The sequence below is a fragment of the Vitis riparia genome, chromosome 13 (genome assembly GCF_004353265.1).
Source record: "Vitis riparia cultivar Riparia Gloire de Montpellier isolate 1030 chromosome 13, EGFV_Vit.rip_1.0, whole genome shotgun sequence".
Classification (NCBI taxonomy): Eukaryota; Viridiplantae; Streptophyta; class Magnoliopsida; order Vitales; family Vitaceae; genus Vitis; species Vitis riparia.
In genome coordinates this window covers 18320955-18393043 of record NC_048443.1, presented here as the reverse complement: position 1 = coordinate 18393043, position 72089 = coordinate 18320955, and the positions used below count along the sequence as shown (strand labels likewise).

Here is a 72089-nt window from a genome sequence, read left to right as displayed (position 1 = left end):
ATTTTCTCTCAGGTATCTACCTTGTAAATTGTATTTTCCTGTCTTTATTTCAGGGGAAGATAATGAGATATATTCATATTAAGCCCAGTTTAGTGATCATAGAAGGCATGGTATAGACAAACTCATGCATATGTTGTTGATCTTTTGTGGCCTGCTTGCCCCATAATGAAAGTTTTTGCTGTCACCTAATGTAGGATGTGTTCTTTCTTTCATGGAATGTTTTTCAATTCCTCTGAATTCTCCATCCAATTCTCACTTTGGGGTTTGATTGTAGATGTTGATCCTTCCGCTAATAAATCCATTAGTTGGTGAAAAACTAATACTTTGCACTGCATTGTTTGCTTCAATAGCTTATGTGAGTTTCTCTTGATTCACTTATTTCAATGTCCCTTCTATTTTGCTCGTTTAACAAGGCATATTTCAAGTAAGGAAATTTCATCAATGTGCTTTTCCTGTGCAGGCATTGTTCTATGGGTTGGCGTGGGCATCATGGGTTTGTACTCTTACCTACTTGATGAATGTTTACTTTTAATTCTATCTCAAAGGAAAAGTCTTGTTGACTTACAGGAACAAGGGATAGTTTTGCAACTAAGGTTTCTAATGCAATGCTTTCCTACCTTTTCATATATCTTAATGGTATATATCTTATCGGATTTAAAAAAAAATAAAAATATTGGCTCTCTTACAATCTGCAATCCCCCTTCCCCTCTCTTAAGAATCAATCTAATTGTTTGTGTTGATTGATAAGTGTCAACACTGAGAATTCGTAGTCTCATTATTAAACTAATTTGAAGTTTCATGACACATGATCTTACCTTTACTAATGGGGAGGCCCTGCTTCATCACAGGTACCATACCTCAGTGCCTCATTTGGAGTCGTCTATGTCCTTGTGAAACCTTCTGTAAGTACTATTTCTATTGAATCTGTTTTCTTTCCTAGAATTCTGTAATGACATTCAATTATGGTTATTCACTTTATATTCAATTTTTAAAAAAATATTTTTTCCTCTTTTCCTGTGGGTTCTTTCTTTTTACTTGACAGACTTATGCTATTATTTCAAAAGCATCAAGCTCATCCAATCAGGTATGTAAGGATATCTACCATCCCAGTGTTGGTAATGATCATACCATTGTATCATGTGTAACAACTTGATTTGAATGCCTCATCAAGTCTAGTTAATCTTCCAAATCAAAATCATTAGAAAGCTGGATGTGTGAAACTCTATTCAGTAGAAATCAACATCATCAAGTTAAATTTAGAACTCGAATGAGCTAAAGTTTGCAGTGCTAGGTTCTACAAAATCTAGCAAACTATTCTACCTTAGTCGAGTTTATTGTATAAAATTTCAAATCAGGTTGGTATTTATTCAATCCTTAAGCAGTTCTGAGAACTTGTCCATAGCTGTATTTACTGATGTTCAAAATGCAGGACCCCAGACATCAACTGTTGAATTCACCATATTCCTTTGCTTGTTTAGGGTCCCTTATTGAGAAAGATGTTGATGAAAAAACACCCTGAATGCTTACAATTTTCATCTATTACCATCTTTTTCATCCTCCAATTACCTTAGATTTTCAATTGTTATGAAGGGAAAAGCACAAGGATTCATTGCTGGAATCCAGTCCGTTGCAAGTTTGTTATCACCGCTTGCAATGAGTCCACTGACATGTAAGCTAACTGTTGACATCTTTTGATAAGTGAATTTCAGAATCATTTCGATTGTACTGCTGAATCATTATGTTGATGTTTCTCCAGCATGGTTCCTGTCTAGCAATGCCCCTTTCAAGTGCAAAGGTTTCAGTATCGTTTGTGCATCGTTATGCATGGTAATCCCAAACTCTCTCTCTTTCTCTGATTTTCTTTATTTGTCTCCCCATCTCTTTAGCTCCGAACATTTTCAATTTTCCCCAGATGATTGCTTTATGTTATGCTGTTTTCCTGAAACAAGAAGAACCTGCAAAAGATGAGCCGAACAACAATATTGATGACATGGAAGCGGCTCTTCTATCATAATTGTTGAAGATAGCAGGATAGTAGTAAGCTCAAAACAGGACTCTAAGGCTGCCAATGTGTGCATATTCCAGAGGATCCAAGCCTACCTCCTGGCTCAAAAGTCCAACAAAGGAAAATACATGCAATCCTGGTATTCCTTGTGTTGCTGTTGTAAATGATGGAATGTAAATAGTAGTTTTGCATAATCATCCAATATTATTTTTGCACAAGTTCTAGTCTAATATTGATTCAAGGTGAAAATGGGTTGGGATCAGGAAATTACAAATTACAAGCTCGTGTTAAAAATAAAAAATTTAAAAATGGATTTGCACTTACCCTAAAAATGGAAAAAGTAATTTGACATGAATAGTAAATTTCGGAACCTAATTATTCTTTGGCATGACTAATGATAGAAGTCATAGGACCACATGGAAGACATGCCTAACCATACTTGGCCCATGTTTGGATAACTTTTGAGTAGTCAAGAACTTTTGTTAAGCTCAATAACAGCTGTAATGTTGTCTGGCTAATTTTGTTCAAAAATTATCTATCTATATTATTTATATACTAAATGAATTCAAGTACAATGTAAGTTTATTCATATACTATTACAATATCAAACCATACCATCAATTTGTCACCTAAAATTGGGTTATTATCTCACAGTTGTTTTGTTCATATCATTTTTAACATATTACTTCTTTTTCGTTTCTTTTTTAGTTTTGTCTTAATATTAAAATATATAATATAAATATGTATAAAATTTTTAAATTATCATATTCCTTTTAAAATATATGTATGTATGTATGTATATGCATGCTATTCATTTGAATTCTTATTTTGAGGACATGTTTGAATGCTTGTTAAAGGTCAAATACATTTTCAATGGAATGTCAAAAAGTAAATGTCATAACCTAAACTTTGGTAAGAACTCGATCCATGATCTCAGGTCAAATCTAAGGGTTACTCCTAATCCAAGTTGACACCAGTAGACCCTAATTTTTTTTTTTTTTTAAATCTTAAAATCAATCACAATTTAATTTTAATGAAATTCACTAAGCTAAAAATTCAATTAAATGATTTTTTTCTTACCACTAGCCTTCACTAGCTCATAAATGTTATTAATGTTCAACATAAGAAACTATCAAAGTCTCTACAAGCATTTCTAAATCAAATATTCATTCCATTCATTCACGACCAACCAAAGTATAATCAAATTATATGTAGTCAAATTTACAAAATGAATACATCTCCAAAGTTGAACACAAGTGAAACATTAAAATTTTTAAACAGCTCTTAAACTTCTTGGACATTCTAAAGCCCTCCCTAATCCACCTATGGGTCCTCAGAAACAATTTTTACATCTAAAAATTTTTAAGTAGAAAGGAGTAAGCATTTTCACTTTGCTCAAGGAAGTGTCATACACCAAAGATGGTAAACAAACATAAAAATAAACATTCAAACATTAACCAAAATTTTATTTTAATTCAAATATATAACATGTACACATCTTAATAATAAAAAGAAAATGAAAATGGAGATGTAATACTCAATCATATAATGTATTGTTATTCTTGGGTTTTCATCAAAAGATATGTATTTGCACCAAAATACACTCCCCATTCGGAGTTTTTTAAGGTATATTTTTGTGTCTTTCACACTAGAGATCTCACTTTCTTCTTAGTTCACTCTCTCTCGAAGCCTTTCACTATTGTTCTCAATTTTTCACCAAAGGATGTGTTTGTACTTGAATACACTCCCCATTCAGAGTTTTTCAAGCACTCCCCATTCAGAGTTTTTCAAGGTATATTTTTATGTCTTTCACACTAAGGATTTCACTCATTTCTTAATTCACTCTTTCTCGAGGTCTTCCCTCTTCACCCTTTTTTTTCCATTTCATATAACTTTCATCTAATTTTCTCAAAATTCAACGCAAATAATATTTCTTCAATTCTCATAAGTTAAATTATCAACAAATGACCATTTCATTATTTTCATTAACCAAAAATTCATAAATCATCAAGAAATAAAATTTAAACAACATTCATATACCAAATCACAAGCAAGAATCACAAGTATAAACAGATCTATCTCATAACAACAATATCTACCTTTTTTTTTCTTTCAAAATATATCAAATAAAATTTTTTAGGGATGAGCCACCCTACCAAAAACCAATAATCTAACCATTAACTTTGAAATCAAATTCCACAATGATGTTTCCCACATAAAATAGAACATTTTCCTAGAATTTCTCATGGAATTTAGTTATCAAATGTTGTATGAGCTCTTTTTTTTTCTCTCCATCTTTTTTTTTTTTTTTTTTTTTTTTTTTTTTTTTTTTTTATGTTCTTCTCCCCTCTCTACTGTCATCAACTCCTTTTCCTCTTTTTGATGTTAACCATTCTTTTTTTTTTTTTTTTTTTATCTCCCTTATAGTGGCTTCCATAGTTTCATGCGACCTTTATTTTTTTCTTGTTCTTTTATTTCATTTGTTTTTTCGGTGACAAATTTCATGCCACTTACAACTTCTTCTTCTTCTTTTATTATATATATATATATATATTGTACTACTATCTATTATTATTATTATTTACAATTTTGCCATGTTAATTCATATACATCATCCCCAAATATATTTTAATTTCTCAAAATTTTAATTTTTATTAGGGTTTAATACACTTTATCCCCTCAACCTATCGCGTGTTTTGCACATTGTCCCTTTTAGGTTTAAAAGTAAACAAATTGCCCTCCAAACTTCTTAAATATCAGCATTGTGTCTTTTTTGTTGGACGGTATTAGTTTGAATGGAAAAAAATGTCATGTGTTGTACACATGACTTAATAAGTAAGGGTATATTTGTGAATTGAATCACCAAAATAGAGTTCTTCCTCTTTCTTCTTCTTTGTTCTTCTTCTGAAACTCTAAGCAAGGTGTGGTTAGCTAAGCAGTCCTTACCTGTTGAAGTTGTCATCGTCACTGCCACCAGGTGCCGCCATTGGTGCTTTCATAGGCACTCTCACCAACGATGCTACTTTCATCATTCCCACTCCTTCCCCTTAAGCTATTCTTAGTCCCTAAGCCATAGCTTCTTTCAAGCAAGCCTAGGTTTCTTTTGCTTTTCATTTCTTTCAATGTAATTCTCAGTAATTTATTTATTTCTACTCGTTGCTATGGTACCCTTTTTCTATCTTGTTGATTAGGTTTTGTTTTTTGGGCAAAAGGGATTTTCGTTTTTATGCCCTTCTGCTTTGTTTGGTTGCTGGGAAGCTACAAGAAAAGAAAAGGGATAAATGAAACCCTGTTATTTGTCCTTTTCATCCTTTTTCTAAGCATTCTCTATTAAGCATGTGACCAGTTATAAATCTTCATGGTAAAATACAATTGGGTAATAGGTTTCTGGTTTATCTAGAATTATATGAGACGAAGTTGTTCAAAAATCTAGTTGCATTAAAAGAATAAAGAAAATCATCAAAGCAAAGAAATTGTCCAACTGATGGAGATATTCATTAATATGTGACAATGGCTTCCTTTGCCCGTAGGCTCTTGTTGAGATTCATTGGTACAAGCTCATAATTTTTTCTGTTATGACTAGGTTTAATTCTGGCATATCATATGTGATGAAGAGAATAAGAAGGAAGAAAGATGTTTAGTTCAGGTAAAATTCTTTGGTCCTATGATTTGATATTTATTTTTGTAGTTAATGTTCTTGAACTTTTAGTTTTCTTTTAATTGTTTTGCAGATATTATGGGTGTTTGAGGATTTAGGGTTTTAAAGGAAGAACGAAGAAGAAGAAAAAGGAGAGCTTCATTTTGGTGATTTCAATTTACAAATCTACCCTTATTAAGTCATGTGCACAACACTTAACATTTTCCATCCATTCAAACTAACATCGTCCAACCCCTAGTATTCAAGAAACTTATAGGGAAATTTGTTTGATTTTAAACCTGAATGAGTAATGTGCAAAACACGTGATAGGTTGAAGGGGCAAAGTGTATTAAACCCTTTTTATTATATATACATATACTTACATTTCTAAATAGTGTATTTTTTTTTACATAAATTAAATTTCTTATTTCTCAATAAAATATAACTTATAACAATACCAAATCATAGACTTATATTTTTTTATCAACATAATTAATTCTCCAAAATCAAAATTATTAATTCTAATGATAGGTAAAACTTATCTAACTTCCTAAGAAATTCTTTGTAGTAAAGGTGACATGGCAAAAATTCAATTTAACCACTAAAGTTCTTCGAATTTTCCAATGCAAATTCAACACATGTTCTTAACTTTCCTTTTTTACTTTTCAACCTCCACTTTGCTAGAAATTTTCAAACTCACAATTTCCACGTGACCTAAAATACTAGGATATTACATCCTACTCACCAAAAAGAAATTTCTTCTCAAATTTTATATGAATTGACTTCAAATATTATAGAAGAGTTGTGGATGGTGTTGTCTTGTTTCCTCCTTAAGGCAATCCCACAATAACCCATACTTCTTTTTTTTTTTTTCTTTTTTTTTTTTTTTTTTTTTTTTTTTTTTTTTTTTTTTTTTTTTTTTTTGCTTTTGGTTCTTGTAAACCCTATCACAAAGTCCATAGTAATGTGATCTCATTTCCACTAAGGTATACGTAACAACCTTGCAAGTTTCTGATGCTCAGCTTTCACTTGCTAACAAATATAGACAATTGACTACATATTAAGCGATGTCTCTCTTCATACTTTGCTCTATAAGCGTTTGCTAAAATTTCATTTCTCAATTCTAAATCCATTGAAACACAAAGTCTTCCCTTAAATTTCATACTCCCATCTACATGCATGGACCAATTCTTGAATACCCCACCTTCTACCAATTGAGCTTTAACTTTCTCTAAAATCTCATAATGAACTTAGATTTCCACTACTCTTTAGATAATCCTTGGTCTAGTCGACATACAATACAAGCATGGGCCTCGTCCTTCCTAACCAAGACATAACTTAAAATCCTTAATAATTATATACATCTTGAACTCTCTCAACCACAAGCTAGATAAATGTCTATAGTTCTTTCTACTAAGGGCATTTTCCATAACATTTACCTTTCCTAGATGATAGTAAAGAGCTAAATCATAATTTTCTAATGTCTCCATCCATCTATGTTGCTTAGAGTTCAAATATTTTTTAGTAAAGATGTATTTTAAACTCTTATGCTCAAAGTACACCTCAAATTTCTCTCCATACAAATACTGTCTCCAAGTCTTGAGGGCAAAAAACCATTGTTGGAAGCTCTAAGTCATGTGTTGGATAGATAGATTCATTCATGAGGCTTTAATTGCCTTAAGACATAAGCTCTCACTTTGCCTTAATGTGTTAATACACATTGCCTTATAGTGTTAATACACACAGTCTTATTGTATTAATACACAATCAAGACCAATTGTAGAAGCTTCACAATAATTTGTAAATAACTCTCCAATAATAAGGGTGGTTAACATTGGAGCAGTCATGGATGAAAATTTCAGAAAAGATCTCTGAAATTTCGTGTTTCGGAACGATACAAAAAAAGGGTGAAAAATCGGCGTGGAGAAATATTGAAAAAAATCACCAAAATATCGGCTAGGGCCAATTAATTGGAGAAATTCTCAAAAATTGTCGACAATTGCACAAAATCACCAAAAATTCAGCAATTTTTTGAAAAAAAAAAAATCGATGCTCTCTCCCTGTTTCCCTGCTCCATTGATTTAACGACTTTGAGATTTCCCGCATTCCCACGTTGATCTGATGATCCATATCCACTTCGATTGGTCAAAATTAAAATGAAGAAAATTCAAATTTTGAATTGAAGAACACAGGAATTGAACCCAAACCTTGCTACCCAAACAAACCTTTAGAAAGCCCCACTCACCATTGGCTACTTTGCCATTCATAATATGGCATGCACTATAATTAATATACTAACACCGTGATAAAAACAAAATATTTTAATAAACAAATTAATTCTAATTATTTTATTTTTAAATTTAATTTAATTTAACACCAAAAATATCAAAGTTATGGTGATAATTTTCTTTAACTTTTTTTAATATTATTTATATATTAATTAAATATAAGAAATGTAAATATTAATACATATATTATCATTTATTTTTATATCATTTAATACAATTGAATTAAATGAATCATAATTTTAACATTAAATATATTTTAAAATTAGACATATTATAATTAAATATCACAAAAATTTTGTGGAATATATTTGATGTAATTTAATAATAAATGTACACTTATAAATTCATATTTTTTTATCAACGCATATGATATTATTATCAGATATGATAAATTATATCATACATATATCAAATTCTTCAACAAACAACTTTAAAATATCCACTATACTTCTAATTACATTACTATAAAATTTTTCTTACATTTCCATGAGTTTTGATCAATTTTTGCCCTACCAATTTTTTTTTCCAAAATGTCTATTGATATATCTTCAATATATTCGTAAATCAAAGTATCGATATATCCGTGATTACCAATAGTTTTATCAATGGAAACAATGGCCAATTTTCCCTTCAAACCCTAATAGCATTCTCATACTCCTCATTCCATTCAAATTTTACCCCAATTTTAGTCAACCAAGTCATTAGTGTTTGCAATCCTTGAGAATTTCTACACAAACCTCCTTCAATATCTAGTCAGACTTAAGAAACTCCTAACTTTAATACATTAATAGGTCTTTGCCAATTTTGCATAGCCTCTACCTTGGAATGGTTTATTGCTAGCCCCGTTTTAGAAACTACATGACTTAGAAAAATTCACTTCAATAAGCCATAACTCACTTTTGTCTAGTGTCCCATACAATTGGAATCTTCTCAAGGTTCTAAGAGTGCACCAAATGTTGCTTATGTTCCTCCAAACTCCTTGAGAAAATTAGAATGACACTCATAAAGACAATCATAAACTAATCCAAGTAAGCATAGAATATTCCATTCATTAAATTTATGAAGGCAACGGGGGCATTTATTAGTCCAAAAGGTATGACTAAGAATTCATAATGCCCATGTCTTTTTCTAAATTCATTTAAGAGACATGTTCCTTGCTAACCCTGATTGATGATACCTAGTTGTCAAATCAATCTTATCAAAATATTTTTCTCCCTTTAATTAATTAAACAAATCATCTATTCTTAGAGGAAAGTACTTATTTTTTCAAAATAACTCTATTCAACTTCCTATAATCAATACATAACATCAAGGTGCCATTTTCTTTCCACAAACAACACTAAGGCTCCCGATGTTGACGTACTTGGTTGAATAAAACTTTTATTCAACAATTTTTCTAACTGAGTTTTCAATTCTTTCAACTCAAGAAGGGTCATCGTATAAGGTGCCACTAAAATAGGATCTATTCCTAGATATACTTCGAAAGAAAATCAAACTCTCTATGTGATGGCAAACTTGGTAGTTCATCTGGAAATACATCATGAAACTTTCTCACCATTAGAATTATGGTAATGTCCTTTTGGGTATTTTCCTTATTACAGAAACATGCTAGAAAACTTATTGATCATTCTCTCAACACATGTTAATAGCACAAATCAGACATTGTAAATGAAAGCTAACACACTTCCCCTTAACAAAACAAATCTTGAATCCATCTAGCAAACAGAATATTATCCTATAACGACGACAATCAATAAATATTTTATATACTGCCAACACATCCATACCCAAGATAACATCCAAGGAGGAAAAAGTCGGAAAATATCGACGAAATATCGCGTGTTGGCGGGGAACGAAATGACATTTGGAGCAGATAAGTTGGCGGGGCGATTTTTCGCCAAAAATCGCCAAAAAAATCGACGATGTGTCGCCGATATATTGGCGAGTGGTGATAAATCGGCGATTTATTCAAAAAATCGCCTGAGAATCCCTTTTATCGTCAATTTATCAGGGATATATCGCTGATTTTTTGGCGATTTTTGGCGAAAAATCGCCCCTCTCTCTCCAGCGTGATCTGACGGCCCAGATCACGCCGTGTTGATCCAACACCCAGATTTGAATCCCAACGTTAACAAAGGATCCAACGGCAAGATTGCTTCCAAATTGTAATCCGATGGCCAGATTTGAATCCCAACGTTAACAAAGAGATCCAACGGCCAAAATTAATTTTGAATGGTAACTTAAGGTTCCAACGGCTATTTTGGCCCAATTTTCGTCTATAAATAGCCCATTTTGCATCAATTTCATCCATTTTTGCTTTGATTCTTCATTTGCTCTCTTATTACTCCAATTTTTTCCAAGGTTGCTCAATTATTCATCATTTTAGGTATGTTTGTTTGAAATTATAATTAATTTTGTTTGCAATAATTAATTCATGTATTTTTAATTAATTAGTATGTTTACATTCAATTGTAATTAATTTGTATATTTTTATTGAATTAATTTAGGTTATGATATATTTATTTTAGATGATTATTGTGATTTAGATTCACATTTAGAATTACATGAAACTAGTTAACTTAGCTAAATTATTTAATTAATTTAATTACATAGTAAATTATGTAATTAACTTAATTAACATGATTAATTATGGAATATTAAATATGCTCAATTTTTTATCGCGATTTATTTTCATATTCAATTATGATTAATTTCAATATTTAGTAATTTGTCATAGAATTACATTTAGATTTAAAAAATTAACTTAGCTAAATTATTTAATTAGTTAAATTAACATGAACTACTGTGTATGGAATATTAAATATACTCAATTTTTTATATTATCGCGATTTATTTTCATATTCAATTATGATTAATTTCAATATTAGTAAATTTGTCATAAAATTACATTTAGATTTAAAAAATTAACTTAGCTAAATTATTTAATTAGTTAAATTAACATGAACTACTATATATGGAATATTAATATGCTCAATTTTTATATTATCGCGATTTATTTTCATATTCAATTATGATTAATTTCAATATTTAGTAAATTTATCATAAAATTACATTTAGATTTAAAAAATTAACTTAGCTAAATTATTTAATTAGTTAAATTAACATGAACTACTATATATGGAATATTAAATATGCTCAATTTTTTATATTATCGCGATTATTTTCATATTCAATTATGATTAATTTCAACATTTAGTAAATTTGTCATAAAATTATATTTAGATTTAAAAAATTAACTTAGCTAAATTATTTAATTAGTTAAATTATCATGAACTACTATATATGGAATATTAAATATGCTCAATTTTTTATATTATCGCGATTTATTTTCATATTCAATTATGATTAATTTCAATATTAGTAAATTTGTCATAAAATTATATTTAGATTAAAAAATTAACTTAGCTAAATTATTTAATTAGTTAAATTAACATGAACTATTATATATGGAATATTAAATATGCTCAATTTTTTTATCGCGAATTATTTTCATATTCAATTATGATTAATTTCAATATTTAGTAAATTTATCATAGAATTACATTTAGATTTAAAAAATTAACTTAGGTAATTTATTTAATTAGTTAAATTAACATGAACTACTATATATGGAATATTAAATATACTCAATTTTTTTTTATCGCGATTTATTTTCATATTCAATTATGATTAATTTCTATAATTAGTAAATTTATCATAGAATAGAATTATATTTACATTTAAAACATTAACTTAGCTAACTTATTTAATTAGTTTAATTAACATACATTTAAATTTAAGTGTATTTTTCTTGCAATAGATTTAGCATGGCTAGTGAATGTGGTTCTGCCGTGCCAGGGCAAGATCCGGCTTGGAAGTATTGTTCACCAATTGAGGGTAACCGAAATGGAACAATTTGTAATTTTTGTGGGTTGGTAATGAAAAGTGGAGGCATCACGCCATTCAAGTCTCATTTAACGCATAAGGACCCGCATAACAACACCAAAAAGTGTCCAAGAGTGCCACCCGGAGTGAAAGAAGAGATACGATTGTTGGTGCATGACAAATAAAAGACAAAAGCAAAGAAAAATGCTGATATTGAAGACATTCGTAGTCAATTACGTGGCACAATGCGGACGCATCATACACATTTGGTAAACGAAGATGATGATGATGAAGATGTTGGGGATGAAGAGTGTATATGTATCTGACAGATATGCACCCAGATGAGCGAGATGCATATCGATCTGTAGTTCGTGCCTCGAAAGCATCTAATTGGGAACGTGAACAACATGAGAATATTGTAGGAAGCAAACACAAATCGGAGAGTCTTCTACTAGTATACCGTCAACGATGCGAAAATCACAGAGTATGCGACATTCGCATCATTCACCCCCTATTGCCCCTTCGCTTTACAAGTCTTTTGCAGCAAGACAAAAAAATATCAAAGATATATTCAAGGGTGGTGCAATTAAAGAAACGATGGGACACTTAATCAACAAATTCTTCATTTATGAGAGTGTCGCACCCGCAAAAGCAAAGTCTCATCACTTCAAGAATATGATTATTGGTGCACAACAAGCAGGTAATTACTAATTTATCAAATGTTATATTGTGTTATACTTTAGTAAGTATAGTATTTTATGACATGTTTTACATATGAAGTGTAGGAATGGGAATCGAACCTCCATCTCCATATGAAATAAAGAACAAATACTTGGAAATGGAGTACAAAGAAATGGAAGCTTATGTGAATCAACAAAGGGAAAAATGGAAGACATATGGGCGCACAATAATGTCAGATGGATGGACAGGGCCCACAAAATTAAGTATTATTAATTTCATGGTTTACTCTAAAGGGACCACAGTGTTCCTTAAGTCAGTCGATGCATCGAACTATATCAAAGACCACAAGTATATATATGAGCTTTTGAAGACTATATCAAAGAAGTCGATAGGGAAAATGTGGTCCAAATTGTCACAGATAATGGGTCGACATTCATGAAAGCAGGGAAACAATTGATGAAGAAGCATAACTTATATTGGACTCCGTGTGCGGCGCACTGCATCGACTTAATCTTTGAAGACATCGGTAAAAGACCCAGTGTTATCGAGGTGATAAACAATGCTCGCAAGATAACTAACTTCATTTACAATCATGGTTGGTTACTAGCACAAATGAGAAAGTATTGTGGTGGAGACATTGTTTGACCAGGAGCTACAAGGTTTGCTACCAATTATATTGCTCTTGACAGTATTCTCAAAAAAAGGGTTGATTTGAAAAAATTGTTTATAAGTGATGAATGGGCACAACACAAACTCAGTCGAACAAAACTTGGATGAGAATTGGAGCAATTATTGTTTGACCATACGTATTGGGACAGATTGACAAATATAGTTTCATTATATGAGCCATTATACGTGGTGCTTCGATTTGTGGATTCTGAAGTTGTTCCCACAATGCTATTTGTGTACGAGCTTATGCACGTGATGAAAGAGAACCTTATTCGTCAAGGAGCTGGAGACAAAATAATACAAGATCGTTGGGAGAAAACACTAAAACATCCACTTCATGCAGCAGGTACTTAAGTACTATATATCTTTATAAGTTTTTACTTTGTATTTAAGTTTCTTTTTTAAAAAAATACTAACTCTACTAAATTTTATTGTAGCATACTTCTTGAATCCAAGATTTCAATATAGGCGTGGAGTTGGTAGTTATCCGGAACTACTTCAAGTTGTCCATGATGTTTTTGCAAAATTAGATCCAACTATTGAATTGCTTGGTCAATTTGGAAATGAGGTAAATAAAAAATTGTTATTTTTGTCAATAAAACAATAATTTCATTCATCAATTTATTTGAACATTTACTAACAAATTAAATGTTGAATACATAGCTTGTACTTTTTCAAGATGCAAAAAGAGGATTCGGTGATCGAGCGACAATTGCATCAAGGTCAACCATGGTGCCCAGTGAGTCTTTATAGGAAAAAATTGATTATTATTATTGTAAATTCACCACATAAGTATTTATATGATTATCAAATTCATTGCAGCTAAATGGTGGTTTATGCATGGGAATCAAACACCTACATTGAGAAAGTTAGCCATCAAAGTTCTCTCACAAACTGCGTCATCTTCTGCATGTGAGAGAAATTGGAGCACGTTTGCTCTCATCCACACAAAGCAACGAAATCGTTTGGCTTACCCTTGATTGGAGCAATTAGTTTTTTGTTACTATAATACGAGGCTAAAGTTACGTGATATGGAGGTAGAAAATGATCGAGTTGCTGAAAAAGATTACCTTGATCTTCTTGACATTTCAGTCGAGGTGGGTGAAGAAGAAGATAATCAGTTGTTCCAGTGGGTTAGGCCTATACACTTGGATGACGAAGTTGGAAATCCTGATCCACGAATTGCCGCTCATGCTCGAGAATTTGGAGTTAATGTTGAACGTGTGTTGTCCGAAGAAGTTCACTCTGAAAGTTTTAGCAAAGATACTGATGATTCACTTCATGCGGCATTGCATTCCCACCAAGATATTGACTCCACAAGTGCTAGCCATAGTAGTAGACCTAGTGCTGCAGGTACTTCTAGTTCTGGTTACGATGGTTCAAGAGGTGGAACTGATGATGGAGGTGATAATGGGGGAAGAGATATTGATGAACGTCGACATAGTCAATATCCAATCAGCCAATTTACTTGTGAAAATGATTTCACACACTGCACACAGGATGAAGACCATGGCTCTAGAAGAGCTGGTCCAGGCATAGGAGCTATTGGGAAGCCTTATAAAGGAAGAGAACGAATGATGGAACCATATAACGAGGAGTTGCTTTCAGGGAGTTTTGAATCTATGAGTATAGGGACTCAATTTAGTGACCCCTCGAATGAGGCTAACATCTACCCTCCTCATGTGATGAGTTATGGTCAACCTTCAAGTTCAACAGATGAAGAGCATGGTATGTCGCGTTATTCCCCTTCCAGACAAATACCATACCAAATTCCATATCAGATGGAAGAAGGATTTGGCGTTAACACATGGGTGAACTTTGAGTATCCTATCCATGTAGAGGCAGTAGGCAGGACTCAAGAGATATATGCATGGCATGTTAGAATTTATAACCAATATTATCGAGGCTCATTAAGTTGGTACCAATATTGTCTCCAACAGCAAGCCGGGGTTCCTTCATCTATCAATCTCATTGAACCACATCGATCCTCATTTTGGTACTAAAGGGACATTGCAATGTAATGTGTACAAATTATTGTTATTTAATGAAATGAAGTATTTTATGTGACTTTATAATGAGAACAATTACGAAATTAACATTTCTTATAGATCGACATGATATAATTACATCTAATACCACAAATTATATCATATGTATATCAAATTTTTCAATAAAACAACTTTAAAATGTCTATTATACTTCTAATTATATTATTATGAGGTTTTTCTTGCATTTCCATGAATTTTTAACAATTTTAAGCCTACCGATATTTTTTTCCAGAATATCCGCCGATATATCCGTAAAATCGAAGTACCGATATATCCGTGATTACCGATATATCCGTGATTACCGATATTTTCATCCTTGATAACATCATATCTAATAATGTCTAGAACCCTCAAATCAACATGAAACTCTTTATTTTCTAAGGTGATAACACACCCTTTACATATTTTATAAACTTTAGAATTCATGCCCATAGGAGACTTAATGTATAACAAGTTTTCTATCATTTTTGTTTTAAACCCCAATACATATGCACAAGATGTAGAGATAAAAGAATGTGTTGCACCCATATCAAACAAAACATGCACCTAAGTACTATAGACTAAAATCATACCTTCCACCAAAATGATGTTGTCCCCTAGTTTTGCTAGGGTTAGTGCTAAAAATCTAGCCAAAGCTTATCTCCCTTTACCTCTAGAACTTGACCCTTGAGATAATCTAGCTTAACTACTTATGATAGTTGTCATGGTCCCCTACTTTGCTGGGGCAACTGGGGTGCTTGGTAATAAGGTAACTAGACTTAGGGAGGCTAAAAGGGTAAGATTGGTCTTTCTTGAGTGCCTACTTGAAGTCAAAACTAGGTATGAGATGCACTCCTCAATGGCCAAACCCACCACAAATGATATTTTGCCCCATAAATAACATATGCTTTACTAGTTACTATCCTTTGAACACCTTGTTCACTTCCAACATAAAATGGCAGATGCTTATATTGTTGGCTTTGTTGCCTTTGTTGTTGATTTTGAGGCCTCCTATGGGAGATTTCTCTTATTTTTTACTTCCCTTTCCTATCTCTCGCTACTCCCAAATTTGGTTGGCATCTTTTATATTTTGTTCAATCAATAAGGCTCTTTTGATTAACTTAAAGTAGTCCCTTATAGTTATCACCCTATTTTTTATTGTAAGCCACAATCCCTATTGGAACCCTCTTGTCTTCTGTTCTTCCTCACTAATCATGCACAAAGAAAATCTAGACAATTTAGAAAAATGAAACTCGTACTCTAACATTGTCATGGACCCCTAGTTGAGATGCTCAAACTTCATTCTCTTAGCATAGTTAGCCACTTCTCTAAATACTTATCCAAAAAAAAAAATCCTCTCAAATTGCACCTAAGTCATCACATCTATGTCATGTATTTTCTTCATCATCTCTTACCAAAAGTCTACTTTATCTACCAACACATATGTTGCCAAATTGACCTTTCTTTCTTTGGGATATCCAAACCCTCTAATATTCTTTTTATGCACCTTAACCAATTTTCTGTCACCTTTGCATTTGATTTCCTACTAAATGATGGGGTTGCATCACCATGAATCTCTTCATAGCCCCCATTTGACTCGTAACTACCCTAGTTAAGCAAGTTCTCCTCTAAGAATGATCATAATCCTCCTAGGTTTGGGTGCCTTAGCAATTGAGTAGTTTCCTATAGTTCTTTTCTTACTTCTCTCAGTTCCTCTCTAACTAAATCAATTTCCTCATGCATCTCAATTATCTCTCTTCTTAGCCTTCTTACCATTTCAAATACCAAATAAGACCTAATCTAATCACACTCCAAGGTGAGCAAAATATATTCATATAAAATAATCTACAATTTTGGTATCTATGACAATTTTAATATAACAATAAGACGTTTATTTTGTCATAATCATTATGATACCATATCTTACTACCACCAACAAACACTACCATAGACAAGTTATCAAACATAAGTCAAAACAAATAAATAAATGAACATATAAACAACTTATTAAATAAATAAATAAATACATAAATAAAAGCATAAAAAGAACAATACATGCAAAAACTATCCTTAAGATATTATTGCAACCTTTGCTTTAATACCACACTATCATGACCTAAATTCCAAGTAATCCAAAACTTAACTCATGACGCTAAGTCAAACCTAAGAGTTTCTCCTAATCCAAGCTAATAGTCAACTTGTATACCCTATATATATATATATATAATTAACTAAAATAAAAATTCAATTAAATTAATTTTTCTTACCACTAGCCTTCACTAGCTCATAAATGTTATTAATGTTCAACCTAAGATAATCATCAAAGTCCCTACAACCATTTCGAAATCAAATGTTCCTTCCATTCATTCACAACCAACCAAAGTATAATCAAATTACATAAATTCAAATTCACAAAATGCATACATATTCAAAAGTTTAACACAAGTGAACGCTAATATTTTTAAACAACTCTTGAATATCCTATGACATTTTGAAACTCTCCCTAATCCACCTATGGGTCCTCAAGAACAATATTTGCATCTAAAAATTTAAAAGAGAAAGGAATGAGCATTTTCATGTTACTTAGTAAGGTGCACTACACCTAAGAGGGTTAGTAGGTAATAGTTAAGGGCTAAATACATCAACAAAAGACATCCAAACATTAACCAAAAATTTATTTTAATTCAAATATATAACATATACACATCTTGGTAATTAAAAGAAAATGCAAATGGAAATTTAATACTCAATCATATAATACACTGTTATTCTTCGACCTTCATTGAAAGATGTCTATACCTAAATACACTTCCCACTTAGAGTCTTCCAAGGTAACTTTTTGTGTCATTCATACTAGGGATCTCACTTATTTCTTAATTATCCCTCTCTCGGGACCTTTTTTTGTCGCCATTTTTTTTTTCCGTTGCATATAAAATTTTATCATTATTTTTTTTTATAGAACTATGAGGAAAATGCAATGCACAAACTGGGAACTTTTTGAGAATACAAAATTTGGTAAATTTAAATCTATGAAATTGATCATTATATTTTAAAAAATAAAAGGAAAATATGTAAATATTAAAAATAATCACAAAAAATGAATTTCACTCAATCATCGGCTTATAATGATGAAGATGATGGTAACAATGATTTTATGGGGTTTCTACAAAAGCAAAAGCTATTGGGTTTCAGGGTTTCCACCATAAAATGCCCCAACAAATCCTTGGTCTTGACCAAGTTCTCTTTACATAGAAACTCATTACTGCAAATCTTATTCACATCCCTATTCATGTCATGTACAAGCACATGGGTTGGTAACGTCACGCTTCTTGCTTCTCGCCAAAACTCTAATAGTAAATATTATCGACATCCTTGCACCCATGAGAGTCATCCATGAGGATCACATCCCAATCTACTTCGTAAAAATGATTGGGGAGGTTGTTGATGTTGAGTTTACAATGGGAGAAGAGGAGGTTCTGCACAAGTCTACACTCATTCTGAAGCTTCTCCTTCACCGATCGAATCAGTTCCAATATTTTGCTGACCTTGGTGGTGTATTGCACATTTTACACCTCTATATTCGGGTGTTTCTCTTCGAACTTGGCGATGTAGAACTTGCTCTCATCAAGGAAGATGGTACGACCGTTACTATTCACAGCAAAGTAAGGTCTTGTGGGTTAGAGAAGGAATAGCCAACGTGAAAGAGGACGACTTCAATTTGGGTTTTAAAATAACAATGACCTTTTTGCCCTCACTAATAACAAAAATACACATTTGTCATCGATCACGTAGAGAGCATATGTCATTCGATTAAAAAAAATAATATTTTTTCTATAAAAAAAAATGCACATTGCATGCAATTATAAACCATGAAATGTACATTGCTTGATTTTGAATTTGATGGGGCAATGTGTAAAACACGCTATAAGTTAGGAGGGTAAAGTGTAATGAACCCTTATTATTATTGTTTACAACTTCCCCATATAATCTATACATCATCCCAAATATATTTTAATTTCTCAAAAATTAAAATTTTATTATATATACATATACTTGTGTTTCCAACTATTGGATTATTAATTCATTAAATTAAATTTCTTATTTCTCAACTCATTTACTTGACCACAAAAGTTTTTTGAATTTCCAATCCAAATTAGACACTTGTTCTTGATTTTTCCTTTTTGACTTTTCAACCGTCATTTTACTAAAAGAATTTGCGAACTCACAATTTCCACATAACCTAAAATACTCGGATATTACAACAAATAAATACTATTTTTGTTATATTAATTATTATAGTAATTAACCTATTATTTTTATGTTATTTTCTCCTAAGGTTATGCTTGAAATCATTTAATGTAGAAAGCAAAGAAGAAAATGAAGCAAAAATTCAAGTGGGAAATATAGAACTTAATGGAGTTCAAGTAAATTTATTTCCTAACTATAGGTTTTCTAAGGGTAAGATTTATCCAAAGTGTAGTACAAGCATGTGAATATACATGCTACGTATATGTATACACATGCAACACATATACAATGCATGTGCAACATGGAGTTGGGTGATGTAGTAAGTTTGCAAAAAACAAACAACTTTAATTTATTTTTAATTAATTTTGGGAATAGGTTATATCTTAGCATTATAATTTATCTTCATATCATATATATTATTTACATACTAATTGTATTAAAATATAATATAATCTAAAATTAAGTTGTGGTTATATAGTTTGTTCATATTTCTTGCTAATATATTTTTAATATATTAATTTTTTAAAATAATTTTGTTCCGTAAATTAAAATATGTATAAAATTTTAACCTATCATGTTATTTTTAAAAACTTTTATTCTTTTATCAATAAATTATTTGTATTGTTATATTTTTTTTATATGCACAAATTTCATTTATGTTGCTTCTTATTTTGATTGACATAAACAAAGTCTTGCTATAGATTAAATACATTTTCCATAGAAGGTTAAAAAGCTAACAAACCCTATATTTATAGTATTAGTTGTTGTAGTACTTAGCTTATTAGTTTTATATTTTTTAATTCTAAGGGTATACTTGAAATCATTTAATGTAAAAAAAGTGAACAAGACAAAAACAAACCAAAAAATTAAATAGGAAATATAAAATTCAACAAAATTATAATAGATTTATTTCCTATTTTTAGCTTTTTTGAGAATGACATTCATTCAGAGTATAATAAATGCACGTTTATGCATATGCAACTTCTTTGTATACACATGCAATGCATGTGTAATGCACATACAACATGATTGTGAGTGATGTAATAAGTTTGCAATATGCAAATAAGTTGTATTTTATTTTTAATTAATTAATAGAAGGAAATTAATTTATAAATATAATTAATTAGGATGATAAGTTGTATCTTAGCATTATAACACATCTTCATATCATATATATTATCATCTATTAAATGTTCTTAAGTATAATGTAAATTCATTTATATACTACTATTGTTAGGATTAAGCCCCTAAAAGTAAGACATGATGTAACAAAGTTAAACTTCATTATCCCTAGGCTATCCGTTACGTGTATTGACATTGATTTGAGCATTCAACCCATATTACTTGCATTGTACATTACTTGTATACATAACTTGCAAGATGATGAGTTGTCCATAGTCAGTTCATAGATTTAGGAAATCCAATAGAGATTGTAGTGCACTACCTTCTATTTGGAGGGATGATTTCTCTTGGTTGTTGAGATGAGTTTCCCATGGTGAGTGCACTAGTATGTATGATTACACATCAGAAAAAACTTATGGTGAATCATAACATAAGGCTATCGATTGTCATGATTTACCAAGCTATATACTACATGGACTCTCAACCTTGAGAGAATATTAAGTCTATGTCAAAGTCAATAGGAAGTTTTGACCTATGGGTGAGACCATAAGGTGGTTACATATCCTTATGGATTAGGTTATTATTGATAGTGGTTAATGGTAATAGGTATTCTTAATAGAAGTACCATGACATACAATCTAGAAAACTATAGTCATAACATTTCCTTTAGTGGAAATTTGACATATGCTCTTTGGAGTTAGAATATGTCAATTAATCATATAATAAGTGGATTTGTAACTCAAGAATTGAAACAGTAATCTTGATAGGTGATAGCATTACCTTGTTAAATTACTAACACCAATTCGTGGAGAGTCTACATACAAAGGATAGTAGGTCGTGAATTCAAACTATGTCTCATTGTTATTTACGTAGGGCATTGGAGTGCGGTTTATTCTTTGTAGTGGGATATTAAATTAACTTTATAATTGAATTTTGAGCGAGCTAGTACTCCTACCAGTCCTAGTGGTCTTTGCTTGAGCTTATATACCTTGATGGCATAATCTATTAAGGTTGGATTAACTCTAGGTTCACTTTTGTGCATAAGGGGCATTCTGGTAATTACATGAGGTTGAATAAGAATCGGTTAAAAAGTTCTCTAGATTGGGCTATTATTTATATACTACTATAATATTAAACTGTACCATCAATGAGTGTCATCTAAAACTAGATTGTGGTCATATTATTTATTTGTTTATATTACCTTTTTTTTTTTCTTTTTTCTAGTTTTCTCTTAATATTAAAATATATAGTATAAATATGTATAAAATTTTAACCTATCATATTACTTTGAAAAACTTTTTCTTTTTTCAGCAAATTAATCTTGTCATTATATTTTTGTATATGTCTCTCATTCCAACTTGGGAATACTTCTTTATGTTGGTTATGTATTTTGTCACAATGCTTGCTTAAGCTATATTCTAGATAAAACAAGAAAAAGTATACACAAATGCAATGGTTGATTGGATTAAATTCAAAATGTATTTTTGAATTCATATGATTGGATGGATATATCTCTCATTCTGAACTGAAATAGACCTTATTTTGTCACCATTATGCATGCATATCTAGAGTGTGAGCGTTCAAGTTCTAAAGCAACCAAAATTTTTTTCATTTCTATGGCTCTTGATTTAAAGGTTTTGCATATTGGTTAGATTACTTGTGTTGAAGAAATAATATGAAAATTTGATGTTTTATGGTATGAAGAGTACACAATCAAATCCTAGAAAACCAAAAAGTGTGATTTAAGAATACTTTTTTGTTATTGATAGTAATAATAATGATAAAGATAGTAACACACACTAATAAATAGTGTAAGACTTTTTTTTTTTATAACCGTGGATGTCCGGGCCAGCTTACGCGCACCTCAACTAATTCCACGGGGCCCTAAAGTTAGCGATTGGGTAAGCTTCCAGTGATCCTGAGGGGACTCGAGCTGGTGACTTTTTTTTTTCAGATAGTGTAAGACTTATATCTAGGTAGAACTCGATCTTATTCCTCTAATAATATAGTGAAAAAGGATTGCATGGTAGTGAATTCTACAAGAGCATACACTTATAATATCCACAATCCAAAAAGCCTTATTTAATATCGATGCAATGGTAAAGAGAGAAACAACGATTTGTATGTTTGTAACCATCCACCTCTAATACATAGATTTTCCAGTGTTGTAAGCTTTTAGAAAAGAGGGGCACTCTCTTTTACAACACCCAAAGAGAGGACCTGGTAAAATAAGAACCGAACTTTCTTCCCTCATTTGTAGTCAATCAAAACATTGATTCGAGAAAATTGGAATGAGAGAGAAAAATAAGAAGAGATCAATGTCATGGAGTCTGCCCATTTTGGACACTTTTTGACTCAAACTTTATCATGTCTCACTCGTCCATTATGGGCAAAACAATAATCAACTCTCTTATATCTTTGGTACATACTACCTAATGAATCATGTGAGTGTTATATCAAATCTCATATAGACTAGCATATTTAATCCACAATAAGCTAAATATGCCCGGCCTAGACTCATTTAGTCACATCTTTAACCAAGCACATTTGATCCCTCTAGAAAAAACATTTCAGAGTCATGCTTCAACCCGTCCTGGTCACAAACATATTGCAATACCCTAGTTGCAACATAGAATGTTGATGATGAACCTTAAACTAGAATGTGTAGCAAAATAGTCTTTCATCCTCCCTCATTCCATTTAACTTTGGCATAGTTGTTTTCCCAATGTATTCCCTTTGGGTCATATCAGTCATGTTAGAGTAGCATACACAAAGCCTTTGCCTCATGAAATTTTCAATCAAAAGAAATAATGGTCCCCACAATCTTCAAAAAGAGATAACAAGGCAAATTATGGGGATTAGAAGGCATGTATAGAACTCTGATAGTGTTATGTCGTATTATAAAAAATAAAAAAAAATCCAGTAGAATTGAATGGAAATTGAATGTGTTTACTTTGTCCAAGTCTGACATGATCTACTGAATTGCTAGTCTCTTACTTATATAGGAAAATAAGTAGTGAGTTTAGGCGATTAAGATTATGATTTATGTATTACATATGCTATATTTATTATGATATAAAAAATTTATTATTTCCTAAAAAATATAATTGACTTGGTCCTTTGCATGGTGACGCGAATGATTGACTTTATCATTAGAATCATGATGAATCTAGTTACCTAATGTTTTTTAAATGTTTTTTGCTTTAAAAATTTAAACACTTCGTCCTTTTTATGAAAAAAAAAAGGGGGTAGGAATATGCTACATTTGATATGCTTTTTAATTTGAGATATTTCTCTTATTTATATTATTTTCTTGACCAGGATTGATATTTCTCTTGCTTATGTTATTTTCTTGATTAAGAATGATAATAGGGTGGGTTTGGATGAGGTCACTCTCATCCCACCCTGTCCCATTTATTAACTTCTATCCTCATCCTTGCTTTAAAAATCAAAAGTAAAAAATAAAATAAAAACAGGACAAGACAGGTATAAGAAATTCTTATATCCATCCCACTTTATCGCGCTAAAAAAAATCATTTTTTAACTTTTTAAAATTTTTAAATTTTATTAAAAATAAATATGATTTATAGATAAAAAATATTATAAATATTTATAATTTATTTTTATAAAAATAACATTTTATTTATATTAAAAAGTTGAAAAATGAAAAAAAAAAATCAACTAAAATAAAATTTTATTTAAAATTATATATAATTGAAGTAGGACAGATTAGGATAAAGTCATACCCGAATCCAACTTGAATTTTAAAAACTTTTCAAATCCATCTCAAACCATTTTACCTTTATCTCAAAAAGTAGGGCAAGATAGATGCCTGAAAAAACTTGTTCCATTGTCATCCCAATTCTTGACAAGTTTGTTGGTTCAATATGAACAAATGACGTGCGATTAAAAGGAATGTTATATTCAAGTGCATGATAGTTAAGACAACATTAGTTTAGGACTCGTTGTAATCTTATGTTCAGTCACAAAATTATAGAATGGGGAACTTGATAATATTATTGCACTAAAACCGATGTATCATGCATTTTGAAGATCTTGCCGATCAAAAACGATTTTAAGCTACATCAGAATCAATTGAAATTCAAGGTACATATGCATTGAATATATTAGAGGATGAGAAACAGCTATTAAATTTAAATAAGTTGGAATTTAGGAAAGAACAAAAAAGAAAAAGAAAAAAAAAAAGGGAATCGAACCTGCGAAAACAAGTATGGGCATTCAAATACCACAAAGGAGGACGTTCAAACGTCATACTAATGGACATTCAAATGCCCTTCGAGCGTTTTGCACAGCATTCAGGTAGTTATGAATTCAAGGTAGGCTGATCAAGGAGGAAGAAGAGGCACAAACAAGAGTGATTAGCTTGGTAAGAGGCTGTGATTTTCCATGTGAACCTACCGTAGTCTCCTTGTGTGATTGCACCTGAGCAGCTCATTCACTCATTAAGCACTATTTCAGCACATTTGATTACAGCCTATCATATTCAACTACACCACATTTAGTTACCCTTGATTATGTTGTTTCTCATTAAAAATGGCATGCACTGATTTACTTTGGCATAAGGAATTGAGTTTGCTTCAAAACAATGCTATCAGCAAACACAAATCAAAAAGAGCACTAGTCAACTTCAGCAAAACATACATACAGATTCCAACTTCTTTCGTCACAAATCAGATCAAGCTCATTATCTCTCAACTAAGTCATGGAAAAATTGCAGAAACAACCATCTGCTGAAAGTCCAAAATTTTATCTTTATGTGTGTATATATATATATAATTTCTTTTTGCTGGCGAGTAGCAGAAAGTGACAAAGATAAAGATACAGCAGAGTGCACAAACTACGTTTCTTGTGAGTAAAGAGGTGGTTATACAGCTCCACAATCCTACTACAGCACATATGATAGGCTGATAACATAAAATTCCAGCACTAGATGAAACTAAGGCCACTCACTTTATTTGCTTCTATACAGGAACCGCGAATGCATTCTCCCTGAGCTCATGATTTATAAGATTATGTTTCCAAATAATTGAGGAGTGAATTCAATTAATCCATCTGGCCAGATAGTGCAACTTCTTCATCTTCAGCATCTAATTCTTGCTCTACACCTTTGACCTGTAAAAATGCAGAAAGTTCAGTCAAATAGAGGCTAAATTAAAAATAAAATTAAAAATCAAAATAAATAAATAAATAAATAAAAATAAACATAATATAAACAAACAAATAAATAAACAATCAATCCACCATTCAACCAACCGGAAGCATATCAGGGACCATGTTTGTATCACACAAGAAGGATTAGAATCAACTTTGGTTATGTGGAAACAATTTGCCAAACTTAATAATGTAAAAATACAATATATAAAGTGTTCAAGGAGGCATAGTAAGAACCAGTAAGGAAGTGTAGTCTGAAACTGAATAATTGAAGAAAATTGAACACATAAAGCAAACCTAAATGCAGATTGAGAAAAGAGGGATTTTCCTAGATAAATCACAGAAAATCATGCACAAAACCAGTAAGGCTTAATGCAGAAGTGACGGTGAACCCAATTAAACTTGCTGCAACTCATTTTCAGTGGACCGAATCATATGCATGGTTTTTGGCTCCAGAATTAAGCCAAAGAAGAACATAGCAATTCTAATGTCTGAAAGCATTGAAGATTTCATCCCTTGGATATGATATCTGTTAAATGATAGGTTCAAGCCTAATAAAAATGGATAGGTTTCTGATTCTAAAAGCTCCTTGCGGGCTATCCCTAGGGAACAGAATCATGATTCTTGTTGTTGGCTTCTAATTCTTCCTCGTTAAATCATTGATCCAATGCTATCAAGATCATTAACTAGGCATAAACCTAGAGAAACTAATAATAAGTGCCTTCAGGGAAAATAATTCAGTACCAAAACAGCTTACAAATTGTAATAATAAAAATAAAAAAAAATAAAAAATAAAAAACCTCCCTCATTCTATAGACAAATAATAATTACATGGCTTAAACGAAATCTGACCCAAACTTAGAAACCCCGAATTTTGCTTCAAAATGAGTAACTAGTCCTAAACTGGAGATAGCCAGGCCATGTGGATTAAAGACCGATAATTGCACCACCATGGAGTTATGTTTAAGGTGGAATAATCTATAGGACAAGAAGCCAAACAAACATGGGTTGGGGAAGGGAAAAGGAATGACTGGTCTACAATTTGTCAAGTATGACTCGGCACAGAGCAGAATGGTGAAGATTTGAGAAATCAACCCAAATACTCAGGAACCTCAGTTAAGGTTCTGTTCAGTTGAGTTGAATTGAGTAATTAGGAAACTTGAGAATAAATAGAACTAAGACAACTTGACTTGAGTGATTAGGAATTGATTTGAATCTAGCTAATTATGACATCAAAATCAATAATAGAGTTAAGGTCTAAAAATGACAAACATACTGAAACTAAGGTTCATTATTATGTTGTATGATGAATTATAAACCGTCCAAAAGCTTTAAAATTGAATCCAAGGTTTATGGAAGAGATAGTTGCACATTTATAAAATTAAGTGGTCATCAAGATGTCACAGATCTGGTGCCGGTAAAGCCTGCTGGAAGCCTTATAACTTGGGTTCAAAGTCTTCTGGAGTGCTTGAACACTGTTTTTACCCTCTAACAGCTAACAAAAGACACTATAGAAATTATTGTAGCTCCTTCACATATTAATAGCTCGACCAGCAAATTAAGTTGAACAAACTGCCTACATGACATCAGGTAGGCCAAATGATGGAGCACCAATGAGAGTTAAATACAAATCATGCTTTCAATCAAACAACCCAAGTAAATTTGCATAGTATAACTCAAAGGTTAGGGTTCCCAATTTGATGGAAACTAAAGTTGAGGCTGTTCTGAACAGTCTATTGCAATTGAAATTATTTCTAATAATGTTGCCCTACAGAATTTTTTTCTTTTTTTTTTTTTTTTTTTGACAAGATATATCATATTAAGGAAAAAGAAAAGAAAACTGTTTTCATCACAACCTGAACCAAAATGCAATACACATGAAGAGTTGGTAGATGAACATTGCAAGATAAGCAAGAAAGTTCCAACATTGATTGAAGGGGTTCAGCAAAGATATTTGATACAGTATCCCATACAAGAAAGTCTGTCACGACCTCCTTGCCACAACTTAAAAAGGAAAATAAAACTATAAGAATAGTGAGGAAAGCAGGGCACCTTCCAAAGAATGTCAATATTGCCATGCCTAACATAAGGATGCATATGCTGACAAAACATACACCACTTCTACCTTGAGTTTGGCCAATACATCCAATGCCTGAAGCATTATCAAAGTAGCTTCGGGCATGGCAACATATCGATTGGGAAGCAGCCAAGAGGACTAATCTTGTGCCACAAGGATCAACAGCCTAGAGATGAAACATCTGAACTCACAATGCCAATGACCTGTAGTTCAACTCACAATGATTATGGCCTATAGTTGAGGAAAGATTGAAACCGACACAATAAATGCACGGCTGGACCAAGAGGAATTACAATGCGTTGTGGATGAATATAAGTGACTGTACAACTTGACTAATGATCATTGGCTTCAATGACAACTTCTACAACCTTGTACATTGTGCATGAAAGTAAGCACAATATCGGTTGACACCATTGGAAAGGAAAATATTGTTTCACTAGAAATGATTCACAAATTCAAGTTTACTTGAGCTTGTAAGAAAATCTTTAGATTAGTTTCTTCGTAACCCCTGAAACAAGTGTGTCATAACATATAGGTAAACCAATTAAAACTTGTTTGATTGAAGGATAAACACAACTATATTATCCAAGAGATGTAGGCTTTAGGGTAAACAGCTATAAATTCTTGCCTCTTCATCATTAACCTTGTGAATTTAATTTTTCTCTATATTCATATTTTGAAAATTATTATTTATGAGACATATCTTAGTCACCTTGGTTATATATTGGTTGAATACTTGCTTGTGAGGTGTTCGTAAAATTTTCCAAAAGAATTCATTATATACATCATTATTAGTTGGTTAGTTGGCTTGTACTTTAAATTAAATAAAATCACAATTGGTTAAAGAATTTGATAATATTATTCACTCTCCCCCTGGGACATTCATAGGTAACCTACAATAAACACAGTATTGCATGAGGAATTATGTTTTAGGAGTAAATTCAGCTAGTTTAAAAACTTGTGAATGCATGAAGGTGTGGATTTACTCTTGGAAGAGGAGGGTATAGAGTGGGGCTGTGGAAAGCCATCAGAAATGAGTGGGAATGTATAAAATGCAGGACTCACTTTTCAGTTGGGAATGGGAGAAGGGTTAAATTCTGGAAAGCCTAATGGTGTGAAGATTTACCCTTGGAAGAAGCCTTCCCAAACTTATTCTCTTTTGCTTCTAACAAAGATGGATGGATAGCAGAGGCATCAGAGTAGGCTGGGAAAGTGTGGTTGGAGTCCCTGCTTTTCAAGGCAATTTAATGATTACGAGCTTGAGGAAGTGGAGATTCTCTTACAGAAATTGCAATCCTTCTCAATTAAAAGGGAAGGCGAGAACAAATTGAGATTGAATGAGAGTCCAACACCGATTTTCTAAATTGGTTGAGCTTTTAACACATTTTCTCATTAGCCTATCAAAAAAATAATGAAGGGTGGATAATGCATTCTATGGTCTCGTAGGTATGAAGGGACAAATTTTGGACGTAATGGAGGGCACTGCAATGGAAGTTTTACCAAGTGCTCCATCCACCAGTATTGGGAACTGGAGAACCTGTGACCCTACTCTTGGATGATCCAAAAATTAAGAATGATACTGCCCTTCCCCTAGGACATTCTTTAGGTAACCTTAGACACAACTTTAGAATTGAGTGTTAATGTTAAAACTAGTCAACATTAACTTGCCTTGATGGAACTAACAATAACTTATCCTATAAATACAATAAACACATTTGTGCATGAGGAATTGTTTTTTAGGAGTAAATTCCTCAAGTGCAAAAACTTACGAATGCATGAAGGCATGGATAATGCATTCTACAGACTTACAGGTATAAATGGACAAATTTCAGACAATGAAGGACACTATTATGGAAGTTTTACCTAAGCATTCCATCCACCAGTACAGGGAACTGGAGACTTGTGACCTCTTGGATGACCTAAAAATTAAAAATGATGCCACTTTCTACAATAAGGCTTCACAACGCACAACATAGCATTTATAAGCATCTAAATCCACATGGATGGTTGAAATACGCAATACACACAATTTGATGGGTGCGCATTGATGCATACATGTTAGACCACAATGAATCTATAAGTGCAGAAACTAATGATTGTTACCTCAGGTACATAGTGCATCAGCATATTTTCAATGCCAGATTTCAGTGTAACAGATGAGCTAGGGCAGCCACTACATGCTCCTTGCATTTTTAGTTTAACTATTCCCGTCTCCCTGAGGAAGTAAACCCATATGATCCAATAAAAACAATGTCATATAAGGGAAAAGAAATTTATACTTTCAGTCGTGACCTCAACATTCAACTTTACTTCTAACTAGATGAAGGGAATCTCACGGATCAAATCCCCGATACTCGATGTCCCCACCATCATCTTGAACTGCTGGTCGAATACGAGTCTCCAACAGTTCTTTGATCATTGCTACAGTTTCAGAATCATCCTGTCATGGCAACACAAGAAATGGTTATATACATGATATTATGCAGGAATAACTGCAGACAATCGGAAAATATTTGGAATTAAACATTTTGGAGTTCCAGGTGTCAGTTGTTGGGTCCAGTCTTCTTGAACTCTCTTCAGACCCTCTGGACCCTATTTTTTTTTTTGATAAGTAAAGGATATTCATTCAAAAGGCACAACGCCACAAAGTATATAGGGGGTATACAAGGCAGCAAAGGCCTTAAAAAGCAACAACAAAAGTATAACCTCCCTTTAAATGGAAGCTATCCACTCTAGGAAACCTATAAGGGAGAACGCCTCCTCACCTACATACAATTTGGCCCAACTCCAAAGATTACAAACAAAAAAATTCTTTAACTTCTGCGCATTCAACACACCTCCCCTAAAAGCTAATCTATTCCTCTCCTTCCACACCGTCCAAAAAATACACAACGGAATGGCGTCCCAAATCTTTTTCCTTTTCTTTCCCACAAACGAGCCCCTCCAGCTAGCTAAGACCTCCTTTACACTTTCTGGAAAAACCCATTTCACATCAACTAAACCAAAAACTATATCCCATAGAGTTCTAACCACTGTACAATGAATAAGGATATGATTTACACTTTCTTCCTCACAACCACACAGAAAGCAGCGATTTGGAAGTTGAAGCCCTCTTCTTTGGAGTCTATCCAAAGTGAGCACCTTCCCCCAAGTCGCCTCCCACGCAAAAAACGCAACTTTAGTTGGCACCCGTGCCACCCAAATGTTCCTAGAAGGAAAACCTGTAACAGCAGACCTCGCCAACAAACTATATGCTTCCTTGACCCTGAACTGGCCTCTTTTTCCTTTCCTTCACAGAATTGAATCTTCCTCCAGAGAGGGCTTCTGACCCCTCAATATATGTAGAAAATCCCCAACCAACTCCATCTCCCAATCATTGAAATCCCTCAAAAAGTTTAGATTCCAATTTCCTTGCCCCGAATTTTGATCCCACATTTCCTCAACCGTTGCATTCCTTTGCACCGTCATACCAAAGAGATGAGGGAAACAATGAGACAGCGCTGACTGTGTACACCACACATCTGTCCAAAATCTGATCTTGTTGCCCTTCCCTACTCTGAAAGTCATGTTATTCCAACACCGTTCTGATTCTTTCCAAATCTCTTTCCAAACCCCTACTCCCACTGCCCCATTAGCCTTCTTTGGCCTCCACCCAAAATCCTCCTGCCTATACTTCACCTTGATCACTTGTTTCCAAAGATTATCTTTGTCACAAGCAAATCTCCATATCCACTTACCAAGCAAAGCTTTGTTCAACATGGCTAGCTTCCTAAGGCCTAGCCCGCCTTTATCCTTGTCTGTGCATACCACCTCCCAATTAACCAAATGAATTTTCCCCTCCATATTTCCCCCTCCCCACAAGAAGTCCCTTTGCACTTTCTCAAGTCTTCTAGCAACAATCTTGGGCATTCTGAAAATAGACATTTGGTAGATTGGCATGCTAGCCAAAGTGCTCTTTATTAAAGTGACTCTTCCCCCTTTAGAAATATATTGCCGTTTCCAAAGAGCTAGTCTCCTCCTGACTTTCTCTTCCACCCCATCCCACATGTAGGGCGCTTTATTAGGAGCCCCTAAAGGAAGACCCAAGTACTGAGAAGGTAAGGACCCCACCCTGCAACCTAGCTCAACAGCCAACTCCTCCATCTCCACCACCTCTCCAACTGGAATGATTTCACTCTTGGCTAAATTAATCCTTAGGCCCGACGCCGCTTCAAACCAGAATAGAATCCAACTTAAATGGGTTAGATGCTCCTTTCTGGCCTCATAGAATATAATTGTATCGTCGGCAAAAAACAAGTGAGAGATGATCAGAGAGGGTTCACCGCCACCCCTTATATTACACCCTGATAAGAAGCCCCCCTCCACAGCTCTCCTAATAAGAACATCTAACACTTCCATCCCCATAACAAAGAGATAAGGAGACAGGGGGTCTCCTTGCCTAAGACCTTTAGTGCTGGGAAAGAAACCTGCAGGCACACCATTAACTAGCACTGAAAATTTGGCTGAGGATAAGCAGCTCCACATCCACCCCACCCACTTTGGCCCAAAGCCCATTTTTTGCAACACCTTCAACAGAAACTTCCAGTTGATACTATCATAAGCTTTTTCTATATCCAGCTTACATATTAGACCCTTTTCTTTTCGTTTCTGCCACGAGTCTATCACTTCATTTGCAATTAAGGATGCGTCAAGAATTTGTCTTCCCCTCACAAAAGCATTCTGAGAAGTAGAGACCACCTTTCCAACCACTGTCTTCAGTCTGTTAGCTAGCACTTTAGCTAATAACTTGTACAACCCCCCCAGGAGACTAATGGGTCTAAAGTCTCCTAGGTCCTCAGCCCCACTTTTCTTGGGAATCAACACCAAGAAAGTATTGTTAAGGCTCTTGAGGAAAGTGCCTTGTTAATAGAATTCCTTGAACATTTCTAGAATCTCCTCCTTGATAAATTCCCAACAGCTTTGCCAAAAGGCCAGGGTAAAGCCATCCGGGCCAAGGGCTTTATCCCCATTCATCTCCATCAGGGCCGCATGTATTTCTTCCTCTGAAAAGGGCCTCTCCAGATTCTCAGCCTCTTGATGGCTGATCTGATCAAGCCGAATTCTCCCAATATCCACCTTCCACCCCGAATCTTCTGATAGGAAATTTTTAAACGCATTAGCAATTCCTTCCCTAATTTCCTGCTCCTCTAGAAGTCATTCCCCATTGATCTTAATTCTCTCCATCGAATTATTTCTACGGTGAGCACTTGCCATACGATGAAAGAACCCCGTGTTTCTATCCCCCTCCTTTAGCCAAATTTCCCTTGATAGCTGTCTCCAGTGAGTTTCCTCCATTATCACCCATTTTCTGTAATTTTCTTTTGCCACTTTCTTCAGCTCTGTTTCCTCCACAGTCAGAGCTCTCTCATCTTCCTCCCTATCCCAGAATTCCACCTGCTGCAAGGCTTCAGTTTTATTGCTCTCCAGCTTACCGAAGACTTCCCTATTCCAGACTTTCAGCTTCTTTTTTATTTCCTTCATCTTGGTAGCCAACTTGTAACTAGCACTGCCCCTTACATCAATTCCTTGCCACCAGCTGCGCACCAGCTCTTTGAAGCCCTCAGCCTTCAGCCACATGTTTTCAAATCTGAATGGAGTCGGCCCACGTCTTATCCCACCCCCCACTAACATTATTGGGAAGTGATCTGATACCGGACGGGGCAATCTACATTGATTAATTCCACTGAACTGATCTATCCAGCAAGGGGTCACCAGAAATCTGTCCAAACGCGCCCAGGTCTGATTATTTTGGCCCCCATTCCAAGTACATTCTCCCCCCTGAAGAGGAAGATCCACCAGCCCAAGATTATTCACAGTTTCAGCAAATTTCCTCATTGCTGAGCTAATTCTCCTTTGTCTACTCCTTTCCCTCGGAAACAAAGTAATGTTAAAATCCCCCCCAACACACCAGGGATCTTCCCACAACCCTCTAATTGCCCCAAACTCTTCCCATAACGCATCTCTTTCCACCTTAGAGAACAGGCCATATACTCCCGTAAACACCCAGACAATCCCATTCTCAACATTCCGGAATCTGCAAGATAACGTGAACTGACCCTCCTCCCAATCTATAATGTCCAAAATCCTCTTATCCCAACATATAAAAATTCCTCCTGAAGCCCCCTCCGCATTCACAGCTTTCCAATCTAGGAATCTCCCAGAGCCTAAACTCCTCGCTATGCCATCCGTCATAACTTGCATTTTTGTCTCCTGAATACAAATTAGGTCCGCCCTCTGATTTCTTATAAACGTCTTAATCACTTTTCTTTTGGAGCTATCATTTGCTCCCCTTACATTCCAGCTCAGAATTTTCACCCTCATTGGACAATCACAATTTGGCACCCCTTGCCCTGTACCGAGCCTTTCTGTTTCATCCCCCCCTCATAATTTATGGAGCATTCCAACCTTCTTAGCTCCCTTTCAAATTTAGACTTTTCCAGTAGCTCTTTGCTATGAGTTTTCTCCCGTCTTTTTCTGATTTTGGTCAAAAAGTTCAGTATTTCCTTCTCCAACCCCTCCGTGGGGAATCCCAGGAACTGACTGAACCTCGCCAAGCCACTCTCTTCCCATTTGCCCTCCAGTTCCCTTCCTTCACCTTGAACATCATATATGTCCCCAACCCCATTCAATCCCCTGCCTTTATCACTACTGCTTTTGGATAGACCCAATTCCTTGCAGCCACTCATCCTTTCATTACTAGCCTCATACACTGTAAGCCACATTGACTTATCAGCCCGGACTGCCTCACCCAAATCCCCTGAATGATCGAAAAACTCCCCCTCCGGAGTCCGATCAAAAAGACAAGAATTGAGATGAAGATCCCCTAAATCCCTTTTCCCCCGAGAGCTAGACCCCATTCCATACCTCATTACTTCCTCTTCGAGCGCCCTATCCGTCTCTGTCAGGCTGACCCCACCTTGAATCTTCCTTGTGTCTTCTGACTCCATCGCAACGAACGGCTCTGGTGCAGGAAATTGACTGGGGACGAGACACTGCAACAGGGAGCCCATCTCCTCTTGGGCTACTGACGATTTTGGACCCTCCCTTTGATTACTACCAGGATCGGGCTGTTGGGAGCAGCCCTTTGACCCACTTGGGCCTTCGTCTGACGGACGGATTAAAGACGAATCTAGGCCTTTAGCGTAGCAGCCCACAACTTCCCTTCTAAGTGACGGGCTTGCTTCTGGGCCAAAACCACTTACAGCCACCCCTTTCTTTTTCAAGTCCATGGGCCCACTCAACTTTGAGCCCGCACTTGGACTTAAAGAGTGAATCTTGTCCTTTGAAGCCCAGTTCCGTGAAGTCGGGTTTAGATCTGGGCTAACCTCGACCCGACCCGGCCCCGCCCCCTGCACATCCATCCCATCACCTAATGGGTTCTGCGCCTCGGACCTCACGCTCACCCACCCCTTCGTCACTTGCTGCCCCGCGCGTGACCTCTCCTCACCCCCAACCTCACTGCTCCAACGGCTACCTTCGTTTCTACATCTTCTCTTCATCACCGGCCAACACTCCCACCATAAAGACAGCACGTAGATCTCCTCCTCCGCTTCAATTTCCAGTATGCTCGGTCTAAGTTCTCCTCTCAATCTCACCAGGATTCTGGCCCATTGAAGTTCACCCATCAACTTCGTCTGTTCATCGACAGCGATGAACCCTCCACATTCGTCCCCCACTTTCTTCAAGATTTCTGGACTCCAAAGCGAAATTGGAAGCCCAACTATCCTCACCCAGGCTTCCTTTCTCTCTTCCTCCTCTGCCCAACATCCGCTCTTTGGACTCCAGTATTCCAGCCTTACCTGGCTTCCTTCCATTGCATGAGTCCCAGAGGAAACAACGCGTCTAACCTCCTCCAATTTTTCAAATTCCAGCAACACTCTTTCCTTATCCAGCTTAGCCAACCCTAAATTACCCTTAAGGTTCCACGACTTTGCCCAGATTTGCCCCACCTTCGCAAGATCATCTTCTCTCCCTGACCCATCTTTCCAACTCGCCACAGCACAATGACCCAATTTCTGTAAAAGTCCTATGGTATCCTCCCTTTTCACCTTCACTGCAACTCTACAAATCGGTCTCTTCACCACTTCCGCGAACGTTCTCTTCGCAACCATGTTTCCCCCTTTTTCTTCTTGCATATCGGTCTTCCTATCAAAAGATCTGCACAGAGTCTGTAGACTTTCCGCCATTGCAACCCATCCCTTTTTTCCTCCTCTGCCTTTTGGGATGAAGATACAGTATTGTTTTTGTTCCAAATCAGTTACCCCTAGCCGAAGGAAGCTTCCCGCTTTATTTGCACTTCGCAGCAGAGAGAAGGATCTCCCCTGTTCCTTCCATTCCTTCACCCATCTGTCTTCCTTCTCGTCCCTTATACAGTAGTTTAGGCCCTCCATTAGGAACCCTAAACTCTCCACTCCCATTCTGACCCAAGACGAGACTCCCCCTTTACTTTCCTCTATAAATATTTGAGTTTTTCCTCTTCTCTCTAACAACTCCAGCTCAAACACCTTGGATTCTACTGCGAACCTGCGCCCCCTTCTCCTTCTTCGAGACCCATCCTTATCTTCGTCTCCCTCGCCGGCGTCATCTCGCCCTTTTCCGACCTCACGGGCTCGCACGCTGCCGCGCTCACTCTCTCTCTCTCGCTCTCTCTCTCCCAATTTTTTTTTTTTTCCAAACATCCCCTCTGGACCCTATTTTGACTATATGCTTTTATGTAACAGCATGTTAGATCAATGAGATTCTGCTGAAAATCATAACTGATTTGCACCATGCAAAATGGCTAAACAAGACTCATGTTGTTAGTCAAGTCTCCTAAATACTTCATGTTAGTAATGAGATATTTGATATACCATATAAAGGTGAACAACATGTTAAGCACCTTACAACAACTTATGAAAGAAAAAGGAAAAATATTCAGCAAAAATAGTTTAGAGATTTAACATTTCATATTTTAGTAGGAGTCTTTTTTAGTATTATTGAAATTGGTTTAGTAGTTTATTCCTTCAAATTTTTATTTGTTTTAGTTTCTAATTTGATTAGGAAAGGAGTCATATTTTTGTTAGGAAATAGTCTTAGTTTTTTGTTAGGAAAAAGAACTCCATGAGTCTATATAAACCAATGTAGTCTTTCAATTTTATTAACAAAATTTTTTGAAAAATGAGTAGCTATCTAAGTTCTTAAGAGGTAATTGTCTTACCCAAGTGAGATTGCTTAGGGAACTCTAGGTGTGATTGCATAGGAACTTTGGTATGATTGCCAAACATGAAAGATCGATCTTTTCTCTTCTTTCATCTCCTTTGATATCACATCTTATTATACAACAATCAAAAAGCTTTCATGGTGCTGGAATAAAGATCCTCGATCATTACATTCTTTTATGTGAATTGATCTAATGTATCCATTTTCATAATTACTAAAACTAAATTTTCATATTACTAAAACTATGTTATTTTTTCTAAGCAAATGAAAAGAATTTGTAAAAAGCACCAAAAAAAAAGAGCACAAAAGCATACAGGTTGTGTACAATGGATGCCAAAAGGCATAACCAAAAAAAGAGAGGACACAAAAAACAACTCCACTCCCTTAGCAAGACCCCAACCAATCTACAAAGTCGATTAAAGACATAAAACCTCCCTTTATAAACAATTTCACCATGAAAGAAGATTGAAAAGAAAAAAAATTCAGAGAATGATCCATTTGCTTCATATTATCAAAACATCTTTGGTTTCATTCTCTCCATACAGTCAAAAAAATGCACATGGGAGCCACTCTCCAAGCCTTTTTACATCTCTTTTCCCACAAAGGATACATGCCAAGACAAGAGAGTCTCTGACTATGGAGGATTGGACCTAATAAACACCAAACAAAGCAAAGAGGAGCTGCCACAAGACCCTGGTCTTGGAGCAATGAAGAAGAGTATGATCACTGGATTCTTCAACTTTACACAGAAAACATCTATTAGCCAAAGACCACCCTCTCCTTTGAAGCTTGCCAAGGGTCAACATATTCCCCTAACTAGCTTTCCACACGAAGAAGTTTGCTTTAGACAAAACCCATGGATTTCAAATAATACCGGTTAGGAAAAGAATTAACACCCTTGATTCCAAGATGGCATATAAAGTCTTGACAGAAAACTTATCCTTCCCTAGGTCCAACCACACCACCTTGTCCTTCCTCTCACTGTTCACCAATGTTCATTGCAACCTAGCAAAGAAATCTTCAACAATATCCACCTCCTAATCATTCAAGGATCTAGAAAAACAAAGATTCCAATGTTGCCACCCAAGCATCCTTTGAAACAGTCAAGGCATCCAAAGATGAAAAGGATACAAACAGAAGCTTATCCCCACACCACCTTTCCTTCCAAAACTTCACCCTCCTTTCATTTTTGAAAGAGAAGGATGCTATACCATAAAAAGTGCCCCCATTCTTTCTAATAGCTTTTCATAACCCAATCCCATACCTGTTTCTCACTTTGCAAGACCACCACCCTCCTCCTTTCCCACATTTTTCTTCTATAACCTGTATTAAGAAAGTTCCCTTTTCATTTGCATATCGCCAACTCCACTTGCATAATAGAGCCTTACGTAACAAAGATAGGCATCTAAAGCCTAATCCCCCTTGCTTTTCTTTGTGCACACAACCAGCCACTTCACTAGCTGCAGCTTTGTATGCCTTAGACATGTGCTAACTAAGGGCCTCCATTACTACAACAAATACTTAAGGGGATAGAAGGTCCCCGAACCTTATAACCCCTGGACTCTGAAAGAGACCCGAAGTTGTGCCATTGACAATCATAGAAAACTTTGCAGAAGATATGCACTACTTAATACATTCTATCCATTTCTGCCCAAAGTTCATCTTTTCAATGGCTATAGCAATGACTTGAAGATTATTAAAAGCTAATATAAGTTGTTTAGTCTTTTTAAATGAAGATTAATGACTCAATTAGTGAATTGATTAGTTAGTCAATTAAGGAAAATGATTAGTTGAGTAATAAGCATGTTAAATTGACAGAAAAGTACATTAAAAGTGGTTAACAATAGTGGAAATTCTTTGCAATACCATTAGTTATGCAAGCTGACAACTTAGTTAGTTGCTGCTTAATTTTGTGTGGCTGAAAATTTAGTCAACTTTCTCTAGTTTTACTTGGTTGTTGTAGGTGTCATTTGTCATCTTAAGATGCAATTGGAAAAGGGCTAGAACAGGTGTGAGCAGGGGGTAACTTGGAGACGCCTAGGTTGACTAGTCAAATGGCATTGGCAGCAACTAGAGATGAGTAAGCTACTAGACTAAAGTTACATTTTTAATGGGTGGTATTAAATGTGGAAAAAAAAAAGATAAAATTTTTCTAAAAAACAAAGAGCTACTCTTCAAGTAAAAGAAAACAAAGCAGACAAAGCAAAAAACTAAAGAGAAATTAAATGGGTAGAGAACTTGCTATTTTAGAACACTTTTTTTATGGATTTGCAAATTAAATTGTTTAGTGATATTTTGGTCTTCATTGGCACCCAAGGATTCTAAATGATGCTTGTAGGGAAGCTCACTACCTCCCTAGGCTAACGATGCATAGAAAGATTTGATGCAAAACTTTTCAGTCTTTATTTCCTTCCAACTTAAACCATCTTTCCCCGTCTCTTCTAATTGAGAAAGGATGCAATTTTCCAAAAAGACTTCCACTCCTAATTCCCCATCATAGAGCTGTCTGTGGAAATGGGGGCTCCTTCGCCTTCCCTCCCTGTCCTCCTACCACAAATTTGCTATTCAAGAGTCTCCGCCAGTGGCTATGGCAAAGAGCATTGGCAAAGCCTCTTCCAAAGAGATATCACCACACTAAGCATCTTTCTAGAATTTTATTCATCCACCATTACCCACAATGACACAAGTTCTACTTCTAAATACTTCACACCCATTTTTTATGGCCCTCTACAACCCCATCCCATAGCTATTCTTTGTCACCCTCAAGCACCATCCCCTTTCTTATGACCCATACTTTCCAACTATAACCTAGTTCTAAAGGAATTCTCTCTTAAACACAAATCTCTAGCTCCATTTGCCTAGAAAAGCCCTATTAAGAGTATGGTGCTTTCTAATGCTAAGCCCCTTATCCTTTTTGTCTAGGCACATAGTCGTCCAATTAACCAAGTGAGGTTTTCTCTCACGAGCCCTTCCATCTCAAGGGAAGTTCCTTTGGGTATGCACTAGTCTTAAGCTCACCCCCCTCAGAATGGTGAAAAGAGACATGAAGTATATCAGCATACATGACAGTATACTTGATCACTATGAGTCTCCCTCCTTTTGAAAGAAAGATATCCTCTTCCACAAGGCTAACTTTTGTCGAAATCTCTCCCCCATCGTGTCCTATACCCTTGTTGATTTGTGAGGTGCACCCACAGGCAAGCCTAAATATGTGGAAGGAAGGCTCCCAACCCTATAATCAAACACAGAGGCAAGGTCCTCCAAATATGTGGTTTCCTCTACTGGAAAACACTCACTTTTCTCCATACTTATCCTTAATCCTAAAATCACTTAGAAACACATCAAAGCCCAACTTAGATACTCCAATTGCTTCATGTTAGCATCCTAGAATATTAGAGTATTATCATCAAACAACAAATGAGACATTTCCATCCCCACCCCAACTCTACTTCACACTTTGAAACCTAAGAAGAAGCCCCCTTCGTTAGCACTTTTCAGAATCTTACTAAGGTCCTTCATGGCCAAAATAAGAGATAAGGAGAAACAGGGCCTCTCTATCTCAAACCCCTAAAGCTTTGGAAAAAACTAATGGAGCCCATTGACTAGGATAGAGAATTTTGTCGTTAAAATGCACCATTTGATCAATCTGACCGTTTCTAACCAAAGCTCATTATCTCTAGAAATGCTTATAAGAAATCCCAGCTCACATGATCTTATGCCTTTTGATGTCTAGCTTGCAAATGACCCCACTGATGTTACTCTTTGGCCTTGTATTGAAGGCCTCATTTGCAATAAGGGTTGCTCCAAAATTTGCCTACCCTCCACAAAAGCTTGTTGGAACACTAAAAACATCTAGCCCACCATCTTCTTGAGCTGGTTAGCCAACACCTTAGCTAGAAGTAGCTAAGATAAGAATGAAGACGTGGATAACACTAATGCAATGAAAGATAGAATGAGAAAAGAAATTGTACTCTAGAGAAGCAAAGCATAGCACTGAATAAGATGAGAGAGGGTTGGGGTAACTTGTTCATGTGCACCCGAGAATAATGACTACCACTAAGGAGTAACTTGGTTAAGTTTAGAAGTGCTATGAGCATCCCCAAGAAAAAGAAGTTCATGGCTGCAAAAGAAGGCTGGAAAGCCTATGATTTAGCCAATGGTATAATCCTTGATAGAGTAAAATGACGAAAAAGGAAAATCACATGGTCAAACCCAAGTAGTTAGGATAACCCTTTAATGAGCAATGACTAATAGAATAATACAAATTGCTACTCCTCTATGTTTGAAGAGTTATATTAGATTACTAGCTAACAGCCCAAACAATAATGTCATGCATCAGTTGAAAACAAAGACTTCCAATCAGGGCACCACAACCTGAAAGTTAAAACTTTCCTAGAAAGCAAGTGATTACTTTAATCTACCTAGCATTTATCCAAAGTATGAATGCTCCAGCAACCAGGCTAAGATTAGAAGTAATATTCCCTTTTTGAAGGGGAAAAAAAACATAAAACTATTACATTGTCACTATGAAGGTGGTCATCAGATGCTGAAGGTGGGATAAAGTGGTAGTCTAGACTGTTAACGTCATGATGTGCAATGCCCATATGTTGCAGTGCCAGAGGCACACAGTTTGGCATGGTTTCAGTGTTTGTTAAGGAAATTATTAAGTTGACTAAATGTACGATTATAAAATTCAATTGATTAGATAATTATGGATTCATGAAAATAGCATTTTTCCAAGCAATTTTTTCATCAAAAAATAAAGGATATCTTTATAACATACTATTAGGGCAAAAAAAAAAAAGGAAGAAAAAAACCTTTGAGCAGGCTTAGAGTTTCTTGCTTTATATGATACTAGTTATGAATTTAAAGTTAAAAAATAAATTAACACTATTTTTGGATCACAAAAAGTACTAAGAAAAAAAATGTAGGAAGGAGTCCAAAATCTCTTACGTTATTTGCCATGGAAAATTAAGCATGATGAAAATTATTTAGAACCTTGCATTTTCAAGTTTTTCACTCTATATAGGAGAAAAAAATGAGAAATAAATTTGGAAAAGCACATGAGAAAATTACATTAAATTTGAATCTATTTTTTATTTCCTTGACTTTTTCTTTCCTCCCAACTTTCCACACTATTCCCTTTCCTTTCTACTTTCCCTTAAAATTTCTAAAATCCAAAGTAAAATAAAACAGAGTCTAAGGAAGATGGAAAAGTCTAAATCTCAATTACAAGATCAGCTATGAAGCACCTTATTTTTGTTAAACAATGAAGTGCACATCTCAGACAAGATGCAACCTCAAGGGAAGAATCATGGACTATATGTAAATATCTCACTGTGACATGTCTTCCTAACAGATACATTAAAACCCTCTAAACTTTCTAAGGTTTTGACCCTAATTTTTTAGCTGCACGCACATCTGTTGTTTGGAAATCAAATACATTAATGCACATGCTCATGCCCTTGAAATCTATACCATATTCAAAAGGTAAACTTGGACGAGAAAATAAGTAAAACTGCAGAATAAAAAATTGCAGCGCTTAACATTTTGTTGATTAATAACATTCAATGAACTCAGAGTGCACTCCTGTCAAAAACAAATAAAGAAAACATGCGTAATATTAAAGTTCAAGGAGATACTTCATGAATAGCTGTGTCCATTGCTGCTGCAGTATTGGAGTCAAGGAACAGTGGCTTCCCAGATGAATAGAAGTCCATGATTGCAGCAAAAATTTCAGGTTTTATAAAATCCCAAGAAGCATCATCTGACTTTGTTACAGTTATAAAATCTGATCCGAAGAAAACTCGAGTAATTCCTGAAAGACAGGACAGGAGAGCCTACAATGTTAGTCTTGCTAACAAAAATCAAAACAAATATTGAAAAAATTGAGCTTGAAGAGAACTTAGTTGCATCTGGTCAGAGGTTTATTGACTTTAGGGAAGATACACAAGAAGTGAGGAGATCTTTATGCATGAATTTTCTCTTATAGAGCATCATATTGCATGGGTTCCGATATGAATGTCAAATGTGGGTATGTGTTTAGGTGTTGATCCTTCACAGCTCAAATGTTAGGATATAGGGACTCAGCCAAAAATTGATCCAAAAAGGGAGCTCAAGTATTGGGATACGGCATAATAAAAGAAAGATCGATTAAAAATAAATTGGAAGGGAAGATATTCTTTTAAAAGCTCTCATTTTTTTCTCTTTAGTCCTTTTTTCCTCTTATCCCTAAATATTCTTGCAAAAGTTCATTTTTCAGCAAAGTCTTCTTTTTCTCTAATGTATTTATTACTAAGAAAGTTGAAAGAATAAAAGGATATCAATTTAAAAATCAAACTGTGCCACCCAAAGTAAAATAGGAGCATTCAACAAGGATCTCATACCCACACCCATGTTTGTTGTTCAATGAATAGAGAATTTGCAAGAAGATTTTTTCCACCAACTCCAATCTTAAACCTTCAAATTCCTTTCATATTTCTTGGAAAACAGTTCAAGTTAAAGCTAAGGTTATTCGTATTAAATACTCATAAAACAAAATGGCCAACATATTAACCCAAATATATAAACACACACATAAGCATTAAAAAAGGACAAACTTACCATCAATTCCATAAAGACTTTTTGCTAGTGGAGAACTCATAGCTGAACGAGAATTCGGAAAGTCTGCACTCCCTACCTCCATAACTGGCTTTCCAGGATAGAACATGAGAGATGCAGGATTAGGTGTGGATTGAGTTTGGATGAACATAGTCCTCCTCTGCCCTGAGCACAGCAGCGTCATAACAAAACTATTCAAACATCTACACTTCCATACGGTCCATCAAGGGTTTCAATTTTTTTTTAAGAAAGAAATAAAGAATTTTATCAATGAAAAAGATCAGATGAGAAATACCTCAAAGCAACAAGAGCAAAAGGAGAAGAAAGACACTATACAATACCAAAAAAGAAGAAGCCTAAAAAGGCTCATAAAACAATGTCTCTCAAGGGCATTCAAGAAGGCCACTATACTCCTTTACCTCATTGACAAAACAAAGAATCATAGACTCATGAGCAGGCAGATTGTGAGTTGGAGAGCAAAAAAAGGTGCCCAACTGTCTTAAACAAAAAATGTCATATATTGTTCCATTAAGATAAACTCTAGAGGAAGTTTAGAACGTTGAAATAACGCAAATTTCTTCTGTTAATTAACCAGGAGTGTGTCTGTGAGTGTGACTCTCTCTTTCTCTGTACATATATACCACAGCTTCAGAAATGCAAGCTGGGATACCACCATTTCCTCTAAAGCAACTAAAATTTTTCCTAGAAGCAACCCCAAAAATACTAATACTCTGTTTTGTTTAGGAAAAAAATGTAAGAAACTAACAGAAAAAATACACAGAGATAAATAAGATTCCACATTTTCAAAGGTTATGATTCCACCATTTCATACTTGATCAAAGCCACAAACTCTAATTCTGCGTTTGACTGCCACGGAAATAAAGGAAAAATAAAAGAAAACTAAATTATGAATCTTAGAATTTCCAATATTTGCGTAAACCTAATACGCCTACTTGGTCTAGCTCGCATAACCAACTCATGCCCTGGAAACCAAAATCAACATTTGAAAAATTAAAAAACATCCCAAAATTTCTTTTTCTTGTCCACCATTTGCCTCCGTTTTCTGGGCAGCCAAACAGAAATAAACAGAAAAGAATAAGAGAGAAAGAGAGAAACCTCCGAAATGGCTCCATTTAGGAAGCGATAAAGATTTGAAGGAAGTGAAACGGGAAGAAGAGGTGGGGTTTTCCAAATAGGAGGTCGTTGTGAAAGAAGAGAAAATGAGGCGACGAGGCATGAGAGGCTTTCTCCAAGGCTCCAATCGTTTGCAGAGAAGGCGTCGCCCAATCAATCTTCCCAGGCCCTTCATCTCCGTTTCTCTGGGGTTACTCAGGCTTCAAGACGTTTCTCTCTTTTTCTTACAAAGAGGGTTCTTTTACCCCACAGCGGCACCCTTCGGGTCGGGTTGAGTGGAGAAATAATATTAAATTTAGATGATTCCTCAAATAATCAACACGTAGTTGTTTTGGTAGTTCTTTTGTTGTTTTTTTAGGCTTTTTTACATTTTTCTAGTCTTCTTTTTCCTTTTTTTCTTTTTTTCTTAAAAAAGAACACTCATCAATAATGTTTCTAGTATTTTAATGTGATTTTATCTTTTCTATTAAAGAAAATTACATTCACACTCATCACCCAATTTCTCTTTGCATTCATTTGAATAATGAATTTTGTTAAAATTATTTGAATAATGAATTTTGTTAAAATTAATGTCTCTTGATGAATTTTTTAATGAATTTTAAAATCAGACCTCTTATTAAACCAGAAAAGTTACTAGTTTATGATTCACTTATCAGAACGCAAACCGTCATAAATATATATTTTTATCTATTATTAAAATTTTAAAAATTAATAATAAAAATAATAAATTCTATCTAAATTTTAAAATACATCTATTGGGTTTTTTCAAAAAAAATTTATTTGTAAATATCAATTAATCCAATAATTTAAATAAATTAAAATTTTAGTGTGCAATAAATAAAATAAAAATGAAAATTTTAAATATTAAACCTATCATTACAATTATAATTAATAAAAAAATTAAGAAATTAAATATTAAGATATTAAATATGAAACATAAAAATTAAATTTAAAAAAACAAAAATGGAAGAAATTAAATATAAAATATAAAAATTAAATTTTAAAAAACAAAAATGGAAGGAAAGCAAGAGGGCACTATGTTTTGAGTCAAAACCCTAACCCTAACCCTGATAGCTATGACAGCTTCGTTCTTCTTCCACCTCGGTACAGCTTTTTTGCTCCCATCTCATTGAATTCCTCCACTTTCAATGCTGTAGGGAAATGGCAAAGTCAGAAGAACCACACTGCCCACACTTCCACCAAAGGTTTCTCTCTGTTTTAAATTTTTTACTTTTGGGGGCTGCTGCTACTGGCGGGACGACAGAGTGGCCGGCGACGGGCCTTTGGAGCGTTTTGGGGGGAGGGCTTTTCAGCGCTCAGGGAGGGGGGGCTGCCACCGGGACGACGCTCTAGTGGCCGACGATAAGGGGAATAGGCCGCGCAAATGCTAAGAGGAAAGAAAAAAAAATTGAACCGACGGTTCGTCTGGTTCACCAATTGAACCACCCAGTCGCTGGTCTGACCGTCGATCACTTCCCGGTCCAAGACGCCGGACCAGACCAGAATAGTGACCCATCGCCGGTCCGACCGGCCGAACCGGTCCTATTTTTAAAACCATGAGAAATACACATTTATCTCTCTCGGTTTGACACACTGAGTCCGAACATTTATACGGTGTCTGACCTTCCAAGTTTAGATCCTTTTTCAATGTTTGACATACTAAATTAGGACTTTTGCATGATGGTGCATAATATCTGACCTTTTACGTTTGTATATCTTGTACTTTTTCATGATTACTCACTTCTAAATCATTTATAATTTTTTAAATTGTTTTTCAATTATTTTATAATGAGTTTTTAACAAAATTTATATAAAGAATAAAACCTAAAAGATTTCTTTTTTCCTTAAAGTTTGTTGTTGGGAAGAATAAAGTTGAGAGAGAAAATGAAGAATAAAAATATGAGTATGAAAGAGATGAATGGGAAGGGTGTTTGGAGTGTATTAAAATTTGTAGGTGGATATATTAATAAGGTTAATATTTTTAAGTGGATGTGTAAATTGGATGGATATAAAAATAAATTTGGTAGATGTAAATATAATCTTTTTCTAGCTTTTTCTTCCAACTTAACTTAAAACTATAATGTGTTTCTAGCTTTTTCTTCCAACTTTTTGTTCTACACCACAATTATTCAATTTGATTATAATCTTTGTTTCTAACTTTTTGCTTAATAACAATAGTGGACCCAATGGTTTTTATTTATGCAAATTGATTTTTATTGTTCAAGTTATCATTTATTTTATTTAAGTTTTAAAGAGAAAAAAAATAAGAAAAAAAAACTTATAAGTGACTCCAAAAATGGAAAAGCAAATTTTTGAACTAAGAATGGGTTTAGGAATCGAGTTACACGCTAAGAAAGTGTTAGGCATCTGCCCATTGAGCTTGAAATTTATTCAATCTTTACTAAATAAGTTTAAAAAAAAAAAACCTTTGACATTTTATTAATTAATCGATTAATTGCCAAATAAAAAGATAGAATAATGCTCAATACAATAAAGAATAAGTAAACCATCACTAATCTTTAACAAAATGCGTGAAACGTATAGGTGGGTTGCATGAGATTCAAGATCAAGACATAAGAGGAACTCCCTAATTTCAAAAGGACTTTCCACAAAACTTAGTTCAAAAATTTATTTCGAGAATCAAAATAAATAGTTAAAGACCAATAGGCAAATAGCAAAGAAAAGTTCAAACCAATACAACAAGTTGTGGTATCGAATTTTATGATGTCCAATTGACTAGTAAATTGATAATTGAGCTTTAAGGCAAATGAATTGTGGATTTACCATCCAAAATGATATCAACGCAAAACTAATATTGATTTCAATATCAAATCTAAAAGTGGTGTCAAACCGATAATGGCTAGATATGGAAAATTGATAAAAGGTTTTGGTCCGACATTTGATAACTAGTGCAAAATGATGTTGGATTCAATATTAGAATTGATATCTCAAAGTGACAATGAAATTAATATAATAACAAGCATGACAACCAAAATAATATTTGTTAGGAAAATTGATGAGTTCTATTATCAATTTGATACTAGAATCAACAATGAATAGAGGGTTGAGGAAACCAACATTGATTTGATAAATGATGTTCATAGTTGGGTTTTCTAAACTGATATTGCATTCCTAACACTAAATTTGACATCAATTAAGAAATTGACATCAAATCAATGTTGTAAACCTAGTATGAACCAAATAGAGCTTAAGTCATAGACCAAATTTATATCAAATTGACATTGACCCTACTATGTCGAAAATTCCAATAACACCATTTATTGTCATTTTTTTTTCCAAACCATTTCTCAACTTCATCATCACCAAATAATGTAAAAATGAGAGTGATTAAAGAGAATTAAAGCTATATATATATATATATATCGGATTCAAATTCAAAAGCCTAAGACTTTCCACAATAAACTTGTTTAGACATAGAGTCTTGTTTATATGTTGGCAATTTTATTCTTTTTAATTTTGACCATAAAAGTCTTTTTAGATAATGATTTTCTCTCTATTGAAGATCAAAGGTTCATCCAATAAGGAAGTCACAAGTACGTCTAAAAATGTTTGGCTTGTGGCATATTAGGCTCTTACGAGGTATAAAGAGAATCAATATCTTTTCTCAAGTTAAAATGATTTTTATTGATTTTCTAAAGAGAAAAGGAAAGCTCAAGCAATTAGTATCGTTCAAATGGTAAATCTGCTCAAGCAACTTGGACCGCTCAAGCGATGTAAGTTCGCTTAAGTGGTCATACTTGTATTGCTGAGATTTTTTCACACAAATTTAATTTTAAACTCTTCCAAAATTGAAACTCTTCAGGTGTTTTACTTATAAATACTTCATTATAACCCCTTGAGAATCAAAGATTGGAAAAGATATCAAAAACTTTTTGAGAGATTTTCATTAAGAAGAAAGCCTAAAGTGTCACACCATTCTTGATCTCTCACTTCAAGGATTTAAAGACTGAATCTTAGGTTCAAAACTTTCAACCCTTCGATAAGGCTAAAGTGATCCATTAGAGCAATTGACTACTGTGGCATCACGAATGTGAATCAAGTTGTAGTTACTAGAGAGTAAGTCTTTAGGGTAAAGTGGTAAGGTAAATCTATGTAACTTGATTTTGTATATTGGATTTAGATTAGTAGGTTTTAGACCTTGTAGTTTTTTCATCTCCACAATTAATGTAAGGGTTTTTCACATAAAAATCTTTGTGTCTCATTGTTTATAACTTTTTATTATGTAATATATTGTTCGAATTACCTAAAGGAAAGATTTGATAATCCCTAACAACAATTCGCAGGGTAAAAATTTGGATATAACATATACATATTTATTTAATTTTTTTTAAATCACCCATTTAGCCTGCCCGACCACCCCTCACTCCCTTTGGGTGTTCCTTAATGGAATTTTAGTTTTTAAATTGGTATCAAAGAAGGATAAAAAAAAAAATCAATTCTTTATCATATTGATTAAAAATCCAATTTTTATTAATCTTGTAAGTCTGATATGGAACAATCTAAAAGTGGTGTCTCTTTGAATAGTCCACCTTACTTTGATGGGATAACTATTCCCATTGGAAAGCTCGAATGATGTTTTTCCTTACAATGCAAGGAAAAAGGGTATGGAATTCAGTAGAATATGGATGGTGACCCTCATTGATCTTTGATGCTTAAGGAAGATCAACAGGAGAACTTAAACCTAAACATGAATGGAACAAAGCCGACAATAAAGGTGGTGAAGCTAATGCTAGGGCCTTACGTAGTATTTTTAATGGAGTTTGTCCATGTGAGTTTCGTAGGATAGCAAATTGCAAATGTGCAAAAGAAGAATGGGATATACTTCAAGTCACTCATGAAGGTACGTCTCCAATTAAAATATCTAAATTGTATATGCTTGCTACTAATTTTGAGAATATTAGGATGCATGAAAATAAAATTTTTTCTTCCTTTTATTCTGAATTGGGAGATTTAGACCTAAGGTACTACCATAGAGGAGAGTAAGGACATCGATTCCATGTGAGTCGATGAACTTGTTGGCTCCATTCAAACATATGAGATGACCCTACCTAGCTCTCAAAAGCCTAAAGACTATGCCTTTAAGGCTTTTGAGAATGAAGAAAAAGATACTAAAATGTCATATAACATAACTAAGGATGAATTGGCTCATATGGCTAAAAGAATTAAAAAGGTTATGAAATTCAATAAAAGATTTTACAAAAATCAAGAATTTGGAAAATGAAAAAGACCTAATGAACAATCATTTAACGAGAAAGGAAAAAGGTTCCTCTAAAAGTAAGAAAGTTGAATGTTTTAACTATGGAGAATTGTGACACTTTGCTATTGATTGTCCTATCCCCAAAGACATCAAAAACTTTATGCAAGCAACATGGAGTGACACGGACTTTGAAAAGAGTGCTTCTATAACTTTTGAAGATGCAAGATATGGTCCTAATGGCTTTTAGCTTTTATTGCATCTATGAAATTTGTGCATGATAGTGACTATGATACTAATAGTGATGATGAATTTATTGATGATCAATAGGCTAAATTCTTAAGTAATCTTGTTGTTGAGCATGAAAAGCTAATTAAGAGTTATTTAAAAGATCATGATATTCTTGAAGTTCATAAAACTAAGATTGGCATGCTTAATGTAGAAAATACTAATGTACTTGATAAAATTAGATTCCTTGAGTCTGAACATCATTCTCTCATTGAGAAGAATAATGCTCTAACTCAAGAGATAAAAAGAAATAAGTCTTCTTTATTTGTGAATGAAGTTATCACCCTAAAACTAAAGCGCTTAATGAATTTTTTGATAAATGCAAAACCCATGGTGATAAATGAGGTTTGGGATATATTAATAAAAATGAAACTCCCTTTAGTGGAGCAACTGTGTTTGTCAAAGGTAAATATGTAACCCTGACCAAACAAAATCTCCTAATAAGACATCATTATGCACACACTATAAGAAAACTGGACACTCTCAATTTAGATGCTATACTAGGTTCCTAGGAAGGTTTGAATCTCAAATGATTAGATTAATGAATGATTTTAACTCTTCAAAAATAACATCTTGAATAATGGGAAAATGAATAAAACTAATTAGAAGCCTAGAAGCTAACAAAGCTCCTTTAAGTCGCCACCTAGGACTAAGTAAGTTTGGATGAGAAATGATAGGAATAAGTGTCAAGTTGTTTTCAGTGCTCTTAAAGCTAGATTTTCCAATGAGTGGTACCTTGATAGTGGTTGCTCTAAACACATGAAAGGTAATAATAACTTATTTCACCTCTCTTTGAAACTATAATGGTGGCACTATTAACTTTGAAGGTAGAAGCTTAGCTCGTGTGGAAAGCAAGGGTAGTATAGCTCTCCTTGGTTGTCCCAAACTAGATGGAGTTCTTTATGTAGATGGACTCAAGGAAAACCTCCTAAGCATTAGTCAAATGTGCAACAAAGACCATATGGTGAATTTTTGCCAAGACTTATGCGAATTAGTTAATAAAGATGGAACAATCATTATCACAAGACATAGGAGAATTGACAACTATTATATGATAAATCTTAACTCTAGAACACCTTTTATGTGTCGTAGGGCAAAGCTAGATCCTACTAAACTCTGGCATAGAAGGCTAGGTCACATAACTATAGGGATCTTCTGTATTTAGTGAATAATGAAAATGTTAGAGGTATCCTTGGACTTAGTAGACAACCTAAACCCATTTATGGAGAGTACATGTAATGTAAACAAACTAAAAGTTCTCACAAAAAGGTTAAGGAAATTAGTACCGCTAAACTGTTAAACCTTCTTAAGTAATTCTTTAATGGATAAAATATTATCTATGAAAAACTTTAAAAAAATGTTTAAAACTCTAAAAATTGTTTATTTCCAAAACTGAATTAAATAATCCATTTTCAAAATATTCTATATCTCCATTAAATTATTAAAACTTTCTAAAGTTATTTTGGTAACTCTTCTTATAATGAATTATCTATCATGAGATTTTTCAAATTCGTTATTTATCTTTTTAAATTAGGACTCCTATGCTAGAAGAATTGTTTTCTTATTACTTGTCTTTGAACTATCCATATCCAAATAGAATGGTTTCATCTTTCTCTCGATGGGAAGAGCATGGAGGACCATCATAGGTGTAGTTCATCTTCTCTCAGAAAGGGAAAGCATAGAAAACCACTTATACCAAAATCTAAAGGATAGTTCCAAAAGGAATAACATTCTCATTAGCAACAACCAATTTAAATAAATAATCTTTGAAAAATCTTCTCATGAAAATTTACTAAGAATACCATAATACTTTTCTTTAAGTTTTAACATTTATTTTGGTAACCATTCTTAATTATAAATTATCTATCATAAACTTTCAAAATTAAACTATTTTCTTTAAATCAAAATCTTGTACAAAATAGGAAAAATATTATTTTATAAAGATTTAGAAAAATTAGAGTTTTTCCTTAAAAAAAAAAAAAAAGATTTTATTTTTAGAGATCTCTAATATTTAAGAAGATTTAAAATAAAAATAAAATCTCTAAAAATTAAAGAAAGCTCTTAATCCTTTTCTAATTTATCTTTGACCTAAAATAAAATTTTCTAACCACGTACATTCCAATTTAAATAAGTTTTCCAATTTTGAAAAATCTATGAAATTTTTTATCCAATTAATAATACCAAAATAACTTATGGCCACATATGCAATTAATAAAGAGGATAAAGAATAAATGAGAAAATAATTAAAGAGAAATATTTCTCATGGCCTTTAGAGATCATGTTGCGTATTTAGTAATTAAAAATAGATAAAAACCAAATTACCCAAATAGTCTCACAACCAAAGATTATGATTACTAAAAATTGAAAAACCCTAAAAGGCCCAATTGCCACCAAAAAATGAGCCTAAGAATAAGTCCAAAAAATGAGCCCAAACAACCAAAAGGACTTGGACCCGTTTGTAATCTCATAACGGCATACTCTTTACACAACCTTGTTTCAATTAGTCATATCTCCCTCGTTTCAACTTCAAATTGCAATGCATTTGAGGCATTGAATTCATGTTTTCCTAAACTTCAAAACCATATATGGCTTGCCCTAAGAAACTTATTGAAAATAGTCCCAATTTTGACTCAAAGTTGATGTCACTATACTACCAAGCTCTTTGCATAGCCTTATTTCAATCGACCACATCTCTCTCGTTTCAACTCTGAATTATGATCCAAACTTCCTAAGCTTCAAAATCATATGTGGTTTAACTTAAGAAAATCAAGGGAAATAGTCATGGTTTTGAACTAAAATTGACATCATTCTGTCATGGATCACAAAACAAGAACTTCCAATAATTTTTCTTTTTTCTTAAATCAACATAGAATTTAAATAAAGAAACTTCTATATTCTTTCTTTTCTCTTGCTGATTGTGTGCCCAGCTGGTGTACCTTGATTCCGGTCCTCAGACGGGAGTAATCAACAAAATTTATAACCTATTACACCATGTACTAGGATAGCCTCAGCTAGTATAGCATAGTGGCTCTAGGATCGTTCACTGGGAAGGGTTTTCAACTTGCTATTGACATTAATTCAAAGTTGAATTGATGCTCTTTCATTTCAAGGTTAGCTTCAAAAGAAAACATAAACTTTGGTTTAAAAAAGATTGGTTTTAAGCTAACCAAAACTAAGAGTAATTAAAATTACTAATAAAGAAAAACGTTTCTTGGAGTTTTAGGTTCACTAGGGTCAGGCTCCTCATACAAAAACAGAGTTTCGGTCACTTGAATCTTTTCCTCGCATTAGAGAGTTAACATGTAGTTAATTCTCTAACCGGTGTTGTACAGATGCTTCCCTTTTATGGATTCAAACACTAAATCCCTCTCATTGATTCATCTTGTAATGGTTTGTGCCTCTCACCTAGCATTTGCCATTCAAGGTGATTCTTAACCTTGGATTTCCCTTCTCAAGCTCGCAAGAGATAACTAATGGATGTCTCCTTAGAGTCCAAAAGCTTACCAAGTGTTGGCAATTCTAGAAAATCCTACCTTCAAGTCACCTCTCAAAGGCTCGCAAGAGGTAAACTAGTGCATCTCAATGGACGGAGATCACTTGTCTTACCAAGTGTTGGCCTAGGTGATTTAAAGGCGTTTTAAGTTAACTAAAAACATAGAAACCAATAACGGGTCACACTTTCTCTTCATTAATAGCTGAAACAACAAAACTACCAATTCTTGCATTCGGCACCTTACCTAGCTATCTTAGCTCCAAGAGACAAAAAGTCTAGCCACTCATTCTCTGAGGAAACATCCTCAGAGCTTGTTTGGCTAGTAAGAAAAATACAATCAAAGTGAGTAGGTAAGGCAGAGTAAAGCTCTGTTTATTACTTCCTTCAAAACTATACAAAAGTTGTCTCTAAGAACAAGCTCCCGAGAGATATGTTTGTGAAGAAAATTACAAACTATATATGAGAGGTTATTCACCCTTTGTTTTTGCTTATTAACTAAGGAATCCTATGATTGGTGGATTACAAGAAGAAAATGGGGATTTAAACAACAAATATCTGAAGAAAAAAAAATCTAAAAGTGTCGGTCAAAAATATCTGGAAGCACTCAGGAGGATTTCACAGGCATGCAAGATGGCTGCGAAATTTCACAAGCTGAAGTTTTCCATTTCGCAGCCAAAGGCTGATTTTGCAGCCATCACCTTGTGATTTCGCAGCCAAAGGCTGATTTTGCAGCCTGCGAAATTGACCTTCAGCTTGGTGTGATTGGCTTCCAATGGCTATAACTTCTTCATTTCAACTCCGATTTGCGCACCGTTTGAAGCGTTGGATTTTTTACTTCCCGAGCTTCGAAAAAAAATATAGTATGCATGAAATGGACACCAGGAAGTGCTCCAAAAGTGTCCAACAGTTGCTGTCCCCTTGAATTCTTCATATTAGATTTCTCTCTTTGCTTTCCCTCCTTGCATTCATGATTTGCTTTTGGAAAATGACTATAAAGCTTCAAAGCTTAGGTTCTTCATGTTAATGAGCTTCCCATTGCTTTGCCATGGATTCCATAGAACTCTCATCAATCTTGGATTGCTTTGGTGATCAAAATACTATAAAAAAACACCAAAACTTACACAATTTGATTAGAAACGATCGCAAAGGTACTTAATATGCTAATTGAGTTAAAAGGTAATAATTACTACTCAAAAGTGTTTAAAAGAGTTAATTACAAGCTACAAAATAACACTTTTTGAGTAATAATCACTTGCATTACCATAGATGGATATAAAAAACTGAAAATTTTACAATAATAAAAATTTCTTTGCTTTTATAATGGAACTTACAACTCATCTATTGAAAAAGGAAAGATTTTTACAACCAAATAAAAATCTTATACCCCTCAGAAAGTGTACAACGAAATCTAGTGAAAATACATTAAACAAATAATCATCAATAAATCTAAACATAATAAAGACATTCATTCATCCCTTTGGATCATGGGATGAATAACCAACCCTACAAAAAAATATTAACGTCGTGGAACATATATATCACACAAGAACTTACCCTAGGGCTCTAATACCAATTGTTGCAAATATTTGGATTTCTCCATTCTCTATCCTTAGATCTTGTAAGGTGCATGTAAACTATCCTAGGCTTCTTTAAATCTATCGCAATAAAACCATGACTATAAAAACCATATAAAAATAAATATCTAAAGATATAGTACTCATACTTGGACCAAGCAATGAGGAACTTGTCTCAAGGTTTCATACACTTAAGATTTTCCACTCGATGACTCGAACCATGATATTGACACTCCAAAGTGTGGGCTTTGGAAGGAATGAAACTACGACTTTCTATTTCTCTAAAGGTGGGAGATGGCTCTCATTAAAAAGTTATGGAAACCAGTAGACCTTTTATTTTGTCATCTCAACACATTCTATCCAAGATTGTCTTCCTACATCCTTTGATGCCTTATTATGCACTTATAGTCATTTTCTAAGTTATTTTTGAACTCTAATGGGTGGTCTACTATGACCATGTTGATCACTATTTTTTTGGATTTTCTATGAGAGACATTTTGGAGAGACTAAGTGGAACCCATTGTGGACCCCGCATTTCGACTCATGCGTTTCCCACTCGATGGCGAGCTCGATTTTTATTTGAAAAATGATTTTCATTGATTAAAAAAATGACTTGGAGTCGCCACTTATTTTTGTTTTATTATTAAAAGGGTAAACAAAATAAGAAAGAAAACCCTAAGTGCGACTCCTTATTTTGAAAAAAGGTGATCTACGAAAAACCGGATCGGGCTCGGAGGTCAGGTTACTTATCAGGAAGGTACGGTAAAGACCATAACACCCCTCTAAGTCCCTAAAGTTGGGTCTCTACTAATAAAATGAAGTTGACATGACAATCAGTAGGAAAATCAATGGATACTCAGATTGATCATGCACATATGAGAATCAAAACACTCAATAAAGAACGATTGAAGTGGGAGCGGGGCATACCTTGGCATCAAACGATCAATGCGCTACCAAGAGAGCGGGTTAGTGCACAATTAAGAAATAATCTCATGCATGTCAAAGAGCAGGATGTATGATAATCCAATCAAACAATCAATCAATCAATCAATCATAAAGTCACCCATGTTGGGCCCCCACCAAAGCCCGTTTATTTAGCATGACTTCATGTCACATATTCCATTATTCTGGAATTATCAAAAATTCGTTCACGCTTATTAAAATCAAGAGGAGCAAAGGATTGTTTGAAAACCAGAGCGGAATTAAAACTATTTGAGAAAAAATTAGGCTTTTGAAATTTAATAGAAGAATTGGAATCTCGAATATCACTAGAAAATTGGAGTTTTAGAGTTTATTTGAAGATCAGACTTTTAGAGGTTGAATGTGAGAATAAGAATTTTAGAAATTGAATTTGAAAGAGGTTGGAATTTTGAAAACGATTTGAGGGTTCGGGATCTTAAAGAAAGATTAAGTTGCGAAAATTGAGACTTTGAGAGTTAAATTTTGAAAGAAATCAGAATCGTAAGTTATTTGAGGAGTAAAAATTATGAAAGTTGATTTATGAAAATTGGAAATCTCGAAAATCATTTGAAGGTGGACTTTTTAGAAATGAACAAATAAAATGGTAACAAAAATAATGATGATAACAAATGAGTAACTAGGTAAATATGATAATCGGAATATTGGGAACTAAAAATTAAGTTCGGAGATAGGACAATTGGAATTTCAGATAGCTAAATTTAGAAATCGGAATTTTGAAGAATTAGACTTTAATGATTGAGATTTTTAAGAGAAATAAATAGGTAAATATGGAATAATGTTATTAATTAGTCAAAACGATATGGGAACGGATGAAAGTGAATAGTGAGATTTGTGAGATTAAAAATTAATTTGAAACTCGGATTTCGACAAAAATGATGTTTGAACGGATGAAAGTGAATAGTGGGATTTTGAAAATTAAGTTTGAAAGTTGAATATTTGAATAATTGAACTTTAATTATTGGAATTTTTAGAAAAAAGAAATAAGTAAACGTGGAATTTATAATAATGATAACAAAAATGATATTTAAATGAATAAAAGTGAATGGTGGAATTTCTGAGTCTAAAAATTAAATTTGGAAATCCGGTTTTGAAGAATGGAATTTTAATGATTGAAATAAATAAATAAATATGAAATAATGATGCTAATTGACAAAAATAATGTTTAAACAAATAAAAAGAAAATGAATAGTGGAATTTTTTTAATTGAAAATTAAATTAGGGCTTTGGATTTTTGAAGGATTAGGCTTTGAATAAATAGATAAGTATAGGATTATAATACTAATTAACGAGAATAATATTTAGGCGAATAAAGATGAATAGTAGAATTTTTGGGATTTGAAAATTTAATTGAGAAGTTGGATTTTTGAAGAATTGGGCCTTATATAAATAAATAAATATGGAATAAGAATTCTAATTAACAAAAATAAAATTTAGACGGATAATGGAATTTCTAGGATTGAAAAATTAAATTAGGACATGGGATTTTCGAAAAGGTTAGACTTCAAATAACTAGATGAATATATGATAATAATTCTATTTGATGAAAATGAGATTTGAACTAATTATTGAAGAATTAAATTAAGGCATATGATTCCTTTAAAAGATTTAGACTTTAAATAGCTAGATAATATGGGATAAATAATTCTAATAGATGAAAACGGGATTTAAACAAATTTATCGAAAAATTAATTTAAGCCATGGGATTTTTGAAGGATTAGAGGTATAAAGATTTTATTTTGAATTGAGGCAACCAAATGGGCTAGCTCAACATGGACTTAGGCCATGAGGGTGGCTAGCTTGAGTAGTCATGAGGCCCCCATCAACAAGCTTGGGCTTGGTGCTCCAACCCAAGCCCAAGGCATCCACATTTTCAACACAATCGATTCATTTAAGAGAATATTGCCCTCCATCAACATGCCTGGGTTGGGCTTCTTCTCAAGCCCAATGTCCATCATGGGCAAGCCCAAGCTTGTCACCAACACAAACTCCATCACAGCCCAAGGCATCCTTCTCCATCTGGGCAGCTCCTTCAGGCGAGGCTTCCACCAGTAGTGACATAGAGGAGAGGGGAAGGGGTGGCGGCTTTGAGGGCGGTGCCGAGATGATGGAGATATATGGCTTTCTAAGCCACGACACCAGTAGGTGGATGACGGGTTTGATGGATGCTCGGGAAGGATACGGGATGTCATTGATGAATCAAACGATGAGAGGTGATGAGAGGTGATGAGAGAAATGGCATGTGGAGGGGCGTGATGGTAGCCAGGGGTGCATGATCCTCGCATGCATGAAGAGTGATGAAAGGTGCATGGCATTGGGCATGTTAGGATGGTAACGGTGGGTACTATTGATAGAATATGGGTTTGATAATTTGCATGAAGAGATGGTCAGTAGGTATGAAAAACGAGGAAGAGAGTGGATCAGTTTGAGCGAGATGAGGGGTTAATGAACATAGAAAGATGGCCACGGGTATGGGTTTGGTGTGCTTGATGCGAGAGATAGGTAGTGGTCATGAACGAAAATGGGTATATGATGTGGAATGGAGAGAGGAAAGATGGTGAGGAGATGAGTATTATGAGAGGCGGGCATGGAGAAAATAATGAGTATGAGGATGAGAGATGGACGGGTGAGGAATGGGTGGTGAGTGAAAATGTCTATGGGGAATGACCATGCATGTGAGTGAGGTGCACAAGCATGGGAGGTTTGCGTGGGTACGAGGGCTAAGGTGGCCATGCATGAGGGGAATATGTGCCGAGTGGTGAGAGAGAATGAGAGAAACAGGCTAGTATTCTTGCTCACGGGTGGCGTGGGTGATGGGAGCATGGTTTTTGAGATGGACAAGTGGGATGATTGGAAAATGGGTATGAAACAAGGGGTTGCATGAAGGCTAGGGTAGATGAGGTAGTGGGCATGAAGGTTTGGAAAGATGGACGAGAGGGAGGTGGCCATGCAACTTGCAATTATGCACGGGGGCCAGGGGTTGCAAGTGGGACTGCATTGCTGCATCTCATACTGAACCCTCATCCACATTTCACTTTCTTCTAGGACCATTTTCTGCATCAAAACCGGATAAACCCAGATGGTAGTTACTGCCAATTTTGGATGCCCCTCCCTTTAGAAATATTACCTCTTCACCCTTCAGAATATGCTGACCAGATATACTTGACTCAGATTCACCCCCATATTGACTCTCTGGTCCATGATTTTCAAAGGTTTTGCATGAGGGAAGCCCTTCACTGCATTCCCCTTTGTCCACCAGACCATTAGAATATCGTTTCCAGCAAAAGCAGCCTTGACCCTTCTAGTCCCATCAGATAAAATTCAGAATATCCTTAGTTTATGTCATCCTCTGATACCCAACTCATGAACTATTTCCATAAACAGTGATCTCCCACATTTGATTCCACATGAGAGCCCCATTACCACCTTCACATGGCTCTTTCTGCTGGGATATGAAACCCAGATCTCAAACAATACCAAACACATTGCCTCTATAGAATCCTAATCCTTAATTTCTCTCGTAGTTGCATCTAAGAGACCAACCTGAACTTTCCCAGAAAGACCTTAACCCAGATGGACAATCCAAAAGTGATATCCAACGTCCCAAAAAAAAAACCAAACAAAAGAGATGGTAGAGAAAACAGAGTGCGTGTAGCAAGAAGCATAAACAAGAAAAATGAAACAAAGAAAAGAAAGTTGTTGAGTCTCATTCCATTCCATTCCATATACGTTAATGGGATGGGTACGGGTGGAATAAAAAGGAAGCTAGAACATGACCTCTCGGAAAGGAACAAAAACAATAATGGGTCTATGTTTAAAACATTCCAGAATGGGGCAATGCGCCATCAACCTTCAAGCAATAAGAGGAATCCACAAACAGCAAGAAAACAGGGGAGAAAAATTCAAAACAGGAAGTATATATATAAAAAAAACAATATGTTCGAATCCTACCTGAACTGAGAAAATGAGGGTAAAATAGATTTTCCGATCCTTCTCAGTTTGCTTCTTCCTCTCTAAGCTCGCCCTCTCTCCCTGGATTCCTCCACTTTTCCCCCTAGATCTGGATGTTCCCCTGCTTGAAGAAAAGCCCTCCTCTCCTATTTCTATCTTCCTTGGCAAGCCACTACTTGCCCTACTGTTCCTCCCCTCAGCAAGCATGGTGTCTTTGACCACCAACATAGTCGTCCATGTCTCTTATAGTTGGTCCCATGCATGGAGAGGGATCCCCCCACACTTCTCGGGTGCTACCAGCTCCTCCAGGTGATGAGAAGGCACCCCTCCAATGCTATAAAAACCCTTAAAAAAAAAAACTACAAGTCTTCGGCTCTTGAAAGGGGGTCTACACCCATACTTGATTTTATTGATCTTTGAATCTTAGTTTAGGATGTTATTTTTATTGATTTACCGTATATTTAGAAATTTAAATCCTTAACTAAATTCATGGTTTGAATTAATTTATAATTGATTTCATTTTCTTTAAAGATGTACAATTAATGTTTGGTATTGAATTAAGAAATGATTGTTTATATATATGATTTAATAAGATTCAATCATTTTTGTTATTATCGCTTTATATGTTATAGGAATCGAGATGTTAACCAATTTTATTAAATGGGTAAATTGAATATTAATACATTATGACTACTAAATATATATTTCAAGATTTTAAATCATGTTAAAATAATATATTTTTTTAACATTACATGATCCATAAATTTAAATAAAAATTTGAATTTCTTGTAGCTATTAATTTCATACTTTAGAATATAAAAAGAATGTTAAACCAATATTTCTATTAATATCCCATGGAATCATAAACAAAGATTTTTTTGGTCAATTACATAAAAATTCGTATTTAAAAACATGAAATTAATTTTTTTAATCAATAACAAAAAATACGAGTTATATATATTTATAAATATTTATGCTTAACCTTCACATAATTTAAGACTTGCCAAATACACCTCAAATATTCTATGCACCAATCATTTATCATTATCTCCATAAAGCCATCAACTAGTTGCACCTATTCTTCTAGCTCATACCAATTCATGATCCTATTATATAGAGCCCTCATTAGACGTCCTATCCACCATTTTTACAGCTCCATTTTGACTGCCCAAAACATACCTTAACCTATGCATGAGCCATACCACTCCTTACTATAGCCTTTGTTGTTTCAGCTACCTAAGGCACCCTGCACCAACTATCCCACTCTTTGCCACAACCCAATTTTGGCTGCCCAAGACCACCTCAACACATATGCCATCAACCATCCTCCCTACTATAACCATACTCTCTTTTGAGTTGCCAAAGTTACATCAAGTGTCTACCAACTGCCTTACCGACTACATGCAAGCCATCAACTCTCCCCTACCAATCAATTCCAACTGCAGCAGTCATCATCAACAGCTTCTCCATGCCTAGCTTGTAGCTTAATTCTAAAATATCTCATCCAAGCTTTCAAAAGCCAACATCCTACATACTACAACCCCATCTCATTTTTCTCCACACTGAGCACCACATCTGTCACACCCCAAATTCTAGGCAACCTATAACTCGACTTGTGACCCTAGGTAAAGGGTTTGACCCGAAGAGTTACTCCTATCCACGTTGACAATCAATCAAAACACCCTGATTTTTTTTTTCAGTAAAACGTCTAATCCTAAATAAATTTATTAAACTAAGATTTACTATAACATATTATTTTACTTTCCCAAAACCAACCATCACACTATCTCTTGTTCACAAATATAATAAATCCACCAGTCATCTTCCTGCCCAAAAACTCAAATATTTACAATAATCTCTACGTCAAAAAGAATATTTTCAAAAATGTTTTCCAAACTAATAAAGTGTAATTTAACTTACAAAAGTCCATAGTACATCTCAAAAGGGTAATATACATTTTAAAACAACCATTATTATGGTTCTTTTGCTATCTAGAACACTTCTTGATCGTCTTGTGGTCCCTTAAAAACTATATCCGCATTTAAAAATTTTAGAAAATAAAGGGGTGAGCATTTCCACGTTGCTCAATAGGGTGTTTTACACCCAAATGGGTTAAAAATTCTAAGTCAATAAAACACAATCATATGCCAAAATATAATATTACCTTTACTTTATACACACTGAAAGAAACTCCAATCATACAAATTTAAACCAATCAAAATTATCATTTTCCTTATTCAATCATATGTCTAACATATCAACAATTCTAAATTTAAAAAATAAACAAGTCATTTTAGTCTTGAATAATATATTCAAACATACCCTTGATAAATAATACAAATCATTCTTCCAAATGCAACCATGATGCAAATTCTTACACGCAATCACGCAATGCACTGTCGTTCTCGGTCTTTTACTGAAGGATACGCATATGTACCCAAATACACTCCCCATTCGGAGTCTTCTTGGGGTAAACTTTTGGATCTTTCACCCTAACGATTTCACTCTTTTCTTAATTCAGCATCTCTGGGGTCATATCATTTCCTACTTTTCTTTTCTTTTCATTTTTGCCTTTTTCGGGGTCTTTTCATTCTCATTTCCATTTCACATAACCATTTCTTTAATTTTTCTTTTTCTTCACACAACCATGATGCATATAAAGTGCAATCACATCATATTTCAACATCCATAATTTTTCAAGATATAATTCTATTTACTCCCATTATGTTTCATAATTTCCAATAATCCACACAACAATTTTTTTTTCACTTTAATCACTACAAACATCAAAGAAAATTCACAATTAATTGTATAGCATCAAAACATAGTTTTAAACCTTAGCCATATAAATTATATTTATTCTCAACATGCTTAATAATTTCCAACAACCAATATCCACACATATCCAAGAAAATTCCCGTTAATACAAATATCAACAAAAACACAATTTATGTCGTACTTTATTTATCTCCAATAATCTCAATGATATTAAACACCCAATACAACAATTTTCCCCAATTATGCCACCACAATATTTGGGAAATATTTTCCCAATAATTCAAATATTAACAAAACCCAATTTATATCATCAATTTATTTATTTCTAATAATATAAATAATTTTAAAACAACCATTTTAAACATATCTCAATACTCAAAATTTTCAGCCATTAATTTCCATTATTTTCAACACTAATATATCACCAATAAATTTATATAATTTCTAACATAACAACAATCATAAAAATATATTAACCAATATTTCAATAAAAAGAATTTTCACAACCACCACAATCCAATAAATGCTATCACAAGAACAACAATTAAATACCAACAATTTTAATATTTTTTATCTTTCATTAAGCTTTCACTCACTTCTCATTTAACATTTTCAAAGCAAAACTAAATCATTTTATACATTTAGGGTTTCCAAAAACAACCTAAATGAAAACTATATGATGATCTACTATAACCCAACAACTCACCCATTTCCATGAAGTTTTTTTAAAGTAAATAAAAGTAAAAACAAAAAGCCCCAAAAAGTCAAGAGAGAAATTTAGGAAAAACACACCCCTACCTGTATAGTAAAATCCAACAGTGGGATCAAAAATCCGACTCTATAGAAGTGTTCACCACGTTGAAGACTATCACTTTTTGAAATTTCATCATGATTAGAAGTCGTTTAACCATCGGATCGACGGAGACACACGACAGAGAACCTTTCCTACATCTTCCCTACGCATCCCCCATATTTCTTTCTTTCTTTTCCTCTTTTTTGTCTTCCGCGCTTAGCAATCCACTTTTATATGTAAATTAAACAAATTTGAAAATGTCATGCACGGCCTTTCTTTTAATAATAAATTAAACTACCATTATATATTTCACATTTCACAATTATAAATTATAATTAACTTATGATTTTCCGCCTCACGAAAAATACTACTGTATTCGTAATTAAATTTACTACAAGTCTACTCTTGAAAAAAATATAATTTGATTTTAATTACTTGAAGTAATTTTACTCTGAAATTCACTTAAAACATGATATAATTAGCTATTAACAAAATTCAATTTCATAAAATATTAGAAACATAATTTTTTTTTGGGGCAACTAGAATTGAAATTTGTAATAACCCTCAACCCATTAATTTTACTAATATTAATTTACCAATAAAAATTTAAGTAATATTCTAAAACTTAATTCCATAAATTAATTAGTCATTCAATTTATAAAAATCAAATTATCAATCCTTTGGTATAACATTTATTTAATTTACTTCATTTGTCAAATTATTCATTCGCATCAAAATTTCAAAAGTTAAATTCATAAAATTCACATTTAATTAATTTACCCCTTTTGTATATATTTTCTAAATTCACATATCATAATTTAATCTTAATTCAATTTCAATTTAACTTCGTTTAATGTTTTGTAATTCTATAAAGTTTAATTCCAATTATTATTATTAAATTGATTCGTTGTAAAATTATATTCAATTTCTTTTTAATTATTCATTATAACAATTTGATATAATATAATTTTTTACCAAGTTTTTCTTACTATGATTTTCTGATAATTATCCAATAATAATTAAATTAATTCCCGTAACATACTTAATATTTAAATTTTCAAAACCTAATCTCAATTATTTGATGGTTAAATTTTTCTCCAATCTAAATTTAAATATTTGAAACTCCCATTCCTTACATCTGACGTGACAAAATTTTCAAACTTTTGACCAACTTTTCCAAAATCTATCCCAATTAAATACTAACACGTAGATCTTTACCACTTTTTTTACCATTTGACCTACAATTTTATGAAAGACTTTAGGCTCCGAGAATCCCACATGTCCTTAAAAACTCGGGTATTACAACATCTCTATCAAAGTTTCATTTTTTTCTTCTCCAAACTGCATACCACTTGCCCTATAGCTTAATGCATTACCTTTACAACCAGCCTTTGTCAAGAGCCATGCATCGGTTGTTCTCACTACCCATGGTCACTGAAACATGCTTTTCTTCCTATAATATAGCCTTCATCACCCAGATCTCTCACAACACTCTTCACTGCTATCACATCACCAGCACATGTCCTTTTCTCTCATCTCATCATTGTCAATGACCTTAATAGATCCCACAACAACTTCCACACGGCGCGAATGACTAGTATAGAGGTGGCCGGGATTGCCCAACCAAAACGCTTTTCGACTCATCATGCCAAACTCGGTTGTTGACTCCGCCGAAAGGCACCACATGGCGATTCCAACATACAACTAGAGCAAGATGACTCGAAGGTGGCTGCCATGAAGAAGAATGTCGAGCTTTTTGATAAAGAAGATGTTCAGATGACACCACCATCATTACTCCTCATGTCTTTCCAAGCTTGAGTCCCATGATTGGTTTCAGTTGCTCCTGAGCAATTGCCTTGCTTTCCATAGTTGATGCACTTACACGTGGTTAACATTCAATCAAACAAATCCTTTATGTCACTCTTTGACGTTCATGATAGAAACAAGACTTTATAAAGGCTAAGCATGGTTGTACATGTTGCATTCGTTTTTTTACTTGATTTATTCTGTATTATATTTGTGAGCTCAATTGTCTATATGGTTTTAAGACCATGTAAATTATCATATACAATAATTAAATAAGAGAATATTTGGACAATTAAGGGACGAGAAAGTTAGTTTCAATTAAGGCCTATTTAGCTGGGAAAAGAGGAAACGATTTTGATGGTCAAGATGTTTGCATTAGGCTAAAAGAGTTAGGTCAAGTGAAAAGGGAATATTCTAGAGGTTGTTTCTAGATGCAGTATAAAATCGAAGAAACCACTTTTATTAGAGGATTAGCGTTTTTTTATTTTTTTTGGGAAGGGTTTCTAAATCTTTGTTGAGAGAGAAAGTAAGAGAGAAAGGAAAGAGATAGAGAGAGAAATCTTGTTGGTGGTGATTTTTATTTTTTTTCTGCTCTTGGTTGAGAGAAAATATGGAGAGAGAAGAAAAAAAAGAGTCAAGATTAAGAAAGATCATCGAGAAGAGCTTCCGACAAGGATTAAAGGACGAATAAAGTTTCTAACTGCTTGATTTGGAGCATCTTGTCTTTAAGGTTCCATTTTCTTTAATTGTTTCGTATATTTGTTAATATTAAGATTATGATTCTTTGTTTTTGTGTTTTATTTGATTTGGATCAAATTATTTTATGATTGGTGAGTATATCTTATTTTCTTATTGTTGATTTGAGTTTGATTATCTTAGAATTTTTTATAATAGATTTTTTTATGGCCATTGCATCTTATACAATCTCTATATCATTTTTTGTTACAATCTGTTTATAATAGTTTTAGAAATTTTAAATCTAAGACTTTTTCTTTGTTTTCTTTTGTAGATGTTTAATATGTTTTGCTTTTAATCATAGCTTGATGTTTCATGAAAATTTTTGTTTAATAAATTCTAATCTTCACCTACTCTTTCTATCATTCTACTCATCAGACCCAGATTTGTTAATCATCTACTTGATTTATTCACGTTATACTCTTCGACCAACAATTCGATATTGGTTAGGTTATCTTGGACACAATGACTCCTCTATGTGGATCCATTTTTCTAAGGAAGTACTCTTCCCTTCGCCCTCTTCATTTCTTGCATTTTGGAGGATGTAAGCTTTGAGATTAACCCAACACTAAGGTTTTAGTCCTCCCATGCCCTTTTGGATAGGAGCTTCTAGGCCAATCATTACAGCCACATGTATGGATATATGGCATCTCCAGCTTACCATGGTCCATAGGATACAACCTGACAAGTGGCCTAGAAGGCAATAATAGAAGAGGATGAGCTCCAAGCTATGGAGCAAGGCACAGTTCCTGAGGCAAATTATCCCAAGCTTGCTCTGAGGGCTCGTTCTAATCGAGGGCATGCGAGTTATTCATGAGGCTTCTTCTTCTGTTGACCTAACTACTCAAAAGACTTTGGATTCCATGGCTCATTTCCATCAAATGATGGATTCACAGGATCTTCAACTCCGTGAGATTTGAGGACAACTTGATCACATCATTTCCTAGATCCACTCTTAGGGCACCTTGAGTTCCACCCCTCCATAATCACTTTTTGTTTTATTCATATTTATGTACCCATAATCACTTATATATATAATTCTCTTTATCTCTTAGTGTGCTTTTCAATGTTTATAATTCATATGTTTTGTCATTTTTGTGACAAAAAGGGGAAGACTATATTTAACTCACTTAAATAGGAAGAGCATAGGCATTGAAATAATAGAGAAAAGATAAAGAAACTCCTTGACAAATAGGGGGAGTTACTAATTTTTGAATTATTCATTTAATTCATTCTTTTATTCATTTAATTTTTATAGAAAATTAATTAAAATATTGGAGGACATTAAACTTAAGACATTGAAGAAAATTAAATCAACTGATGAAAGCATAACTTAGAAGTTTAAGAGAGATACCTAACATGGATGTTTCCCACAATATATTAATGTTTGAATTGTTTATCTCTCTAGAACTATCTTGAGTAAGAAAAGTTTATTCTCATGGTTTTAACTACCTATTTTCTAGTTGGAGATAGACCTTTAGGCATCATAGTTGATCTATTGTGTCTTATCAAGTTTCTCTTATATTTGGTTGATTTGCATACATTTATATTCCTTTCGAGCTTAACTTTGTATGTTGGTGTCACTATAAGAATATGTTCCGCTTTCATGTTTTTACAATGCATCATGCAAAATCTCCAACTATCCTATTATGTTGCTTTGATCATATCTTATCTCACACGTTGTTTTACTTCTGATATAGTTTTTAGTATATGTGTAGGTTACAGGGTTGGAAGATAAGTACTACAAGATGATGCAAAACATTCTCTTAATTTATTTTTAATTAAGCGTTAATGTGTGTTATGTAAACTTCATTATGAGAGTTCAAGTAGGTTTATGTAATAATGTTTTGTCACAAAATTGTCAAAGGAGGAGATTGTTAGGACATTAAGTCAAGTTTGTATGTTGGTAATTTTGTTTATTTTAATGTTTGACCATAGAAGTCTTTTGAGATAGTGACTTACTCTCCATCGAAGATAAAGGATTATTGTTTGTCCAACTAGAAAGTCATATCTACGTCTAAAAAGGTTTGCCTTATGGCAAGTTAGGCTCATTTGAGGTATAAAGAGAATTGATTTTGTTTTGAATTTAAAATGATTTTAAATTAACTTTTTGAAAATGGCAGGACCACTCAACGGCCTGAAGTGCTTAAGTGCTTAGGATCGCTTAAGACAGCTTAAGCTCTCCTTACTACTCAAGCACCCCATGTGCTCAAGCAATGGGTTAGTCGGCTTGAGCAGTCATGCAATTTTTATCGAGAATCTTTCACGCAAATTCAATTGAGAAATCTTCCAAAACCGAAACTCTTCGGCTTAGTTGCTTATATATAGGATTGAAGATATTTCAGAAAGACCTTATTAGAGAGATAATCTAAAGTGCGACACCATTTCTGATATCTCATTCAAGGATTTGATCTTTGAATCTTGGTTTGAAGACATGCATCCTTTCAACAAGGTTGAAGTGTATTCAATGGAGTAATAAGAGGTTACTACGTTGCAAATGTGGATCAAATTGTAGGTACTAAAGAGTAACTCTTTAGGGTAAAGCAGTAAAGTAAATCTATGTAACTTGATCTCATATAATGGATTTAGATTAGCAGTCTTATACTTCGTGGTTTTTTATCTCCACAGTTAGTGTGAGTGTTTTCCACATAAAAAATCTTTGTACCTCATTATTTTTATTTTTTTATTATTTGATATTTTGTTGAATTATCTATAACAGAAAATTGATAATCCCTAACTGCATGTAAGATAAAAAAAAATAAGTATAACATATAAATCTTTATTTAATTTTTAATACGCCGATTCACCTTATTTCCCTCTCTCTGCGTCTGGATGTTGCCCCATTGAACTTAAAGGGATTTTTTCAAAAACCATAACTTATCATGTAACTACTAATGCACATAAGTAATGTACAATGCAAGTAATAAGAGTTCGAATGCTCAAATCAATATCAATACAAAAGTGGATAGAAAATGGAAGGCTAAGTTTAACTTTGTTATATCATGTCTTACTTTTAAGAGCTCTATCCCAATACATCCAAATCCAAAAGTATGTCTTTCTATAAATACCCTAGAAACTTTTATGGTTATTTGTTTCCATTGTGCCTAGGATTTTAAATGTATGCGCCCTTTTGTGATCCTAGGATTATCTCAACACTTCAAACTCATATTTAAAGCTCTTAGACTTTATTTATGAGGTTACCTACTCTATAAAATAATGTATTCTTTATATTGAAGAGCTCTCATAAATTTTTGAGTCCATCTACACTTAAATATGTATACTTGGTTAGCATACCTTTGATCCTAGTATTTCAATTGTATTTGAGCTTTATTGTGAACTTAGAGAAAAAAATTGAGTGAATTACTCTTTGTAGTTTGTGTGATGATTTATTTAAGTATGAGAGATCACTTAAAATAATATAAAAGTACACTAGGACCTTGAATCTAATATTATGTTTGGTTGGTTAATAAAGCATGGGATACGATAAGAAAGGGGATAACATATCCTATCCCATGTTTGGTTGCTAATGGAATATGCTAAGTGTTGGCATCTTAGATCTAAGCAATGAAAGCAATACCACTTTTTATTTTTATTCTTTTAAATTGACCTTTTAGGGTTAAAGTACTAACCTTTAGGATTGAGTGTTCCCAAACCTTAAATTCCAAGTATTGAAGATGACCTTGAAGTTGTTGGAAGTCTCGTAAACCCACGATCTTCCGCTAGATGACTCAACCTTGTTCTTGGCACACTTTCAATGGGGAGAAAAGGAGGATGGAGGCTATGACTCTCTTTCTCTATAGATGGTGGAAGATAAAAGTCATAGAGACCCTAACCCATAGATGGTATTTATAGGGATCCTAACTAGGCTTAAGTGACTTGAGCTTATATGGGCTTGGGTTACTTAATCTAGCCCAAAATGGGTTCTAATTGATTAATTAACCTAATAGGGCCTACTAATTAATCAATTAGCCCAATCCAAAGACCTCGTTCACTTACCCCTATGTAACTTTTCATAATTACCAAAATACCCTTATGCACAAAAGTGAACCTATAATAGCCAATTTGACCTTTATAATCCATGTCAATAAGGTATATGAGCTTAGAGCAGGGATCATTGACACCCATAGGAGTACTAGCTTCCTCATAATCCAAATTTGAAGTTGATTCAATATTCCACTACATAGAATCAATTGAACTCCAGTATCTTATGTAAATAACAACGAGACACTAAGTGTTTGGGTCTGTGACCTACTATCTACTACATGAAAACTCCTTATGAACTGGTGTTAATAATCTAACAAGGTAGTGCTATCACCTATCAAAATTACCTCTCAAATCCTTGAGTTATAAATCTCACTTATTATGTGATTAAATGACATACTCTAACTCCAAGGAGCATAATATCAAATTCCACTAAGGAATTATTGTGGCCAGAGATTTCATGATGACATGCCTTTGGATTTCCTAAAGGAACATACTGTCTCAATCCAATGAGATATCATAGTGCCTATATTGAGAATAAATGTTGCCACCAATTTCCATCAATAGGGACCCAATCAATAGGAATGTATGACCACTTTAGGGTCTCACCCATAAGTCAAAGCCTCTTGTTGATTTTGACATAGGCTCAATCTCTTCTCAAGGTTGAAAGTCCATGCAGTATAGTAGTTTGGTGAATTATGACAATTGATAGCCTTACGTCCTCCTGTCTAGTGTGCATCACATTGACTAGTACACTCACCATGGGAAACTCATCCCGACGACCAAGATAAGTCATCTTTTTAATTAGGAAGTGGTGCACTACAGTCTTTACTGGATTGTCCAAATCAATGAACCAACTGTGGACAACTTATCTATCTACAAGAAACTCATAACTTGTATCTTTTGTGCAACTCTTAATGCACCAAAGTCATATACAATGTAAAAGACATAAATTGAATGCTCAAATCAATGTCAATACACCAAAGGGATAACTAGGAGATAGTTAAGTCTAACATTGTTACATCATGTCTTGCTTTTAGGGGCTTAATCCCAATACTAAGTTATCTCATCACTTATCCTACCTTACATTCAACCAAACATGAGATAAGATAAGTGGTGGAATATATTATTTACCCTCTTTTTATATACCTTCTATATATAATATATTAATCCTAAATTAAGATATAGAATATAAATATCCCATGTATCATAAGTTTATTTTTTAATTATTTTTTTGTTTTTTATATTAATTATTTTGTAAAATAAAAAATTGATTAAAAAATTAAATTTGTGGTAAAAAAAAATACCTAAAAGATTATTTATAAAATAAATTATAAAATAATACTTATATATGTGTAAATTAAGGCTAATCAATTAAGGAAAATCACCCAAGAGGAAGAGAATAAGGTGAATTGGGTTTTTGATTTTTTTTTTTCAAGCACATTAAATTTAAATAATTCAAATAGCAAAAGTAAAGAGATAGAGATAGAGAAATCAAACATAAGATTTTATATTGGTTCGATACTCTTTGCCTACATCCACTCTCCTCAAGCTCCAATCGAGTGAGAGTTCTACTATCCTTGAAACTTCAACTAAGTTTCCAATCCTTTACACTTGGATTCTAACCCCAATGAGCTCCACAAGATTCCTTCAACTATGCCTTAACTTGAAGCTTTGGAAACTCACAATCTCACTTCAATAAATGAATGAAAATC

At 33.9% G+C, this 72089-nt stretch overlaps 2 protein-coding genes and 1 pseudogene across 3 annotated transcripts in view; 1 reads left to right on the top strand and 2 right to left on the bottom strand.

The window, feature by feature from the left end:
• Positions 1-2235, top strand: part of LOC117927975 (hippocampus abundant transcript-like protein 1) — a 7204-nt gene extending 4969 nt beyond the window's left edge. The window contains exons 7-14 of one of the 2 annotated variants that reach the window (XM_034847716.1): positions 1-12; positions 275-355; positions 461-493; positions 849-902; positions 1043-1084; positions 1591-1669; positions 1757-1827; positions 1950-2235. The exon at positions 1-12 is cut by the window's left edge and continues 75 nt beyond it. In XM_034847716.1, the coding sequence (XP_034703607.1) occupies positions 1-12; positions 275-355; positions 461-493; positions 849-902; positions 1043-1084; positions 1591-1669; positions 1757-1827; positions 1950-2021 (444 nt within the window). In that variant the 3' untranslated portion in view covers positions 2022-2235. Of the gene's footprint in view, positions 13-274; positions 356-460; positions 494-848; positions 903-1042; positions 1085-1590; positions 1670-1756; positions 1828-1912 lie in introns of both variants that reach the window. The other variant, XM_034847715.1, reaches the window with a different exon arrangement.
• Positions 2236-18312: 16077 nt separating this feature from the next.
• On the bottom strand, positions 18313-18966 carry LOC117928383 (annotated as a pseudogene).
• A 6348-nt stretch (positions 18967-25314) lies between these two features.
• LOC117929235 (nifU-like protein 4, mitochondrial) lies at positions 25315-45046 on the bottom strand. Its single transcript, XM_034849506.1, has 6 exons — positions 44765-45046; positions 43652-43813; positions 42691-42866; positions 30148-30251; positions 29915-30026; positions 25315-25695 (listed from the first exon to the last, which is right to left on the bottom strand). The coding sequence occupies exons 1-6, from the start codon at positions 44955-44957 to the stop codon at positions 25627-25629; spliced, it is 816 nt and encodes a 271-aa protein (XP_034705397.1). The 5' UTR covers positions 44958-45046; the 3' UTR covers positions 25315-25626.
• Positions 45047-72089: the final 27043 nt, after the last annotated feature.

What these genes read in the sequence shown, in the direction of transcription:
- LOC117929235 (XM_034849506.1), bottom strand. Translation starts at nt 44,957, where the DNA reads ATGAAGGGCCTGGGAAGATTGATTGGGCGACGCCTTCTCTGCAAACGA. An exon ending in TAAATGGAGCCATTTCGGAG is followed by an intron (nt 43,814 to 44,764) that starts GTTTCTCTCTTT and finishes TGCTGTGCTCAG; the next exon opens with GGCAGAGGAGGACTATGTTC. An exon ending in TGGACACAGCTATTCATGAA is followed by an intron (nt 30,252 to 42,690) that starts GTATCTCCTTGA and finishes TTGCCATGACAG; the next exon opens with GATGATTCTGAAACTGTAGC.